At 44.3% G+C, this 72,089-nt stretch overlaps 1 protein-coding gene across 1 annotated transcript; it reads right to left on the minus strand.

Annotated features, from left to right (window-relative positions):
* Positions 1-28,654: 28,654 nt before the first annotated feature.
* grpel1 (GrpE-like 1, mitochondrial) lies at positions 28,655-53,982 on the minus strand. The gene is made up of 4 exons (XM_068040065.1): positions 53,770-53,982; positions 38,868-39,030; positions 37,251-37,332; positions 28,655-29,876 (listed from the first exon to the last, which is right to left on the minus strand). The coding sequence occupies exons 1-4, from the start codon at positions 53,946-53,948 to the stop codon at positions 29,527-29,529; spliced, it is 774 nt and encodes a 257-aa protein (XP_067896166.1). The 5' UTR covers positions 53,949-53,982; the 3' UTR covers positions 28,655-29,526.
* Positions 53,983-72,089: the final 18,107 nt, after the last annotated feature.

Consider the following 72,089-nt stretch of genomic DNA (forward strand, 5'->3'; position numbering starts at 1 on the left):
AGTCACTGAAAGCTAACATGCAGGTGCAGCAAGGAATTAGGAAGGCTAATGGTATGTTAGCCTTTATTGCAAGAGGATTTGAGTAGAGGAGTAGTGAAGTCTTGCTTCAATTGTACAGAACCTTGGTTCGACTGCATTTGGAGTATTGTGTGCAATTTTGGTCCCCTTACCTTAGGAAGGATATTATTGCCAAACGGGGAGTGCAAGGAAGGTTCTTGAGACTTGTTCCTGGGATAGCGGGACTGTTCTATGAAAAGAGATTGGGGAAACTGGGCCTGTATTCTCTAGAGTTCCGAAGAATGAGAGGTGATCTCATTGAAACCTACAAAATACTTAAAGGATAGACAGGGTAGATGCAGCTAAGATGTTTCCCCTGGTTGGGGAGTCTTCATATTGAATGGTGGGGAAGGCTCAATGGGCTGATACTCCTACTCCTATGTTCCTATGGTCCTAATACCTCTTTTGGTGTCAGTTTATTTTTTGGAGAAGTACCCAATTGGTATCTGAATGCCTGACATGTCATCCTGGAGTGGGATGGCATCTACTCTTAGGTCACTAGCATCAACTGCCACTTTCAATGGTTTATGAAAATTTGGAGCTGCCAGCACCGGTTCATTGGTTAAAATGGCTTTTAGTCTCTCAAAAGCTGTTTGGCACCTCTGTGACCAAATTACCTTTGCTCATTTCTGCAGTAAGTCTGTCAGTGGAGCAGCTATAGTGTCATAGAGTCATAGAGTTATACAGCACAGAAGCAGGCCCTTTGGCCCATCGTGTCTGTGCCGGCCATCAAGCACCTAACCATTCTAATCCCATTTTTCAGCATTTGGCCTATAGCCTTGTATGCTAGGGTGTTTCAAGTGCTTATATAAATACTTCTTAAATGTTCCACCTCTTCAGGCAGTGCATTCTAGATTCCAACCACCCTCTGAGTGAATTTTCTTTCCTCAAATCCCCTCTAAACCTCCTGCACCTTACCTTAAATCTATGCCCCCTGGTTATTGACCCCTCCGCTAAGGGAAAAAGTTTCTTCCTATCTACCCTATCTATGCCCCTCATAATTTTGTATACCTCAATCATTTTCCACCTCCCCACCCCTCTCTGCTCTAAGGAAAACAAACCTAGCCTTTTCAGACTCTCTTCATAGCTGAAATGCTCCAGCCCAGGCAACATCCTGGTGAATCTCCTCAGAACCCTCTCCAGTGCAATCACATCCTTCCTATAGTGTAATGACCAGAACTGTACACAGTACTCCAGCTGTGGCCTAACTAGCATTTTATACAGCTCCATCATAACCTCCCTGCTGTTATATTCTATGCCTCGGCTAATAAAGGCAAGTATCCCATATGCTTTCCTAACCACCTTATCTACCTGTGCTGCTGCCTTCAGTAATCTATGGACAAGTACACCAAGGTCCCTCTGACCCTCTGTACTTCCCAGGGTCCTACCATCCATTGTATATTCCCTTGCCTTGTTAGTCCTTCCAAAAATGCATCACCTCACACTTCTCAGGATTAAATTCCATTTGCCATTGCTCCACCCATCTTATCGTCCTGTAATCTAAGGCTTTCCTCCTCACTATTTATGACACCACCAATTTTCATGTCATCTGTGAACTTACTGATCATACCTCCTATATTAACTATGTACCTATATTAATCATTAATGTACACTACAAACATCAAGGGTCCCAGCACCGATCCCTGTGGTACACCACTGGCCACGGGCTTCCACTCGCAAAAATAACCCTCGACTATCACCCTCTGACTCCTGCCACTAAGCTAATTTTGGATCCAATTTGCTAAATTGCCCTGGATCCCATGGGCTCTTACCTTCTTAACTGATCTCCCATGCGGCACCTTATCAAAAGCCTTACTGAAGTCCATGTAGTCTACATCAACTGCTTTGCCCTCATATACACATCTAGTCACCGCCTTGAAAAATTCAATCAAGTTAGTTAGACACGATCTCCCCTTCAGAAAGCCAAGCTGACTATTCCTGATTAATCCCTGCCTCTCCAAGTCGAGATTAATTCTGTTCCTCAGAATTTTTGAAGTTTGGGACAAATTTGTGGTAAAACCCACACAACCTCAAAAATCGCATTATTTCCCATTTGGTTGTGGGGACGGGAAAATCCATCAGCCCCTGTACTTTGCTTCTCTGGGCAGCACTCGCCCCTGTCCGACAACATGCCCTAGGTCAGTTACTTGAGCTTTAGAAAACTGGCTTTTTACAAGGCTTACCACAAGCATTCACTCCCTCCACCACCAACGCACAGTGGCAGCAGTGTGTACCATCTACAAGATGCACTGCAGCAGCGCACCAAGGCTCCTTAAAAAGCACCTTCCAAACACACGACCTCTACCAAGTAGAAGGACAAGGGCAGCAAATACATGGGAATACCACAATAATATAAAAGCAAAATACTGCGGATGCTGGAAATCTGAAATAAAAACAAGAAATGCTGGAACCACTCAGCAGGTCTGGCAGCATCTGTGGAAAGAGAAGCAGAGTTAATGTTTCGGGTCAGTGACCCTTCTTCGGAACTAGCAAAAAAAAAAGTTTACTAACACTAGCATTTAATGCTCTCTTTGGGGAAAGGTCATGCCTTTTCCCAGCAGAAGGGAATAGGTGGCCCCTGTATCCCTAAGTATGACGGTGGGCTTGCTTGCCTCACTCGAGGGGTATGGGGTCACTTTTCCTCTGGACATAAAATCCTGGTAACTCTCAGGGATTTTGTTAAGTTTTCCCGCACTCTCAGCAGTAGGTTTCCTGGGTCTTACTGCCCCAATTAAAGCCACAGCCTGGTCTCCTGTGCTTTCCATCAGGGCTCCTTCTCCTGCTCTGGTCTGTTGTGCCCTGATTAATCTTACAGGTTTTCCCCACAACTTCCAGCAGTCAGCTCGAAGGTGACCTGCCTTGTAACAATGGAAATACACAGGCTTCCGGGAGTCACTGCTGCTCTCAGCACCATCCTTTTTGGCCTGATGAGAGCCCCTAGTGTGTCTAGCTTTCCATTCTTGCGCATGGCTGTTCAGGCTCCTATCACCCTCCCACCTTTGATCCTTTTCCGGTTTTTGGAGGTGACTCGGGAAGGATTTCCCTTGGACTTGTGGACAAGCATAGATTCATCAGCCAGGGTTGCTGCCCGCCTGGCTCTTGGAAAATTTTGTTTCTCCACATGGGTTTTAATGGAAAGGGGATGTGAGTTTTTGAACTCCTCCAGAAAGATCACTTCTCTGAGGTTTTCATATGTGGGCTGTATCTTGAGTGCCTGTATCCATTGGTCAAAAGAGAGTTGCTTAACTCTTTCAAACTCAAGGTAAGTTTCAAATCTAAGAATTACAATCTCTCTCACGTCTTATTGTTTCAATGATTATCCCCTGGAGGTTTGTCTCCACTAGGGTTAATGTTCCAAGATGGTTTTGAATATCTTGCTAATGAGGGCAATACCAGATAATTCATTCAACTGCTCAAGCCATTGTTCTGGATGAGGGTTTGTTCAGACATGTATCTCCACCTTGATACCTTGGAATGTGAGGTATTTCAATGCAAATAGTGGTGGCCATCTTAGCTGCTGTCTTTTAAAAAGTTGAATTTAGGATTCCAGCTTTCCTTTTAAAAGTTGAATGTAGGTTTCCAACCAATGAATTAAAAATCATCATTCAGCATGACACATTTTCACGACAAGAAGTTATCTCAAATGGTAGCAAATTGAAACAAAACCTTCCAAATGGGGTTATAAATGTGGTTAGTAATCTTGAAGTCTCATCTAAGGGAACCTGCCAGAAGGCACGACTGGAGTCGAGTCTGGTAAACATTATGCTTTGAGACAATTTTGCCAAACTTTTATTCAATGTGGACATGGGATGAATTTCCTGCACGACTGCTTTGTTAAGCTACATTAAGTCCATGCTGATATGAAGAGTACCATTTTTGTGTTGGGATTGGAACCGTAGCCGAAAATCACTCCATTGGAGAAATGACTCCCATCCTGGTCATCTCTTCCAGCTGGTCTTGAACTTGGTTCATCACGGATGTGGTATCTTTCTGGGTGTAAAGATACACACTGGTCTGGCATCTTCTTCAAGTGTGATTCTATACTCTGTCTTCAGTCTTCCTAAACCTGAGAAAAGTTTTGGATAGTCTGCTTGAAAGCAACTGTTCACCTGTGGCTGTTTGACTTCATCAATCTTCTTAGGAACATAGGAACAGGAGTAGGCCATTCAGCCCATTGTGCCTGCCCCGCCATTCAGTATGATCATGGCTGATCATGTACTTCAATGGCTTTTTCCCACACTATCCTCATATCCCCTTATGTCATTGGTATTTGGAAAGCTGTCAATCTCTGCTTAAACATACTCAATGACTGAGCATCCACAGCCCTCTGGGTTAGAGAATTCCAAAGATTCAAAACCCTCTGAGCAAAGACATTTTGAAATTGTGTCCCCTAGTTCTAGACTCCCCCAACCAGGGGAAACATCTTAGCTGTATCTACCCTGTCGATCCCTTTAAGTATTTTATAAGTTTCAGTGAGATCACCTCTCATTCTTTGAAACTCTAGAGAATACAGGCCCAGTTTCCCCAATCTCTCTTCATAGGACAGTCCCACCATCCCGGGAACAAGTCTGGTGAACCTTCATTGCACTCCCTCTATAATATCCTTCCTAAGGTAAAGGAATCAAAACTGCACACAGTGCTCCAAGTGCGGTCTAAACAAGGTTCTATACAATTGAAGCAAGACTTCACAACTCCTCTACTTAAATCCTCTTGCGACAAAGGCTAACATACCAAAAGCCTTCTTAATTGCTTGCTGCACTTGCATGTTAGCTTTCAGTGACTTATTGACAAGGACACCCAGGTCCCTATGTACATCTATACTTTCTAATCTCTTACCATTTAAGAAATACTCTGCATATCTGTTCTTCCTACCAAAGTGGATAATCTCACATTTTCCACATTATATTCGATCAGCCACGTTCTTGCCCACTCACTAAATCTGTCCAAATCCCCTTGAAGCTGCTTTGCATCTTCCTCACAACACGCATTCCCACCTAGTTTTGGGTCATCCACGGACTTGGAAATATTACATTTGGTCCCCACATCTAAATCATTGATGTATATTGTGAACAGCTGGGGCCCAAGCACTGATCCCTGCAGTACCCAACTAGTCACAGCCTGCCAATGCGAGAATGACTCGTTTATTCCTACTCTCTGCTTTCTGCCTGTTAACTAATCCTTAATCCGTGCCAGTATATTACCTCCTATCCCATGTGCTTTAATTTTTCTAACCAACCTCCTGTGGGGGACTTTATCAAAAGCCTTCTGAAAATCCAAGTATACTACGTCCACCGACTCCCCTTTTTCAATTCTGTTAGTAACAGCCTCAAAAAACTCCAACAGGTTCGTCAAATATGATTTCCCATTATAAATCCATGTTGACTATGCCCAGTCAGATCATTATTATCCAAGTGTCCATTTATCACATCCTTTAGAATAGATTCTAGCATTTTCCCAATGACTGATGTAAGGCTAACAGGTCTGTAGTTCCCTGTTTTCTCTCTCCCTCCCTTCTTAAATAGTGGGGTGACATTTGCGACCTTCCAATCTGCAGGAACCATTCCAGAATCTATAGAATTTTGGAAGATGATCACCAATGCATCCACTATCTCCATAGCTACTGCTTTCAACTCTGGGATGTAGAATACCAGGTCCTGGGGACTTATCAACCTTCAGCCCCATTAATTTCTCCAATAAAACCTTCTTACTAATACTAATTATCTTCAATTCTTCATTCTCCCTAATCCCTTAGATCTCTAATTCTGGGAAATTTCTTGTATCTTCCTCAGTGAAGACAGACACAAAGTAATCATTTAGCTTCTCTGCCATTTCTCTATTCCCCATTATAAATTCTCCTGACTCTGCCTGTAATGGACCCACATTTATCTTAGCCAAACGTTTCCTTTTTACGTACCCTTGGAAGCTTTTACAGTCCGTTTTTATTCATATTCTATTCTCCCTTTCTATATCAGTTTCTTTGTCCTCCTTTGCTGTATTCTATAATCCTCCTAATAATCCTCAGGTTTACTACTATTTCTGGCAACTTTATAGGCCTTTTCTGTTAATCTTATACAATCCTTAACTTTCTTTGTTATCCATGGTTGACTGCCTTTACCTTTGGGGTTTTTGTGCCTTGAAGTAATGTATAGCTGCTGTAAACTATGTAATTTTTAAAAAAGACTATCCATTGTCTATGGACTGTCAGACCTTTTAATGTATTTTCTCAATCCACCTCAGTCAATTTGTCCCTCATACCTTCATAATTTCCTTTGTTCAAATTTAACAACCTGGCTTCAGATTAAAATTAATTCTATCATATTATAGTCACTCATCACTAAAGATTCTTTGATAACAAGATCATTAATTAGCCCTTTCTCATTACATAATACTAGATCTAAAGTAACCTGTTCTCAAGTCAGTTCCTCAACATACTGCTCTAGAAAACCATCCCGAACACACTCCAGAAACTCGTCATCCACAACATTAGTGCTCATTAGGTTTACCCAGTCTGTATGCAGATTGAAGGTACCCATGATTACTGTATTACCCATGCCACCTGCTTCTCTAATCTCCTGGTTAATGCCATGCCCCACACTACCACGACTGTTTGCTGGCCTATAAACAACTCCTACCAATGTTTGCTGCCTCTTTCTGTTTTTTAGCTCCATCCAAACAGATTCCACATTTTGTTCTTCTGATCTGAGATCCTCCCTTACTAATGTACTGATCCCATCCCTTATTATCAGTGCAACACCACCTCCTTTTCCTTTTTACCTGTCCTTCCTAAATGTCGAATATCCTTGAATATTCAATTCCCAGTCTTGGTCACCCTGTAGCCACGTTTCTATCATGGCAATTAGATCATACCCATTTACCTCTATTCAGGCCTTTAAATCATCTACCTTGTTGCGAATGCTGTGTGCATTCAGGTAGCATTCCCTTAACCTTGTCTTCTTGAGATTATTCTACATTCTAAGCCTAGTTGATGTTCGCCTTTGTTTCGCCTGCCTTCTAATGTCACTTGCTACTTTTCTATCTCCTGTAACCAGCTTTACTTCCTTCCAATTTGAGCTACCCCTCAGGTTCCCATCTCTCTGACAAGCTAGTTTAATCCTCCCCAACAGCACAAGCAAATCTCCCTGTGAGGATATTAGTCCCGGTCCTGTTAAGATGTAGCCCGTCCACCTTGTACGGATTCCACCTGCCCCAGAACCAGTCCCAATGCCTCATAAATCCGATGCCCTTGCTCCTGCACCAATTCTCCAGCCATGTGTTCAATCGACCAATCCTCCTATTCCTCTGCTCACTAGCACGTGGTACTGGGAGTAATCCTGAGATTACTGCTTTGGAGGGCCTGCTTTTAAATTTCCTTCCTAACTGCCTAAAATCTGTTTTCAGGACCTCATCCCTCTTCCTACCTATGTCATGGATACCAATGTGGACCATGACCTCTGGCTGTTCACCCTCCCCCAGAAGAATATCCTGAAGCCGCTCCGTGACATCCTGGACCCTGGCACCAGGGAGGCAACACACCATCCTGGAGTCACATTTACTGCCACAGAAACGCCTGTCTGATCCCCTGACTATCGAATCCCTTATCACTACTGCTCTTCCTCCTCCCTTCCTGTGCAGCTGAGCCACCTGTGGTGCCACAAACTTTGCTCTGGCTGCATTCTCCCGAGGAACCATCGCTCTCACCAGTATCCAAAATGGAAAACTAATCAGCAAGCAAGATAGATTCAGGGGAGTCCTGCACTGCCTGCCTGGTTCTCTTAGACTGCTTGGCATTCACCCATTCCCTCTCTGCCTGCATGCTCCTAACCTGCAGTATGACCACCTCCCTAAACATGCTATCCACATAGTCCTCTGCCTCACAGATGCACAACAGTGTCTCCAGCCACCACTTGAGTTCCAAAACCTGGAGCTCAAGCTTCTGCAACAGGTGACACTTCCTGTAGATGTGTTCGTCTAGGACACGTGGTGCGTCCATGATTTCCCACATACCACAGGACGTATATTCCACTTGGCCGAGCTGACCTGCCATAACGTAACTTTAAGAACTTTTTATTACAATGAGAAGTAAAATAAGTTACCACTTACTCACCAATCAACTTCTTCCCCTGTACCAAAGAAAGAGGCAGCTACTGGAGGCTGAAAAAAAGTAGAAGAAAGACAGCAACAAGAATTTAGGGAGCTCGGTAGCAGATTAAAAAGCAGGACCTCTAAGGTTGTAATCTCTGGATTACTTCCGGTGACACGTGCCAGTGAGTACAGGAATAGGAGGCAAGAGCAGATGAATGCGTCGCTGAGGAGATGGTGCAAGAGGGATGGCTTTAGTTTCCTGGATCATTGGGTCTGTTTCTGGAAAAGGTGGGACCTGTACAAGTTGGATGGGTTACACCTGAACCGGAATGGGACAAGCATCCTTGCTGGAGATTTGCTAGTGCTGTTGGGTGGGTGGGGGGGGGAGGGGGGGGGAGGGGTGCGGCGTTTAAACTAATTTGGCAGGGGGATGGGATACAGAGTGGAGATACAGTAGGGGGTAATATAGAACAGAAAGTGAGTCTGCCTGGAAAGCAGATCAAATATAGACCTGGTAAGGTACAACGGAAAAATGCAACGTTGGATTGCATCTAGTTCAATGCAAGAAGTCTTACTAGTAAGGCAGATGAAATGAGGGCGTTGATTAGCACATGGGATTATGATATTATTGCTATCACAGAGACATGGTTGAGGGAGGGACAAGACTGGCAGCTCAATATTCCAGGGTATAGAATCTTCAGGCGCGACAGGGGAGGGGATAAAAGAGGAGCTGGCATTGCATTGTTGATCAAGAAGTCAATTACTGCAGTAAGGAGGGATGACATCTTAGAAGATTCCTCAAATGAGGCCATTTGGGTAGAACTTAAAAACAAGAAGAGGGCAATCACTTGGCTGGGAATGTACTACAGGCCTCCAAGCAGTCAGCAAGAGATAGAGGAGCAGATATGTAGGCAAATCTCTGAGAGGTGTAAAAATAATAGGGTAATAATAGGGGATTTCAACTTCCCCAATATGAACTGGGATAGTCTTAGTGCAAAAGGCTGAAAAGGGGCGGAATTCTTAAAATGCATACAGGAGTGCATTTTGAGCCAGTATGTAGAAAGTCCTACAAGAGAAGGGGCAGTACTGGACCTAATCCTAGGGAATGAAGCCGGTCAAGTGTTAGAAGTGTCAGTGGGGAAGCATTTCGGGGATAGTGACCATAACTCTGTAAGATTTAAGGTAGTTATGGAAATGGACAAAGATGGACCAGAAATAAATGTACTGAATTGGGGGAAGGCCAATTTCAATATGATAAAACAGGATCTGGCCAAAGTGGACTGGGAGCAGCTACTTGTTGGAAAGTCTACATCACATCAGTGGGAGTCATTCAAAGAGGAAATTCTGAGAGTTCAAAGCCAACATGTACCCATTAAGGTGAAGGGTAGGACTAACAGGCCCAGGGAACCCTGGATGTCAAGGGATATAGAGGATTGGATCAGGAAGAAAAAGGAGGCTTATGGTAGATCCCAAGCGCTGAAAACAGCAGAGGCACTAGAAGAGAATAGAAAGTGTAGGGTGGCTCTTAAAAAAGTAATTAGGAGAGCGAAGAGGGGACATAAAAAAACACTGGCAGACAAGATAAAGGAAAATCCCAAGTCGTTTTATAAGTATATTAAGGGTAAGAGGATAACCAGGGAAAGAGTAGGGCCCATTAGGGACCAACGTGGCAATTTTTGTGTGGTGCTGGAGGACATAGGTGAAGTTTTAAATGATTACTTTTCATCGGTGTTTACAATGGAGAAGCACGATGTAGGTGTAGAGATCAGGGAGGGGGATTGTGATATACTTGAACATATTAGCATTGAAAGGGAGGAAATATTCGCTGTTTTAGTGGATAAATCCCCAGGCCCAGATGAGATGTATCCCAGGCTGTTATGTGAGGCAAGGGAGGAGATAGTAGGGGCTTTGACACAAATTTTCAAATCCTCTCTGGCCACAGGAGAGGTACCAGAGGACTGGAGGACAGCAAATGTGTTCCCATTATTCAAGAAGGTTAGTAGGGATAAACCAGTTAATTACAGGCCGGTGAGTCTAACATCAGTGGATGGGAAAATATTGGAAAAAATTCTGAGGGACAGGATTAATCTCCACTTGGAGAGGCAGGGATTAATCAGGGATAGTCAACATGGCTTTGTCAGGGGGAGATCGTGTCTAACTAACTTGATTGAATTTTTCGAGGAGATGACTAGATGTGTCGATGAGGGTAAATTATATAAAGGGTAAAGGGTAATAATGTAGTATACATGGATTTCAGTAAGTCTTTTGATAAGGTCCAGCATGGGAGATTGGTTAAGAAGATAAGAGCCCATGGGATCCAGGGCAATTTGGCAAATTAGATCCAAAATTGGCTTAGTGGCAGGAGGCAGAAGGCAATGGTTGAGGGCTGTTTTTGCCATTGGAAACCTGTGACCAATGGTGTACCACAGGGATCGATGCTGGGACCCCTGCTGTTTGTAGTGTACATTATGATTTAGACGTGAACATAGGAGGTATGATAAGTAAGTTCGCAGATGACACAAAAGTTGGTGGTGCCATAAATAGTGAGGAGGAAAGCCTTAGATTACAGGGAGATAGAGATGGGCTGGTAAGATGGGCGAAGCAGTGGCAAATGGAATTTAATCCTGAAAAGTGTGAGGTAATGTATTTTGGGAGGACTAACAAGGCAAGGGAATATACAATGGATGGTAGGACACTAGGAAGTACAGAAGGTCAGAAGGTGTACTTGTCCATAGATCACTGAAAGCAGCAACACAGGTATATAAGTTGGTTAGGAAGGCATATGGGATACTTGCCTTTATTAGCCGAGGCATAGAATATAAGAGCAGGGAGGTTATGATGGAGCTGTATAAAACGCTAGTTAGGTCACAGCTGGAGTATTGTGTACAGTTCTGGTCACCACGCTATAGGAAGGATGTGATTACACTGGAGAGGGTGCAGAGGAGATTCACCAGGATGTTGCCTGGGCTGGAGCATTTCACCTATGAAGAGAGACTGAAAAGGCTAGGGTTGTTTTACCTAGAGCAGAGAAGGCTGAGGGGGGACATGATTGAGGTTTACAAAATTATGAGGGGCATTGATAGGTTAGATAGGAAGAAATTTATTCCCTTAGCGGAGGGCTCAAGAACCAGGTGGCATAGATTTAGTGTAAGGGGCAGGAGTTTTAACATAGAAACATAGAAAATAGGAGCAGGAGTAGGCCATTCGGCCCTTCGTGCCTGCTCTGCCATTCATTATGATCATGGCTGATCATCCACCTCAGTAACCTGTTCCCGCTTTCACCCCATACCCTTTGATTCCTTTTGCCGCAAGAGCTATATCTAACCACTTCTTGAAAACATACAATGTTTTGGCCTCAACTGCTTTCTGTGGTAGCAAATTCCACAGGCTCACCACTCTCTGGGTGAAGTAATTTCTCCTCATCTCAGTCCTGAAAGGTTTACCCTGTATCCTGAGACTATGATCCCTGGTTTTGGACTCTCCCACCATCGGGAACATCCTTCCTGCATCTACCCTGTCCAGTCCTGTTAGAATTTTATCGGTTTCTATGAGATCCCCCCTCAGTCTTGTGAACTCCAGCGAATATAATCCTAACCGACTCAATCTCTCCTCATACGTCAGTCGTGCCATCCCAGGAATCAGTCTGGTAAACCTTCACTGCACTCCCTCTATAGCAAGAACATCCTTCCTCAGATAAGGAGACCAAAACTGCACACAATATTCCAGGTGTGGCTTCACCAAGGCCCTGTATAATTGCAGCAAGACATCCCTGCTCCTGTACCCGAATCCTCTCACTGTGAAGGCCAACATACCATTTGCCTTTTTTACTGCCTGTTGCACCTGCATGCTTACTTTCAGCGACTGGTGTACGAGAACACCCAGGTCTCGCTGCATATTCCCCTCTCTGTTTATAGCTGTTCAGATAATAATCTACCTTCCTGTTTTTGCTACCAAAGTGGATAACCTTACATTTATCCACATTATACTGCATCTGCCATGCATTAGCCCACTCACTCAACTTGTCCAAATCACCCTGAAGCCTCTCTGCATCCTCCTCACAACTCACCCTCCCACCCAGTTTTGTGTCATCTGCAAATCTGCAGATATTACATTTAGTTCCCTCATCTAAATCATTAATGTATACTGTGAATAGCTTGGGTCCCAGCACCGATCCCTGTGGTACTCCACTAGTCACTGCCTGCCATTCGGAAAAAGACCCTTTTATCCCTGCTCTTTGTTTCCTCTCTGCCAACCAGGTTTCTATCCATCGCAACACGATACCCACAATCCCATGCACTTTTATTTTACACACTAATCTCTTATGTGGGACTTGGTCGAAAGCCTTCTGAAAGTCCAAATAAACCACATCCACTGGCTCCCTCTCATCATCTCTACTAGTTACATCCTCAAAGAATTCTAGTAGATTTGTCAAGCATGATTTCCCTTTCGTAAATCCATGCTGACTCTGCCCGATTCTACCACTGTTCTCTAAGTGCTCTGCTATAAAATCTTTGATAATGGACTCTAGAATTTTCCCCACTACCGACGTCAGGCTGACTGGTCTATAATTCCCTGCTTTCTCCCTACCTCACTTTTTAAATAGTGGGGTTACATTAGTTACCCTCCAATCTGTAGGAACTGTTCCAGAGTCTATAGAATCTTGGAAGACGACCACCAATGCATCCACTATTTCTAGGGCCACTTCCTTAAGTACTCTGGGAGGCACACCATCAGGCCCTGGGGATTTATTGGCCTTCAATCCCATCAATTTCCCTAATACCATTTCTCTACTAATACTGATTTCTTTTAGTTCCTCTCTCTCACTAAGCCCTGTGTTCCCCAACATTTCTGGTATGTTATTTGTATCCTCCTTTGTGGAGACAGAACCAAAGTATGCATTTAGTTGGTCAGCCATTTCTTTGTTCCCCACAATAAATTCTCCTGTTTCTGACTGTAAGGGACCTACATTTGTCTTTACCAATCTTTTTCTCTTCACATACCTATAGAAACTTTTACAGTCAGTTTTTATGTTCCCCGCAAGCTTGCTCTCATACTCTATTTTCCCCTTCTTAATCAATCCCTTGGTCCTCCTTTGCTGAATTCTAAACTGCTCCCAATCCTCAGATCTGTTGATTTTCCTGGAAAATTTATATGCCTTTTCCTTGGATCTAAAGCTATCTCTAACTTCCCTTGTAAGCCATGGTTTGGCTACCTTTCCCGTTTTACTTTTGCGCCAGACAGGAATAAACAATTGTTGCAGTTCATCCATGCGCTCTTTAAATGTTTGCCATTGCCTATCCACCGTCATCCCTTTAAGTAACGTTTCCAAATCCGTCATGGCCAACTCGCGCCTCATACCTTCGTAGTTTCCTTTACTAAGATTCAGAACCCTTGTCTCAAAATCAACTACGTCACTCTCCATCTTGATGAAGAATTCTATCATATTATGGTCGCTCGTCCCCAAGGGGTCTCGCACCACTAGATTGTCAATTATTCCTCTCTCATTACACAATACCCAGTCTAGGATGGCCTGTTCTCTAGTTGGTTCCTCAACGTATTGGTCCAGAGAACCATCCCGTATACACTCCAAGAATTCCTCCTCAACGGTATTATGACTAATTTGATTTGTCCAATCTATATGCAGATTAATGTCACCCATGATTACAGATGTTTCTTATCACCTGCATCTCTAATTTCCTGTTTAATGCCATTCCCAACATCACCACTACAGTTTGGGGATCTATATACAACCCGCACTAATGTTTTTTGCACCTTAGTGTTTCTCAGCTCTACCCAAACAAAATCCACATTGTCAGAGCTAATATCTTTCCTCACTATTGCGTTAATTTCCTCTTTAACCAGCAATGCAACTCCACTGCCTTTTGCTTTTTGTCTGTCCTTCCTAAATACTGAATATCCCTGGATGTTCATTTCCCATCCCTGGTCACCTTGCAGCCATGTCTCCGTAATCCCGACTATATCATACCCGTTTACATCTATTTGCGTGATTAATTCATCCACTTTATTGTGAATGCTCCGCGCGTTAAGGCACAAAGACTTAAGGCTTGGCTTTTTAACATTACTTGTTCCCTTCCCACTGTTTTTCACTGTGTCCCTGTTTGTTTCTGGCCCTTGATTTCTCTGCCTATCACTTTTCTTATTCCCCTTACTGTCTTTTGTTCTTGTCTTTGATCCCCCCTCCTCTGACTCCTTGCAAAGGTTCCCATCCCCCTGCCAATTTAGTTTAAACCCTCCCCAACCACTCCAGCAAATACTCCCCCTAGGACATCAGTCCCGGTCCTGCTCAGGTGTAACCCGTCCAGTTGTACAAGTCCCAATGCCCCAGGAATCTAAAACCCTCCCCCTCACACCATCTCTTCAGCCACGTATTCATCCAATATATCCTGCTATTTCTACTCTGACTAGCACGTGGCACTGGTAGTAATCCTGAGATCACTACCTTTGAGGTCCTACTTTTTAACTTACTTCCTAGCTCCCTATATTCTGCTTTTAGGACCTCATCCTTTTTTTTAAACTATGTCGTTTGTACCAATGTGTACCACGACCACTGGCTGTTCACTCTCCCCTTCAGAATGTCCTGTAACCGCTCTGAGACATCCTTGACCCTAGCACCAGGGCGGCAACATACCATCCTGGAGTCTCTTTTGCGGCTACAGAAACACCTATCTATTCCCCTTACAATTGAATCCCCGATAACTATTGCACTCCCACACTTTTTACTCCTCCCCTGTGCAGCAGAGCCAACCGTGGTGCAACAAACTGGGCTGTTGCTGCTTTCCCCTGAGAGACAATTCCCCCCAACAGTATCCAAAAGCAGTCTACCTGTTTTGCAGGGGAATAGCCACAGGAGATTCCTAAACTGCCTGCCTAGTCCTCTTGCACTGCCTGATGGTCACCCATTCCCCTCCTGCCTATGGGGTCTGAGCCTGCGGTGTGACCACCTCTCTATACGTGCTATCCACGATATTCTCCACTTCATGGATGCTCCACAGTGTCCCCAGCTAGGGGGGATTTGAGGAAAGATTTTTTCACCCAGAGGGTGGTTGGAATCTGGAACGCACTGCCCGAAAAGGTGGTGGAGGCAGGAACCCTCACAACATTTAAAAAGTATTTAGATGAGCACTTGAAAAGCCATTGTATAGAAGGCTATGGGCCAAGTGCAGGAATATGGGATTAGAATAGTTGGGTGCTAGATGGCCAGCACAGACACGATGGGCCGAAGGGCCTGTTTCTGTGCTGTATGACTCTATGACTCTATAAAGAAAGGAGCCCCTCCCTCACGCATCACTTTACACTCTGTGCACTCAAATTAATTTTCTTCTTAATTTATAGTTCCCCTCGTTACCGAACTCCCTCAGTTACTAAACTGTCTTCTTAACACTCTGTGCCCTCCAGTAGCACTCAATGCAGACAAGCAGCACTGAGAGTCCCCTGAATTTATACTCTTAAAACAATGTTGTGTCAGCTCTGCTACCACTCAGAACCCAGTTTAAACTAGCTACCTGATTAACTAGCTACAGATACTCTCAGAGTGTTAGTATACCCCTGTTTAAAACTGCAAGAAACCTAACTTACCTCTTAACTGAAACAGGAATTTCAATTAATTGCCAGATGTAAACAAAACAAAAACTAGTCTTGAAAGATTAACCCTAAAAATTTACCAAACTCCCTTCTTCACACTCAGTGCAGACTGTACTGTGGAAAAGGAAATGCTGGGAATGTGTTCGCTTTCCAGCTCTGATCATCATTTTACAATGCTCTCTGGCTACAGGTCCAGTACCAGCGGGCTGCAGGACAGCTAACACGACCATTGTTTTAAAAAGGGAGAATGGGATAAACCGAGTAATTAAAGGCCAGTCAACCTAACCTCAGTAGTGGGAAAATTAATAGCAAAATTCTGAGGGGCAAGATAAATCTTCATTTAGAAATAAACAGATTAATCAAGGACAGTCAGCATGAATTAGTTAAGGGGAGGTCGTGTCTGACTAACAATTGAATTTTTTGAGGAGCTAACAAGGAATGTCGATCAGTGTAATGCATTTGATGTAGTCCATTTGGATTATGGGGAGGGGATTGGGTGAGAGAGTGAGGGGAAATGAGAGTGACTGCCCTTGACATCAAGGCAGCATTTGACCAAGTGTGGCATTAAGGAGCTGTAGCAAAATTGAAGTCAATGGGAATCGGGCAAAAACTCTCCACTGGTTGCAGTCATACCTGGCACAAAGGTAGATGGTTGTGGTTGTTGGAGGCCAAACATCTCAGTCCCAGGACTTCACTGCAGGAGCTCCTCAGGGTAGTGTCCTAGGCCCAACCATCTTTAGCTGCTTCATCAATGACCTTCCCTCCATCATAAGGTCAGAAGTGGGGATGTTTGCTGATGATTGCACAATGTTCAGTACCATTTGCAACACCTCAGACTGAAGCAGTCCATGTCCATATGCAGGAAGACCTGGACAACATTCAGGCTTGGGTTGCTAAGTGGCAAGTAACATTTATGCCAAACAAGTGGCAGGCAATGACCATCTCCAACAAGAATCTCCCCTTGACATTTAATGGCATTACCATCGCTGAATCCTCCATCACCAACACCCTGGGGGTTACCATTGACCAAAAACTGAACTGGACCAGCCACATAAATACTGTGGCTACAAGAGCAGGTCAGAGACTGGGAATTCTGTGCTAACTCACCACCTGACTCCTCAAAGCCTGTCCACCATCTACAAGGCTGATGTCAGGAGTGTGATGGAATACTCTCCACTTGCCTGGATGAGTACAACTCCAACAACACTCAAGAAGCTGGACACCAAGCAGGACAAAGCAGCCTGCTTGATTGGCACTCCATTCACCAACTTAAAATTCACTCCCTCCACCACCAGTGCACAGTGGCAACGGTGTGTACCATATACAAGATGTACTGCAGCAACTCACTAAGGCTCCTTCGACAGCATCTTCCAAACCCGCAACCTCTATCACCTAGAAGGACAAGGGCATCAGTTGCATGGGAACACCACCACCTGCAAGTTCCCCTCCAAGTCACACACCATCCTGACTTGGAACTATGGGCTGAATTTTACACCCTCTGAAGATTGGGAAGGTGGTGGGGGGTTGCACAAAATGGAATGGGAGGTTCGGGGGGGCCCTTCCCAACACGCTCCTGCCTCCGCCGCCACTTTCCAGTGCAGCGGTGGCGAGAAACAGCCCGCCCGCCCCAGGCCAATCAAGCCCCTTAAGTGGCCACTTAATGGCCACTTAAGAGCCTTCGCCCGCCTCCACAGGGATTTTACCTGTGGCAAGCGGGCATTCTAGACCCGAGAAAAGCTGCCTGACAAAAGCAGGTGGCTCTCTGATGGCCTGGAAGGTGCAGCCACATCATCAGGCACCCTGTGCCCGATGGAGGGCCATCACCGCTGCCCCAACCACCCCCAACATGCCCCCCGTCCCCCCAATCAACCACCCTTGCCTCGCCGGGGCCCGACCGATTACCCCCGGCGAGGCAACCAAACTTACCTTTGTTCGAGGCTCCCCAACATCTTCTTCTGTAGACTGGGTTGCAGTCCCAGCAGTGGCCACCGCTCCCAGTGGCGCTGCTGGGACAGAGAGCTGCCGGCCTGCTGATTGGCCAGCAGCTCTATTAGGCGGGACTTCCTGGCTCAAACGGGTGCAAGTCCCGCCTCAGACCAATTAAAGCCCAGGGGCCCGCAAATACAGGTTGGATCCCCAGGCCAGGTGGAAGCGGGATCGCCACCAACTTTTCAGTAGGTGTCCAGCTCACGTCTGCCCAGGGTTAAATCCCGGCCTATATTGCTGTTTCTTCACTGTCGTTGGATCAAAATCCTGGAACTCCCTTCCTTACCGATAGATTGCAGCAGTTCAAGAAGGCAGCTCAACAGGGCAATTAGGGATGGGCAACAAATGCTGGCCTTGCCAGCAACAACCACATCCCATGAAAGAATAAACATTTTTTTTAGCAAGGCGTTTGATAAGGTTCCACATGGCAGACTGGTCATGAAAGTAAAAGCCCATGAGATCCCAGGCAGAGTGGCAAGTTGGATCCAAAATTAGCTCAGAGGCAGGAAGCAAAGAGTATTGGTTGATGGGTATTTTAGTAACAGGAAGGCTGTTTCCAGTGAGAGTCTGCAGGGCTTAGTACTAGATCCCTTGCTTTTTTTGGTATATAACAATGATTTGGACTTGAATGTAGGGGGTATGATTAGGAAGTTTACAAACGATACAAAAATTGGCCGTGTGGTTGATAAAGAAGAAGAAGGCGGTAGACTACAGGAAGTTATCAATGGACTAGTCAGGTAAGCAGAACAGTGAGAAATGGAGTCCAGTCTGGAGAAATGTGAGGCTAACAAGGCAAGGGAATACAAAATAAATGGTAGGATACTGAGAAGAGGAACAGAGGGACCTTGGAGTGCATGTCCACAGATCCCTGAAGGTGGCTGGACAGGTAGATAAGGTGGTCAAGAAAGCACACAGGATACTTGCCTTTATTAGCTGAGGCATAGAATATAAGAGCAGGGATGTTATGCTGGAACTGTATAAAACACTAGTTAGGCCACAGCTGGAGCACTGCGTGCAGTTCTGGTCACTGCACTATAGGAAGGATGTGATTGCACTATAGAGGGTACAGAGGAGATTTACGAGGATGTTGCCTGGACTGGAGAATTTTTGTTATGAGGGAAGATTGAATAGGCTGAGGTTGTTTTCTTTGGAACAAAGGAAATTGAAGGGAGACCTAATTGAAGTATATAAAATTATGAGAGACCTAGATAGAGTGAATAGGAAGGCCCTATTCCCTTTAGTTGAGGAGTCCATAACTAGGGGGCATAGATTTAAGGTAAGAGGCAGGAGGTTTAGAGGGGATTCGAGGGGAAATTTTTCCACCCGGGATCTGGAACGCACTGCCTGAAAGGGTGGTCAAAGCAGAAACCTTCATAACATTTAAAAAGTACTTGAATATGCACTTGAAGAGCCGAAATCTACAAGGCTACGGACCAGGAACTAGAAATCGGGATTAGGCTGAACTGCTACTTGTCAGCCGGTGCAGACACAATGAGCTGTATGGCCTCCTTCTGTGCTGTAAATTTATATGATTCTATGAAATTAAAAGCAAAAATTGGCAGACAAAACTGTAATTGAACAATAGGCTGCCTTTAAACAGGAGATAATTTGTATACATTGAGATATATACCCATGAGGGAGAAAGGTAGGGCAACCAAAGCCAGATTTCCCTGGATGACAAAAGAGGTAAGGAGTAAGATGAAGTAGAAATGGGGGGTGTATGACAAATGTCAGGTTGATAATAAAAGTGAGTTGAACATAGGAAGTGAAAAGGGAAATAAGAGGGCCAAAGAGAGAGCAAAAGAAGAAATTGGCAGCTAACATAAAAGGGAATCCAAAAGTCTTCTATGGACATATAAATAGTAAAACAGTAATAAGAGGATGGGAGGTGTCAATTGGAGACGAAAAAGGAGATATATGCATCAGGGTAATGGGCATGGCTGTAGGACAAAAAAAAAACCTTTTTAAAATGAATTCACGGCAAAAAACCTGACCATATTAGCCATATTCCCTGTCATGCCCTGCAACAAAAAGAACTGGAGTGGAAACAAAATCCCTTGTGCAAATTGCAGTCTTTCTAAAAATCCACTGGATTTGCTGATAAACACTGACATCAAAAGGTTAGTGAGGATGTGCGAGGCATGCCAGAGCCACCAGCCACAACAACACAAAGAACCTCTGCATCCTCACAACATTCCTCAGCCGAGAGACGAAAACAGGGATAATAAAGGCAAGCAAGAGGCACTAGTGTTTTCAATTTATGAACACCAGGCCTTGGAAGATGGTACAAATTAGTTAAGATGAAGCACAGTACAAAATACAAATGTTTTTCTGGAACATACATACGACCATACGAACTAGAAGCAGAAGTAGGCCATTCGGCCCCTTGAGCCTGCTCTGCCATTCAATAAGATCATGGCTGATCAGTTGTGTCTCCAATTCCAAACTTCCATCTACCCCGATAACCTTTGATTCCCTTGCCTAACAAGAATCTATCTACCTCTGCCTTAAAAATATTCAATGATCCCGCCTCCACCACCTTCTGAGGCAGAAAGTTTCAAAGTCGCAAAACACTCAGAGAAAAAATTTCTCCTCGTCTCTGTCCTAAAACAGTGACACCTAATTTTAAAACAGCGCCCCCTAGTTCTGGACTCACCCATAAGAGGAAACATCCTTTCCACATCCACCTTGTCAAGACCATTCAGGATCTTATAAACTTCAATCAAGTCTCCCCTCACTCTTCTAAACTCCAGTGAAAACAAGCCCAGTTTGTCCAACCTTTCTTCATAAGATAACCTGCTCATTCCAGGTCTCAATTTAGTAAACCTCCTCTGAACCGCCTCCAACACATTTACATCCTTCCTTAAATAAGGAGACCAAAACTGCACACAGTGTTCCAGATTAACTGCAAGAGGCTTCATATAATGGAAATTAGTGGAGAAAGTGAAAGAAAGATGGACAGTTTTCTGTGCAGATTCAAATCAAGGTTTAAACAAAGGCCATAGAATATACTTGAGTATTGTGCTTTTAAAATAAATTTCATAGGATAGCATGGCCTGTCAATATAGTAAACCAGCCCCATCCCCTGAAAAGGGTACAAAAGATTGATCAGATTGGAGATCTTGGCTGCAGTTGCAAGAGACTAGCATTGCAGTCGAGGGAAGGAGAAAACCTGACCAAGTGTCAGAAGCCTGACTGAGCATCGGAAGCCCGACTGAGCATCAGTAGGAGGAATCTGGCCAAGCGTCAGAAGAACTTATCTGCAATCAACAGCAACTGGCCACATTGGTGATTGCCTGACTAGGTTTACTGGTAACATATTTGAGCTAAATGTTGGTGAAGCATTTGCTTAGAGTCATAGAGTCATTTACGGCACAGAAGGAGACCATTCAGCCCATCAAGTCCATGCCAGTTCTCCATGGAGCTATTCAGTCAGTCCCACTCCCCCGCTTGATCCTCGTTGCCCTGCAAGTCTAATTCTTTCAAAGTGGCCATCCAATTTCCTTTTGAAGTAATTGTCTCCGCTTCCACCACCCTCGTAGGCAGCAAGTTCCCAGGTCATTGCCACCCGCTGAGTAAAAAAGTTCTTCCTCATATTCCCCTTGCACTTCTTGGCCAAAACCTTCAACCTGTGTCCCCTCGTCCTTGTACCATTAGTTAATGAGAACAATTTTTCCCCGTCTAATTTATCTAAACCTATCATAATCTTGTATATTTCTATTAAATCTCTCCTCAAAGTCCTTTGTTCGAAGGAGAACAACCCCAGTTTTTTCCAACCTGACCTTGTAACCAAAATCCCCCATCCCTGGAATCATTCTGGTGAATCTCCTCTGCACCCCTTTCAAGGACCCTTACATCCTTCCTAAAGTGTGGTGACCAGAACTGGACTTGCTGGGAGTACAGTATCAAAACAGCCCTTTTTTTATAATTACTTCCTTTTCTCTTCTTCTTTCTCAACCTTTTAAATCTGTAGTCATTTGCTGTATTCATTTTAAATAAACCATAACCCCATTAAGTATAACAACCTTTTGAGTGAATCATCAATTTGTTCTCTTGTAATTCATGAGTCAAAATGAAATATAAGTTTGAGCGAGTGTTTTCAATCCCTACTTTGCATCTATCATTACCAAGGAAGAAGATTCTGTCATAGTCATAGTGAAAGAGGAGCCAATTGAGATACTAAATGGACTGTAAATTGATAAAGCGTAGGTCTCAGAAAGGCTGGCTGTGCTTAAAGTTGATAAACAACCAGAGCCAGATGGGATGCATCTGAGGATATGGAGGGAAGTAAGTGTGGAAATTGGAGTTAAAGGCCATGATCTACCAATCCTCCTTAGATACAGGGGTGGTGCCAGAGGACTGGAGAATTGCAAATGTTACACTCTGTCCAAAAAAGGATTTAAGGAATAACACAAGTACAGGCCAGTCAGTTTAACCTCAGTGGTGGGAAGCTTTTAGAAATGATAATCCAGGACAAAATTAGCAGTCACTTGGACAAGTAGGGATTAATTAAGGAAAGCCAGTGGAATTGTTAAAGGCTAATTACGTTCAACTAATGTGATTGAGTTTTTTGATGAGGTAACAGAGATAATTGATGACGGTAATGCGATTGATGTGGTGTATATGGACTTCCAAAAGACATTTGCTAACGTGCCATATAATAGGCTTGCCAGCAAAGTTGAAGCCTATGGAATAAAAAGGAAAGTGGATACGCAATTGGCTGAGTGACAGGAGGAGAGTAGTAGTGAACAGTTGTTTTTGGATTGGAGGAAGGTATACAGTAGTATTGCCCAGGGGTCAGTACTAGGACCACTGCTTTTCTTGATGCATATTAATGACTTAGACTTGTGTACAGAGAAAAATTTCAAAATTTGCAGATGCAAAACTGTGAAGTATTGTGAACTGTGAGGAGGATAGTGATAGACTTCAAAAATACATCGAGAGGCTGGTAGAATGGGCAGACATGTAGCAGAAGACATTTAATGTAGATAAGTGTGAAGTGATACATAATGTCATTTATGGCACAGAAGGAAGCCATTCGGCCCATCGAATCCATGCCAGCTCTCCACAGAGCTATTCAGTCAGTCCCACTCCCCCACTTGATCCCTGTAGCCCTACAAGTCTATTTCTTTCAAGTGGCCATCCAATTTCCTTTTGAAGTTATTGATGGTCTCTGCTTCCACCACCCTCATAGGCAGCGAGTTCCAGGTCATTACAACCTGCTGCATAAAAAGGTTCTTCCTCACATTTCCCCTGCACCTCTTGCACCCTCACAAGGACACTCACATCCTTCAAAACTTGTGGTGACCAGAACTGCTTGCAATACTCTAGTTGTGTCTTAACTAGAGCTTTGTAAAGGTTCAGCATAACTACCCTACTATTGTATGCAATGCCTCTGTTTATGAAGCCCAAGATCCCATACACTTTATTAAGCACTCTCTCAATATGTCCTGCCACAGTCAAAGAACAATGCACATGCATCCACAGGTCCCTCTGTTAATGGCACAGTTCTGAAGAGTGTGCAGTAAGTATATATTGCCTCTCCTTCTGCCAAAATGCATCACCTCACACTCGTCAGTATTAAATTCCATCTGCGGGTTCCCTCTCAGCTTTTTCCTGGTTTGACCGTAACAGGGTTTAATTTTTAAAACACTGTTTTTAGCTTCCCCTCAGTGAATCCTTGTTCACTGCTCTCCTATTGTAATGGCAAAAAAATCAACCAGACAGGTTTTCTTAGATTTAACAAGAAAGGTGTAAGTTTATTAACCTTAAAACTCTAATTTGGTTAAAACTACTAAAAATACACGATGCAACCACGCTGGCATGCATACACGATGAACACACACACGCAGATAGAGACAGAAAAGGAAAAAGAATCAAGGGGAAAGGTTTGAAGCAATAGCTGGAGTTCATTTACTGTCTTTTGAGTTCAATGTAAAGTCTTTGGTTGCAGTTCACTCTTGCCGTCTCATTGGGGCCCAGTACACACTTTCAAACTTGTTTCGATGGTTTTCTGTCTTCTTGAAATCCAGTTGTAGTTTCTTCTTTTCGTGAGAGATAGAGAGACAGATGTTCTCTCTTCAAGCTCAGTTGCAGTCCAACTTCAAACTGTTCTGTGAACACAATTCAAACCAAACCTGGGCCAGCAGGCCAGTCAGGTGACTAGTTCCATTTTCAGGACAACCTGCCCGGCAAGGTTTTGTGGATTCTTTCAATCTTAGTAGACATCCTCAGCAGGGGGCTGGAATGCTGACTTTCACACACTCATTGTCTTTTGATCAAAATCCATTTGGTTAATTGAATCAGGAAGTAGTTCCATTGTCTTCTCCAGGCAACTGACTCTTAGAACGCAAATGTTTCCAGCCACTGTCCTTTTAGAATGCAGGTGCAGCCATGTTTTCAGTTCAGTAAGAGCTTAAAATTAATGTTCCATATGACAAAATTAATATGCCTCATTCTTGGCAGGTGTGGTTTTCCTCTCACACCCCTGACCATTCTGCTACCCTATCTATGTCCTGTTGCAGGCAGTTCATATCATCCCCCCTGTTTGCCACACCTATAAGTTTGGTGCCATCAGCAAATTTTGAGATTCTACTGTGTATTCCAAGATCCAAGTCATTTATATATAGCAAAAAAAGCAGTGGTCCCAGACCTGACCCTTGGGGACCACTGTCTACCATCCTCCAGTTTGAAAAGCATCCATTTACTATGACTCGCTGTTTTCTGTCCTTAAGCCAATATTTTATCAAGTTGGAAATTGACCCTCCTATTCCATGAGCCTCAATTTTGCTAACCAGTCTTTTATGTAGTACCTGATCAAATGCTTTCTTAAATTCCAAATAAACAACATCTACTGCATTGCCTTCATCAACCTTCTCTGTTACTTAATCAAAAAATTCAATTATATTAGTCAAGCATGATCTGCCTTTTACAAATCTGTGCTGGCTATCCTCTCCAAGTGTGTTGATTTTTCCCGATTATTGTTTCTAAAACCTCACCCACCACTGATGTTAAACTAACTGGCCTGTAGTTGCTAAGACTGTCCTTACACGCTTTCTTGAATAAGGGTGTCACATTTGTCACTCTCCAATCCTCTGGCACCTCCCCCATATCCAGGAACGATTGGAAGATTATGGCAAGCCCTTCCGCTATCTCCATCCCCACGTCCTTTAGCAACCTGGGATGCAAGCCATCTGGACTAGATGATATCTTGGTCGGAAGAATGAGGAAAGGCAATATAAAATAAAGGGGATGCAAGTGCACAAATCGTTGAAGGTGGCAGGGCAGGTTGAGAAAGCAGCTAAAAAGACATTTGGAACCCTGGGCTTCACAAATAGAGGCATAGAGTACAAAAGCAAGGAAGCTATGATGAACCTTTCCAAAACTCTAGCTTGGCCTTAACCAGAGTATCGTGTCTAATTCAGGGTACTGCACTTTAGGAAGGATGTGAAGGTTTAGAGACGATGCAGGAAAGATTTACAAGAATGGTTCCAGGGATGAGGGACTTCAAGTACGTGAATAGATTGGAGAAGATGGGGCTGTTCTTTTTAGAGAAGTTAAGTTTGAGAGGAGATTTGATACAGGTGTTCAAAATCATGAGGGGTCTAGACAGAGTAGAGAATGTTCACATTGGTGGAAGGTCAAGATGGGGAAAAGCATTTTATGCAGTCAAGTAGTTACGATCTAGAATGCACTGCTGGAAAAGGTGGAGGAGTCAGATCCAACTGTGGCTTTCAATAGATTGGTGGATAAGCACATGAAAGAAAAAAAAAATGCAGGGCTACAGGAAAAGGGTTGGGATGTGGGACTAGCTAAATTGCTCTTGGAGAGAGACAGCATGTGCTCGAAGGGCCAAATGGTCTCCTTCTGCGCTGTAACCATTCTATGATTCAAACCACCTTATATATTTGTTCTATCTTCAGATTTGCAAACAGGGAGGATATGAACGTGCACTCCAAGTATCTCCCTACACTTCTCAGTATCCTACCATTTATTGTGTATTCTCTTGCCTTGTTAGCCATCCCCAAATGCACTACCTCACATTTCTCCATATTGAATTTCAATTACTACTTTTCTGCCCACTTGACCAGTCCATTGATATCTTCCTACAGTCTACAATATCATTCCTCATTACAACTACACAACTAATTTTTGCATCATCTCCATACTTCTTAATGATGCCCCTTACATTTGAGTCTAAATTATTGAGATATAACCATGAAAAGCAAGGGACCCAGTACTGAGCCCTGTGGAACCCCACTGGAAACAGTCATCCAGTCAGAAAAATACCCGTTGATCATTACCCTTTGCTTCCTACCACTGAGCCAATTTTGGATCTGACTTGCCATTTGCCCTTTGGTCCCATAGGTTTAACTTTACTGACCAGTCTGCCCTTGTCAAAAGCCTCGCTAAAATCCATGTAGACTACATCGCTCTCATCAATCATTTGTTATCCCCTCAAGTTAGTCAGACACAATCTTCCCTTAACAAATCCCTGCTGACTGCCCTTGATTAACCTGTGTCTTTCTAATTGACTATTTAAAATGTCCCTTAGAGTTTTTTTCTAATAATTTGCCAACCACCGAGGTTAGCCTGACTGGCCTGTAATCCCTGCTTCCCTTTTTAAATAATTTTACAATGTTAGCATACTCCAGTTCTCTGGCACCACACCTATAGCCAGAGAGGATTGGAAAATGATGATCAGAGCTGCTGTTATTTCCTCCCTTGCTTCTCTTAGAAGCCTGGACTACATTTCACACAGGGCTGGCAAATTATCCACTTTCAAAGATTCTAATCCCCTTATGTTTATACCATTCAATATTTCATACTCCTCCTTAACTAAATTGTCTGCATCATCCCCCTCTTTTGTAAAGACAGACACAAAGTATTCATTAAGAATCATTCCCATGACTTTCACCTCCACACTCGTTACCTTTTTGGTCTCTAATTGGCCCGACTCTCATATTCTTACTCTATACATTTTTAAAACATCTTTGGTTTTTCCTTGATTTTACTTGCCAATATTTTTCATGCCCTTTCTTTGCTTCCCTAATTTCTTTTTGGTTTCACCCCTGCATTTTCTATACTTCTCCAGGTTTTGAGCAGTATTGAGCTCTCGGTATCTGCCATAAGCTTCCCGTTTTGCTTTATCCTCGATTGCATGATCTTTGATATCCAGAGGAGTCTAAATTTGGGAGTCCTCACTCTTTTTCTTAGTGGGAATAATTTGTTTTACACCCTCTATCTCCTCCTTGAATGCCTCCCAATGCTCCATCACTGATTTACTTTCAAATAGTTGTTTCCAGTTCACATTTGCCAAGTCACATCTCAGCTTACTAAAATTGGCCTTTCCTCAACTTAAAACATTTACACTTTGTCTATCTTTGTTCTTTTCCATAATTATGCTAAATCTAACAGAATTATGATCACTACCACCAAAATGCTCTCCCAATAATGCCCAGGTTCGTTACCTAAAATTGCCGCTTCTTTTGTTGGGCTTGCTACGTACGGGCTAAAAAAAGTTCTCCTAAAGCATTTTTTAAAATCTGTGCCCTCTATACCTTTTACACTGATTTTATCCCAGTTAATATAAGGGTAATCAAAACCCCCTACTATTACTGCCCTACTGTTTCTGCACTTCTCAATAATTTGCCTACATATTTGGTCCTTTAAGTCTCTGTGACTGTGACCGTATCTCCAACACAGAAGTCCTCGAGGCGACCAACATCCCCAGCTTATACACACTACTGAGTCAGCAGCGCTTGAGATGACTTGGCCATGTGAGCCGCATGGAAGATGGCAGGATCCCCAAAGACACACCGTACAGCGAGCTCGCCACTGGTATCAGACCCACCGGCCGTCCATGTCTCCGCTTTAAAGACGTCTGCAAACGCAACATGAAATCCTGTGACATTGATCACAAGTCGTGGGAGTCAGTTGCCAGCGTTCGCCAGAGCTGGCGGGCAGCCATAAAGACAGGGCTAAAGTGTGGCGAGTCGAAGAGACTTAGTAGTTGGCAGGAAAAAAAGACAGAGGCGCAAGGGGAGAGCCAACTGTGTAACAGCCCCGACAAACAAATGTCTCTGCACCACCTGTGGAAGAGCCTGTCACTCTAGAATTGGCCTTTATAGCCACTCCAGGCGCTGCTTCACAAACCACTGACCACCTCCAGGCACTTACCCATTGTCTCTCGAGATAAGGAGGCCAAAGAAGAAGACGACGACTGTTTGGAGGTCGATTGTATACGCCCAGCAGTGTGATTGCCCCGGTTCTGTTCCTCAGTTCAACCCATATGGCCCCATTTGATGATCCTTCAAGAACAGCATCTCTCCTCACAGCTGTCATTGTTTCTTTTAAGCAACATTGCAACCCCTCCTCCTTTTTTATCCCTTGTAGAAAGAAACTAAGTTAATCTTTCAGATGGAGACTTTCAAAATGCTAAATTCTCTTTACTGATGCTAAGCGATCTGCTTTGTTTCCAACATTTTCTGTTTTTGTTGGATTCCAGCATCTGCAATATTTTTCTTTGCACTGCAACCTACAAGTGGTGTATTAGAAACCAGTCCAATTAAGCAACCTTTGCCTCTATCCACAGGCCAGTTAGACTAACTTGCCTTGAAGTCTAAAGAGAAAGCAATTGCACAATAAAGGGCAAAGAAATTCAATTAATTCCAAGTCAGTTAAGATTGATCAGACTTGGAGGTTTTAAATTAGAAATCTGCTAGGAAACTATTTTCCTTTTACAGTTTAATTTTGTTTAGTTAAAAAAACACAAGCTATGGAAAACATTAAACAGCCTTCCATCCTTCACCCCCCCCCCCCCCCCCACTCCCAGGATGATGAGAATATGATGTTCCTTTATTTTAAATCAATAAATACAATTTACAATGATAGTTTTATCCACATAATTGAGAATAGATTCAAACAATTAGTTTAAATTGGTCAAATTTATTTTGTGGTATCTTTAACAATTGAAGTAGTTAGCTTCTTAGTGTTCCCACAAGTCAGGGAAAAAAACTTCACTTATATAATCATTCCTTGTAATCCACAGAATGTAGAGAATTGTTCCATATATCATTTTCCTGTTGTGTATTACAAGTGACAATACAACAGAAAAGGTTGGCATCTATAACAATTCTCACACAAAGGAATATTAAACTTAATATTTCATAACCTGATCAGTTTTCCAACAGTAAAGTTTAAACTAAAATTAAATTCAATTTTGTACAGTGTACAATTCACAATTTTAAAGACTAAGTGTAAAATACTAAGCAGTCCACAAAGTGGACAGTTATTACTTATGCGCAATAAGACCATACAAGTGGATCCTTGAAATTAACAGACTTTTTTCCTTTCTGTTTGGAGATGAAGATCACTTTAGCTGTTAAAATAGCAAGTCTGGTTGGGATTAGCAGGGGAAAGACTAATGATGCACTGGGCCAAAAGACAACTAGACAATTATTAAATCAGACTAGAGGTGGAACCAAATGCAAAGTGCACAGTCCTTTTGAGCTCCAAGAACAAGTCTATTGTAAACTCTATGGGAGGCTGTTAAAAGATTTGAATATTCATTGGTGGCCAATACCCGAGACAGAAAAAAGCTCATTTTAATGAAGTCAGTACACTTTCACTTCCAAGTGAAATATTTCAAACCTGCAGGCCCTTATTTTTTGTAAAAAAAATTAGGATTATCTTCAAATCTTCATAAACAGCAAAACAAAGTATCAATATCCATTAGCCAAAGAACATGAACTGTATGGCCTTTTTCAACTATACTGCATTCGTCAGTCCCAAACACCATCATTCTGCTCCTTTGACAACACCAACTAATGCTGGCCGAAGGGTGCGTCCATGAAGCTTGTACCCTATCTTGGTCACCAGCGCCACTGAGCCTGGCTCCTTTCCTTCCACAGGAGTGTGGAAAAGTGCTTCATGCTCATAGGGATCAAACTTTGCTCCAACGGGATTCAATTTGACAAGACCATGCTTGGAAAACACTTTTTGAAGTTGTCCTTCAGTCATGATGAGACCTTCATAGAGACTCTTCAAGTGGGGGTTCTGTCCCGAGATCTCCTCTTTAGGCACACTCTCCGTTGCTTTCTCAAGAACATCCGCCACGTCCAACAGGTCCTTGCAGAAACCCTGAATACCTTAAAGGGAAAAATAACAACTCAAAATCTGATAGGATTCTAGTATAAATAAAATGTACAAAAGAAAAAAAGAGAGGAAGTGTTGCAATCAATAGGAAGAGAACTGTGAAAGTCACTCAAGGTGCTGGTATCTATTAAACCAGAGTTCCACTAGGTTTTTTTTCCTGTGGCTTTTTGCCATTTTAGCTGAGAAGTGTATCAATACTTCTCTTAAAAATCTTGAATGACATTTCATATTTGCTCAGTAAACTCAATCAGCATAGTCCCAATTACTTTTATGAAATTAACCAACTTGTAAAAAGACTAATGCCAATCTACCATCATGACTCCAACACCCTGGCAAATTAGAATGTAAAATTACATTTTTTACTATAATTATTGTTAGTAATAACCATTCTCACCTGAGCAAGCACCACAGAAGCTGGTACAGGAAATGGGAAAAATATTCAGAAACGTAAAGTAGGAAATATTCTTTTGAAGTTGAGGCAAAAGTACATCTTTCTAGCTTGAGTGCTTAATATTAAGCAGTGCAAAATAAATGAAACAGTGCTGCACCCCAGCACTGACCTCCTTCACCTAGATGAGAACAAATCAGGCAAAACATGCATAAAAGGGATAAAGATGTTGAGACTTCTACTTTAATTTTAATAACTATTGCCAAGTGCCAAACTGCTTGCTTGCAGAAAAGAAATGCTTTAAGAAGTAATTTTAAAGTTAAAGAACTACTGACCATCAATAAAGGGAACAGGACCAAGAACAGACTAGCCAAGTATGCAAAATTCAAAAATAGTGGCATTATTGGCAAGACAAAAATCACAGCAAACACTAATATTCAGTAATTTGAAGTTTTGTATAATCAAGTCCAACTGTATGTCTTTTCCCACTTCCCAATTCTGTTTCTTTCCTAAAGGCCCAACTATTGCTTGGGTGCAGTTCCTTGGTCACTGCTAAGTCTCTGGTACTTCATGCAAGTGGCCATTTTTCATGAACGATGTGAAGAAATATCCGCTGGTTATTTGCCCATGAAGGGCATTAGAGTCAGATTACCCAATGTCCACAGTTTCCAGCAGGGATCATTGGATAGTGATCAGGAACAGGATACGGGTATGTTAGTGTAGTGGTAATGTTACTGGACTAGTAATCCAGAAGCATGTCCTTACCTGGTCTGGCCTATAATGGACTCCAGTCCCACACCAACATAGTTGATTCTCATCTGCCCTCTGAATTGGCCTCGCAAACATCGCTGTTGTAGAATTTTCAAAGGCAGCGACCACCGCCACCCCCCCCCCCCCCCACCTTCTCAGGGCAACAATGGATGGCAAAGTAATGCTGCTGTTGCCCAAGAATTACTTAAAAGAACAGGAGGCATGGTGAATTTTTCCATTCCAAAGCTCAAGGGAGCTGAGGCCAAATGCAGCAATTCAGTTGAGAGAAGAGCAATGTATAAATCAAAACTATGTGCTTGGCCTTGTGTTACTCCAATTGGTGCCATTATCTATTATATTGACGGACCGAGGTCTTTCACGAAATGGCAAATAAAACATCCTTACAGCATTGCCTTAGGTGCCAATGTGGATTAAATCAAATTGCTAGTATTTAGAAACTGGTTATAAGAGAAAATACAGAATGAATGGGTAACAGCCCAGAATTGTACGCGCTCTGGAAATGCCACAACAAAAGGTCATCGACCTGAAACTGTTTCGCTCCACAACTGCTGACAGACCTGAGAATTTCCAGCATTTTCTGTTTTGAAATAAACACTTTCCCCAAAACATAGCATTATATTTTTCATATATGAATATTTTTCTGTGGATAATTAAAACTAGATAATATTTTATTTGGGAGGTAGATTGGAAGGGTCTTTAAGTAAATAAATTTGACCCAGATTAATCTATGGCAAGAACCTAGACATGACCTTCCGACTCAGAGCAGCTTACTGTCAACCTTAATATTGTAGAGTCTGAGACACAATGCATGGAACTCCAGTGAAGACCAGAATGATCACTACTAAAACTAGGACGGCACAGTGGTTAACACCGCAGCCTCACAGCTCCAGTGACCTGGGTCCAGTTCTGGGTACTGCCTGTGCGGAGTTTGCAAGTTCTCCCTCTGACTGCTTGGGTTTCCTCTGGGTGCTCCTCCCACATGCCAAAGATGGGTTGATAGGTAAATTGGCCATTGTAAAAAATTGCCCCTAGTGTAGGTAGGTGGTAGGAGAATTGAGGGAAGGTGGGGATGTGACAGGGAAAATGGGATTAATGTAGGATTAGTATAAATGGATGGTTAATGGTCAGCGCGGACTCAGTGGGCCAAAGGGCCTGTTTCGGTGCTGTATCTCTATGACTCTATAAAAGGCAAATAGAGTGCAATATTTTCCACGAGTTACTTTTTCCAGGGCAATGCCAGGCAATGTTGTGGTCAATGTCCATAAAGCTATTGGACATGACCTACACCTGAAATTCCACAAAGAAATTCTCGATTTCAAATGTGTCACCTAGGTAGTTAAAAGTCCAGGCCTTTTATCCCCCCAGGAAGGAAGAAAACTAAACTGCACCATCAATTATAGCATCTTTCACTTCTCTACAGATGGAGAAATAGTCTAAAATCACTAGTACACAGGACATAAGAAATATGCTGACTATCACCTAATCAGCATCTCACAACAAGCAAACCATGAATGGAGATTCAGGGATGCTGAAGTATTTCTGCCGAGAGCCACAGAGGAAGGCGGCGGCATACTATGCTTACCACCTACAAAACATCAGATCATACTCCTTTTACCCAGTCAGAAGTTGTTCCTGCTCCAAATGATGACCCAGCTAATGCTGGTATTCCTAGCCAGCTTTTGAACAAGTCCTATACAGACTCACAATTACTCTTATCCATTGTGTGCATGTCAAGGTAGGCGGTGGCGTAGTGGTATTATCACTAGACTAGTAACCCAGAGACCCAGGGCAATCCCACCACAGCAGAAGGTGGAACTTGAATTTAATTAATAAATCTGGAATTAAAAAGCTAGTCGAATGATGGCCATGAAACCATTGTCGATTGTTGTAAAAACCCATCTGGTTCACAAATGTCCTTTATGGAAGGAAATCTGCTGTCCTTACCTGGTCTGGCCTACGTGTGACTCCAGACCCACAGCAATGTGGTTAACTCTTACATGCCCTCTGAAATGGTCTAGCAAGCCACTCAGTTGTATCTAACCGCTACAAAGTCTATAAAAAGGAATGAAACCGGATGGACCACCCGGCATCGACCTAGGCACCGGAAACGACAACGGTAAACCCAGCCCTGTCTACCCTGCAAAGTCCTCCTTACTAACAGCTGGGGGCTTGTGCCAAAGTTGGGAGAGCTGTCCCACAGACTAGTCAAGCACAGCCTGACATAGTCATACTCACGGAATCATACCTTACAGGCAATGTCCCAGACACTGCCATCACCATCCCTGGGTATGTCCTGTCCCACCGGCAGGACAGACCCACCAGAGGTGGTGGCACAGTGGTATACAGTAGGGAGGGAGTTGCCCTGGGAGTCCTCAACATCGACTCCAGACCCCATGAAGTCTCATGGCATCAGGTCAAACATGGGCAAGGTAACCTCCTACTGATTACCACCTTCCGCCCTCCCTCAGCTGATGACTCAGTACTCCTCCATGTTGAACACCACTTGGAGGAAGCACTGAGGGTGGCAAGGACACAGAATATACTCTGGGTGGGGGAATTCAATGTCCATCACCAAGAGTGGCTCAGTAGCACCACTACTGACTGAGCTGGCTGAGTCCTAAAGGACATAGCTGCCAGACTGGGTCTGCGGCAGGTGGTGGGGGAACCAACAAGAGGGAAAAACATACTTCACCTCATCCTCACCAATCTGACTGCCGCAGATGCTTCTGTCCATGACAGTATTGGTAGGAGTAACCACCACACAGTCCTTGTGGAGACGAAGTCCCGCCTTCACATTGAGGATACCGTCCATCGTGTTGTGTGGCACTACCACCGTGCTAAATGGGATAGATTTCGAACAGATCTAGCAATGCAAAACTGGGCATCCATGAGGTGCTGTGGGCCATCAGCAGCAGCAGAATTGTACTCATCCACAATCTGTAACCTCATGGTCCAGCATATCCCCCACTCTACCATCACCATCAAGCCAGGAGACCAACCCTGGTTCAATGAAGAGTGCAGGAGGGCATGCCAGGAGCAGCATCAGGCATACCTCAAAATGAGGTGTCAACCTGGTGAAGCGACAACCCAGGACTACTTGCATGCCAAACTGCGTAAGCAGCATGCGATAGACAGAGCCAAGCGTTCCAAAACCAACGGATCAGGTCTAAGCTCTGCAGTTCTGCCACATCCAGCCGTGAATGGTGGTGGATAATTAAACAACTAACTGGAGGAGGTGGCTCCACAAATATCCCCATCCTCAATGATGGGGGAGCCCAGCACATCAGTGCGAAAGATAAGGCTGAAGCATTTGCAACTATCTTCAGCCAGAAGTGCCAAGTTGATGATCCATCTCGGCCTCCTCCTGAAGTCCCCAGCATCATAGATGCCAGACTTCAGCCAATTCGGTTCACTCTGTGTGATATCAAGAAACGACTGAAGGCACTGGATACTGCAAAAGCTATGGGCCCTGACAATATTCCGGCAATAGTACTGAAGACCTGTGCTCCAGAACTTTCCGCGCCCCTAGCCAAGCTGTTCCAGTACAGCTACAACACTGGCATCAACCCTGCAATGTGGAAAATTGCCCAGGTATGTCCTGTACACAAAAAGCAGGACAAGTCCAACTCAGCCAATTACCGCCCCATCAGCCTACTCTCAATCATCAGTAAAGTGATGGAAGGTGTCATTAACAGTGCCATCAAGCGGCACTTGCTTAGCAATAACCTGCTCAGGGACACTCAGTTTGGGTTCCACCAGGGCCACTCAGCTCCTGACCTCATTACAGCCTTGGTTCAAACATGGACAAAAGAGCTGAACTCAAGAAGTGAGGTGAGAGTGACTGCCCTTGACATCAAGGCAGCATTTGACCGTGTATGGCATCAAGGAGCCCTAGCAAAACTGAGGTCAATGGGAATCAGGGGGGAACCCTCCGCTGGCTGGAGTCATACCTAGCGCAAAGGAAGATGGTTGTGGTTGTTGCAAGTCAATCATCTGAGCTTCAGGACATCACTGCAGGAGTTCCTCAGGGTAGTGTCCTAGGCCCAACCATCTTCAGCTGCTTCATCAATGACCTTCCTTCAATCATATGGTCAGAAGTGGGGATGTTCGCTGATGATTGCACAATGTTCAGCATCATTCGTGACTCCTCAGATACTGAAGCAGTCCGTGTAGAAATGCAGCAAGACCTGGACAATATCCAGGCTTGGGCTGATAAGTGGCAAGTAACATTCGCGCCACACTAGTGCCAGGCAATGACCATCTCCAAATAGAGAGAATCTAACCATCTCCCCTTGACATTCAACGGCATTACCATCGCTGAATCCCCCCACTATCAACATCCTAGGGGCTACCATTGACCAGAAACTGAACTGGAGTAGCCATATAAATACCGTGGCTACAAGAGCAGATCAGAGGCTAGGAATTCCGAGGCGAGTAACTCACCTCCTGACTCCCCAAAGCCTATCCACCATCTACAAGGCACAAGTCAGGAGTGTGATGGAATACTCTCCACTTGCCTGGATGGGTGCAGCTCCAACAACACTCAATAAGCTCGACATCATCCAGGACAAAGCAACCCGCTTGATTGGCACCCCATCTACAAACATTCACTCGCTCCACCACCGACGCACAGTAGCAGCAGCGTGTACCATCTACAAGATGCACTGCAGCAATGCACCAAGGCTCCTTAGACAGCACCTTCCAAACCCGTGACCTCTACGAACTAGAAGGACAAGGGCAGCAAATATATGGGAACACCACCACCTGCAAGTTCCCCTCCAAGTCACACACCATCCTGACTTGGAACTATATCGCCGTTCCTTCACTGTCGCTGGGTCAAAATCCTGGAACTCCCTTACTAACAGCACTGTGGGTATACCTACCCCAAATGGACTGCAGCGGTTCAAGAAGGCAGCTCACCACCACCTTCTCGAGGGCAATTAGGGATGGGCAATAACTGCCCACATCCCATGAATAAATAAAAAAATGTCTGTAATTGTGTAGGGCAACATAAATGAAATGTGAAAATTAAGACACCAAAGTGTAAGTAATGCAATTACTTGTTGGTCTTTTAACAAGAACAAATTGCATGAAACAAAAAGAAATCACAGGCACATAAACCAGAAGTGGGAAAAATGAGGTAGTGTTGGAGGGAAGGATAAAACTGTTAGTGTTAACAGAACAAAGATGGGAAAGAACGGGGAAGCTAATACAAGAACAGACTAAACAATACAGAAAAGTAGTTAGTAGACAAGCCTGAACAAAGCAAACTGGAATACTCCAACAGAAAAAAAAGGCAAGTGGTTATTATTAGAACAAACCAGCGGAGAGGAAAAAAGTAGCATTAAAACAAACCAGAGATATTTAACAAAGCAACAGTTATATCAGAGCAGACCATGCAAAAAAGGAAAATATTAGAAGAGACCAAAAAAAGCAAAACAGGAATTAGAGCAGACCAAAGGGGGAAAAAACGCAAGCTAAGTGATTACTTGACTTGGAACAAACCAGATAAACAGGCGAGGTTAAATTTCACAGGATTGCATATCCGGAACAGTCAAATGTAACATTTTCACAGGCCTAAATGCTACAAAGGCACGATTACACTGCAGACAAAATACAGTCTTATATTTATGTTCTACCCATAGCACAGTAGCTGTGTGGAAACAGAAAGCACAGTGGGTTTCACTTAAAATCTTTATCCAAACCAGATGGAAATGGCTAAAATTTACCCTCAGATGGAATTAAACATCCTCTAAATAGAAGTGTATTTATCCAAACCAGTCAGAAAGTTCTTCCATCTTTCAAACTTGGTAATAGAGGCCATGAAATCAAATATGTTACAGCTCCCTGTACAACTCATCATTAATAAAGCAGCTTGTTAACTACTTAATTTCAACTATTGTTTGAGAACACACCATTCTGATGTATCACACAGTGAAACACCAAGCAAGGACATTCAACCCCAATATAAAATACCTAAGAAGCTCCAACAAGGGACAGGTGGTTAATCCCACCTGTTGGTGAATGAACAGCACCAACAGAGCTCGCTTCCTGTTCCTACCACCAACAGCACACACGACAGGACTGCACCATTCCAAACATTCGACACCACCAATCTGCAAGTGAAGAAATTGTGCAAACACCAGTAATAAAGTGTGTGGATTGTGTGTAAATCCAACATTACTGGTATCCAATGTCAGAATCTTACCATATAGCTTAGCTTCTTCAACTAGTTTTTGGCTTCTTTGACGTAGATTTTCAGTATCTGCTAGCGCTCGCTTATACTTGTCCTAAAAAAATATAAAACGTCCACACAATATTTTTCACTTCAACTAGTCATATCTGTTTAATTTTTATTTAAAAGTTGAGCTATTTTATATATCAATGTGATTAATTCCCATTATATTTAGTCTATAAATTTACCTTCACAATACTTCCAGCTGGTTAAGGCAATGACTACCTGAGCCAGAAAGACCAGGAAGATTACACATTCAATCACTGTGTTGAATAAGTGAATTGCAGCCATAAGGCCCTACTTGGTATCAGTACACCTGGGTTTGGGAAGGGAAAAGTGCTCAGGGTTTCCTGTTCCTGAACAATATCAGGCATTGCCTGCTGGAAATACACATGCACACATCAGGTAATAAACAAAAACAGAAAGTGCTCGAAACACACAACAGATCTGGCAGCATCTGTGGAGAAAGAAACAGAGTTAACGTTTCAGGTTTGTGACCTTTCATCAGGGACCTGAAACATTAACTCTGCTTCTCTATCCACAGACGCTGCCAAACTTGCTGAGTATTTCCAGCACTTTATATTTATTTCAGACTTCTAGCATCTGCACTATTTTGCTTTTATTTCAGGTAATAAGTTTGGAGTCAACTGTGATGTTGTCCAGGGGTCAAATAGATTGATGGAATTCAGTTTCTAGTCTAGAGAATGGCCAGTTGAGCAAGTTATTAGTACAACTGGTCAGGGTAGAACCACACTCCAGCAAAGCTGCCTTTTACAAAAACTGTGTGCAGCACTTCGCGTCTGTCACACTTCAAATACTACAATATATCAGATGCAAATGTTTTTGTTACACTTGAAAAAAGCACAATGGGCCATTTGGAGATAACACAGAAACTCAACAGGATAAAATACCAAAATGCTCAAACCTTAATTGACACAACAACAAACAAGGCCACTGTTAACTTGGCAATTATACTTTGTAGCCTTAAAGAAACACAGCCCTATAATTTATCCGAAGAATACCTTCGAGCCAAATTTTCTGAGAAGGCAGAAACAGGTATGGGTATAGTGATACTACAGCTCACTCGTCAATACGCCTCTGGTGGGACCAAATTCTGGGATTCAAAGTACTTCCCATACTGTTGATAGGCATCCATGCCATCTACACACAGCTAAGGTGCCTGCCTTAGGGAAATACCCCAACACAAGTGTGCTAGAATTTGATTTAAAAATACTAATTTGTACTTTTCAAATTAATTGCAGCAGGGAGTCCAACATATTTTAAGTGTCCCAAACACCCCTAGCAAAACTGGAACCAAGTTTGCACTCTAGCATTGTTAAAACGGTGTAGGAATTATGACATAATTCAAAACAGGCCCACGAGCATGTGAGGAAGACGAGGAGAGAAAGCAAGACCCAGCATTGCCAGGTCCCACCCTGAATTCCACTCCGTGTCTTTAGGTCAAGACGATCAGGGAATTCAGGCTATTTTGTTTTGCATGGTAGAAATATTACTGTCATAAGTCACAGGATGTGCTTTTTTTACCTTCTCAACCAAGATCAAAGTAAAATTTAGTTATTTTATACTTACTGTAAGATCCTTCAGCTGCTCCTCCAGCTTGGTCTTTTCTTCCACAAGTGTTTTCTCTGTTGAACTCGGTCCTCCTTCATCCTTGTCTTCATTCTGAGTCTGGCTTTGGTCATCTTCAACGCTTTGTCCTGTATTTTTCTGCCGAGTAGCTGTACAGAAAAACCTAAGGAGTGTATTAAATTCACGTTACTTTTTTTTTGAAAAGAAACACCAACAGTAGGACAAGCATGACTAATGACATTTATGAATCAAGTATGAGGTCTAATCAGAATTGTTTGTTTTACTCTACAACACAAACACAGCTGTGGAAAGGATTAACACTACAATGCAGTAAATTACTTGATCCTTGTAGAATTGAAGGTGTTATTCTGTCAAATGACAGTAATTAAATTGATTAAGTTGGTTGGAAATTCAATAATTCAGTTCATACCTTATTTAAGTTTTGAATTTTAGATGTTATATTTTAGTATTAGTAATTTTATTTCGTTCTGCCATTCCTGTTTTCTCATAAACCCTCATTCAACTGAAGGCATACACAGGGACAGCTGTATAGAACTTCACCCAAGTGGCACTTTTTCATACTCCAGCTTAAACAGCAAGTGCTGCTGAGGTAGTCAGGTGCAATCACATTCTTAACCAACATTTGGATCTATGTACTTCCAGCAAGGATCAGTCAATAGTAATTGGGAGCAGAAGCCTTTGTTGATCTTTCTTCTCCCTATTACAAGATACTGAGGTGAATTGTAGTGTCCCCACCACCACTCTAAGATTAACTTAAGCAAGCCAGGGATCTAAACAGAATTCAGCATCATACTACACAGATTATAGACTGATTTTGACCACGGTGAAGAAAGAAGGGATAGAACTGCTTGAGATTTATTTTACAGTATAGAATGCTAGCCTTCAGAGAATCATAACATGATAAGATGAATGTAAAATCCTGAGGATGGGCATCTTGGGTCTGAAACTAGTGCCTTAAACTTAAATAAAGGCAATTACAAGGATATGAAGATAGATTTGGCTAAAGTGGACTGGAAAAACAGATTAAAAGGTAAGATGGTAGATAAGCAGTGGCAGACATTTGAGGGATTTCATAATTCTCAACAAAGATATATTCCATTGAGAACGAAATACTCTACGAGAAGGATATACCATCCTTGGCTAAATAAGGATGTTTAGCTTGGTATCAAACAGAAAGAAAAGGCAGACAATGTTGTGAAGATTAGCGGTAGGCCAAAAGATTGGGAAAATGTTAGAAACCAGCAAAGGATGATGAAAAAAACAAGCAGAAGAAAATAGACTGAGAGTAAACAAGAACTAGAAACAGACAGCAAGAGTGTATACAAGTATGTAAAAAGGAATAGCAGCTGAAGTAAATGTCAGTCCCTTAATTAGATAATTAAAAGAATAAAAATGGCTGGGCAGGTGATGTGTTGCAGTTGTAGCACGTGGGAGCTGGTGGACACCAGTGTGATCCATGGCAACTACATCTGCAGTAAGTGTCTACATCTCAAGGAGCTTCGGCTCAGAGTCAGTTATCTGGAGGCCGAGCTACAATCACTGTGATGCATTAGGGATGGGGAAAGTTACCTGGGCACTTTGTTCCAAAAGGCAGTCATACCCCTTAGGATAATATCTTCTGATTTGATCAGTGCTCTGGGACAGGAGGGTGTGACTGCTAGTGAGGCAGGTAAGGGAATCCAGAAGGAAGAATTAGAGGAGCCTCAGCCCTTGTAATTGTCCAAAAGGTTTGAGGTTCTTTCAGCATGTATGGATGAGCAAACTGACCATGGCACCATGGTACAGGAAGACATTCAAGTGGGGGGGAGTAAATAGGAATGTAGTGGTACTAGGAGATAGTACAGTCAGGGGAATAGACACAGTTCTCTGCTGCCAAGAGCGAGAGTCCAGAAGGCCGTGTTGCCTGCCCGGTGCCAGCGTTCGGGACTGGAGAGGAATTTGCAGTGGGTGGGGGAGGATCCAGTTGTCGTGGTCCACGTGGGTACCAATGACATAGGACAAGGAAAGAGGTTCTGCATAGGGAGTATGAGCAGCCTGGGGCCAAATTAAAAAGCAGAACCTCAAAAGGTACTAATCTCTGGATTATTACCTGAGCCACAAAAAAATTGGAGTCGGGTAAAGACTAGAGAATTAAATGAATGGCTCAAAGATTGGTGTCGGAGAAATGGGTTTTGATTCATGGGGCACTGGCACCAGTACTGGGGAAAGTGGGTTTGTTGGTACAGTCTGTACCAGAATGGTGCTGCGTCCAGTGTTCTGGCGAGTCATATACCTGGGGCAGTAGAGAGGGCTTTAAACTAAATAGTGAGGGCAAGGGATCAAGTGAGGGAAGATGTGATAACTTAAAGAGCGAGAAAGCAAAACAGCAAAGTAGCAATAAGGGAATTGATAATGAGTGTGGCAGGAAGGGACAGAGTGTACAAACCTAACAGTGTGTGAGCAGATAAGGCTAGAGGTTGTGAAAATAAGTCAGAATTAAAGGCACTCTATCTGAATTAACAGCACAAATAAAAAGTAAACAGGGATGATCTAACTGCCATTATGGAGACGTGACTACAGGGTGACCAAGACTGGGAACTGAATGTTCAAGGGTATTCCACATTTAGGAAGGATAGGCAAAAGGGAAAGGGGGGTCGCGCTGTTAATAAAGGATGAGATCAGTACATTAGTGTGAGAGGAACTTAGATTGAAGGATCAAGATGTAGAATCGGTTTAGGTACAGCTAAGAAACAGCAAGGGGCAGCAAACATTGGTAGGAGTTATTTATAGGCCAAACAGTAGTGGTAATGTAGGATACAGTATAGATCAGGAAATTAGCAGTGCATGTAACAAGGGTAATACAGTAATTATGGGAGAATTCAATCTACATATAGACTGGGTAAACCTAATTAGCATTAATGCTGTGGAGGATGAATTCCTGGAATGTATACAAGATGCTTTTCTACAACAGTATGTTGAGGAACCAACTATTTTAGATCTGGTATTGTACAATGAGAAGAGCTAATTAATAATCTTGTTGTAAAGGAGCCTCTAGGGAAAAGTTACCATTAATATGATAGAATTTTACATTAAGTTTGAAAGTGATATAGGCCAATCCAAAACTAGAGCCTTAAATCTAAACAAAGGAAACTACGAAGGTATGAGGGCAAGTTGGCTGCGGTAGATTGAGAAAATAGACTAAAAGGTATGATGGTAGACAGGCAATGGCTAGCATTTGAAGTAGTATGTGGTTTACAACAAATTTACATTCCTTGAGGCACAAAACCCAACAGGAAAAATGATCCAACCGTGGCTAACAAGAAAAGCTAAAGATTGTATTAGATCAAAGGAAGAGCCTTACAAAGTTGCCAAAAAAGTGGTAAGCCTTAGGACTGGGAGAATTTTAGATTTCAGCAAAGGAGGACTAAGAAACTAATAAAGAAAGAGAAAATAGAATACGTAAGTAACCTACTGAGAAACAAAAACGAACTGTAAAAGCTTCTACAGGAGTATGTAAAAAGGAGAAGATTAGCAAACACAAATGTGGGCCCACTACAGGCAGAGACAGGAGAATTTATAATGGGGAATAAGAAAATGGCAGAGAAACTAAACAAATACTTTGTATCTGTCTTCATGAAGGAAAATACAAAAAACCTCCCAGCAAAACTGAAGAACCAAGGGATGAGCGAGAATGAGGAACAGAAAGAAATTAGCAAAAAGTAGTACTGGAGAGATTAATGGGACTGAAAGTTGATAAATCTACATTCCAGAGTGTTGAAAGAGGTGGCTGTAGAGATAGTGGACACATGTTCCAAAATTCTAGAGATTCTGGAACACTTCCTGAAGATTGGAAGGCTGCAAATGTAACCCCCACTATTTAAGAAAAGAGGAAGAGAGAAAACAGAGAACTATAGACCTGTAAGCCTGACATCAGTGGTAGGGAAAATGCTAGCATCTATTATATATAGGATGTGATAACTGGACACTTAGAAAACAATGGTAAGATTGGGCAGTCAACATGGATTTATGAAAGGGAAATCATGTTTGACAAACCTGTTGGAGTTTTTTTGAAGATATAACTAGCAGAATAGGTAAGTGCAAACCAGTGGATGTGGTGTACTTGGATTTTCAGAAGGCTTTCAATAAGGTCCCACACATGAGATTAGTAAGCAAAATTAGAACCAATGGAATTGGGGGTAATATACTGGCAATGGATTGAGAATTGGTTAACGGACAGAAAACAGAGTAGGAATTAAATGGGTCATTCTCAGATTGGCAGGCTGTCACTAGTGGGGTACTGCAAAGATCACTGCTTGGGCCCCAGCTATTCACAATCTATATCAATGATTTGGATGTGGGGATTAAAAGTAGTATTTCCATGTTTGCTGATGACACAATACTAGGTGGGAATGTGAGTTGTGAGGAGGAATGCAAAGAAGCTTCAGGGGGATTTAGACAAGCTATGTGAGTGGGCAAGAACATGACAGATGGAATATAATGTCGAAAAATGTGAAGTTATCTACTTTGGTAGGAAAAACAGGAACACAGAATATTTCTTAAATTGGTGAGAGATTGAGAAGTGTTGACGTCCAAAGGGACCTGGGTGTCCTTGTTCACAAGTCACAGAAAGTTAACATGCAGGTGCAGCAAGCAATTAGAAGGCAAATGGTATGTTGGCCTTTATTGCAATAGAATTTGGAGTACAGGAGTAAAGAAATCTTGCTGCAATTGTACAGAATCTCAGTGAGACTTTATCTGGAATATTTTGTACAGTTTTGGTCTCCTTACCAAAGGAAGGATACATTTGCCACAGAGAGAGTGCAACAAAGGTTCACCAGACTGATTCCTGGGATGGTGGGACTGTCCTACAAGGAGAGATTGAAGAGACTGGGCCTATACTCTCTAGAATTTAGAAGGATGAGAGGTGATCTCATTGAAGCATACAAAATTCTTACAGGGCTCAACAAGGTTGATACAAAAAGGATGTTTCCCTGGCTGAGGGATCTAGAACCAGGGAACAGTCTCAGAATAAGAGGTAGGCCATTTAGGACTGAGATGAGGAGGAATTTCTTCACTCAGAGGGTGGTGAATCTTTGAAATTCTCTACCTGGGGAGGGCTCAGTCATTGAGTACGTTCAAGACTGAGATCAATAGATTTCTAGATATTAAAGATATCAAGGGATATGGGGATAGTGCGGGAAATTGACATTGAGGTAGATGATCAGCCATGATCTAGTTAAATGGCAGAGCAAACTCGAGGGGCCGAATGGCCTACACCTGCTCCTATTTCTTATGTTCTTGGAGGAGGAGACTGGGGAATTAATAATGGGAACAAGGAAATGGCAGTGACTTCGAACATTTATATCTGTCTTCATGGTGGAAGATACTAAAAGTATCCCTATTAAGGGGAAGCAGTGGCATAGTGGTATTGTCACTGGACTAGTGACATGGGTGCAAATCCCACCACAGCAGAAGGTGGAATCTGAATTCAATTAATAAATCTGGAATTAAAAAGCTAGTCGAATGATGGCCATGAAACCATTGTCGATTGTTGTAAAAACCCATCTGATTCACCAACGTCCTTTAGGGAAAGAAATCTGCTATCCTTACCTGGTCTGGCCTACATGTGACTCCAGACCCACAACAATGTGGTTGACTCTTAACTGCCCTCTGAAATGGCCCAGCAAGCCACTCAGTTGTATCTAACTGCTGCGAAGTCAATAAAAAAGAATGAAACCGGACGGACCACCCGGCCCAGCATCAACCTAGGCACCAGAAAAGACAATGGCAAACCCAGCCCTGTCGACCCTGCAAAGTCCTCCTTACTAACATCTGGGGGCTTGTGCCAAAGTTGGGAGAGCTGCCCCACAGACTAGTCAAGCAATAGCTTGACATAGTCATACTCACAGAATCACACCTGACAGACAATGTCCCAGACACTGCCATCACCATCCCAGAGTATGTCCTGTCCCACCGGCAGGACAGACCCACCGGAGGTGGCGGCACAGTGGTATACAGTAGGGAGGGAGTTGCCCTGGGAGTCCTAAACATCGACTCCAGACCCCATGAAGTCTCATGGCATCAGATCAAACAAGGAAACCTCCTGATTATCACCTACCGCCCTTCCTCAGCTGATGACTCAGTATTCCTCCATCTTGAACAGCACTTGGAGGAAGCACTGAGGGTGGCAAGGGCACAGAATGTACTCTGGGTGGGGGACTTCATTGTCCATCACCAAGAGTGGCTCGGTAGCACCACTACTGACCGAGCTGGCCGTGTCCTAAAGGACATAGCTGCTAGACTGGGTATGCGGCAGGTGGTGAGGGAACCAACAAAAGGGAAAAACATACTTGACCTCATCCTCACCAATCTGACTGCCACAGATGCATCTGTCCATGATAGTATTGGTAGGAGTGACCACCGCACAGTCCTTGTGGAGACGAAGTCCCACCTTCACACTGAGGATACCCAACATTGTGTTGTGTGGCACTACCACCATGCTAAATGGGATAGATTTCGAACAGATCTAGCAATGCAAAACTGGGCATCCATGAGGTGCTGTGGGCCAGCAGCAGCAGCAGAATTGTACTCAACCACAATCTGTAACCTCATGGCCCAGCATATCCCCCACTCTACCATTACCATCAAGCCAGGTGACCAACCCTGGTTCAACAAAGAGTGCAGGAGGGCATGCCAGGAGCAGCACCAGGCATACCTCAAAATGAGGTGTCAACCTGATGAAGCTACAACACAGGACTATCTGCGTGCCAAACTGCGTAAGCAGCATGCGATAGACAGAGCCAAGCAATCCCATAACCAACGGATCAGATCTAAGCTCTGCAGTCCTGCCACGTCCAGCCGTGAATGCTGGTGGACAATTAAACAATTAACTGGAGGAGGTGGCTCCACAAATATCCCCATCCTCAGTGATGGGGGAGCCCTAAACATCAGTGCGAAAGATAAGGCTGAAGCATTTGCAACAATCTTCACCCAGAAGTACCGAGTTGATGATCCATCTCGGCCTCCTCCTGAAGTCCCCAGTATCACAGATGCCAGACTTCAGCCAGTTCGATTCACTCCGCGTGATATCAAGAAACAACTGAAGGCACTGGATACTGCAAAGGCTATGGGCCCTGACAATATGCCGGCAATACTACTGAAGACCTGTGCTCCAGAACGTTCCGCGCCCCTAGCCAAGCTGTTCCAGTACAGCTACAACACTAGCATCTACCCTGCAATGTGGAAAATTGCCCAGGAAGGTCCTGTACACAAAAAGCTGGACAAGTCCAACCCGACCAATTACCGCCCTATCAGCCTACTCTCAATCATCAGTAAAGAAATGGAAGGTGTCATCAACAGTGCCATCAAACGGCACGTGCTGAGCAATAACCTGCTCAGTGATGCTCAGTTTGGGTTCCGCCAGGGCCACTCAGCTCCTTACCTCATTCCAGCCTTGGTTCAAACATGGACAAAAAAGAGCTAACCTCAAGAGGTGAGGTGAGAGTGACTGCCCTTGACATTAAGGCAGCATTTGACCGAGTACTGTCCTAGGCCCAACCATCTTCAGCTGCTTCATCAATAACCTTCCTTCAATAAGGTCAAAAGTGGGGATGTTCGCAGATGATTGCACAATGTTCAGCACCATTCGCGACTCTTCAAATACTGAAGCAGCCATGTAGAAATGCAACAAGACTTGGCCAATATCCAGGCTTGGGCTGATAAGTGGCAAGTAACATTTGCACCACACAAGTGCCAGGCAATGATGATTTTCAACGAGAGAGAATCTAACCATCTCCCCTTGACATTCAATGGCATTACCATAGCTGAATCCCCAACTATCAACATCCTAGAGGCTACCATTGACCAGAAACGGAACTGGAGTAGCCATATAAATACCGTGGCTACAAGAGCAGGTCAGAGGCTAGGAATCCTGCGGCAAGCAACACACCTCCTGACTCCCCAAAGCCTGTCCACCATCTACAAAACACAAGTCAGGAGTGTGATGGAATACTCTCCAATTGCCTGGATGGGTGCAGCTCCAACAACACTCAAGAAGCTCGATACCATCCAGGACAAAGCAGCCTGATTGATTGGCACCCCATCCACCAACATTCACTCCCTTTACCACCAACGCACAGTGGCAGCAGTGTGTACCATCGACAAGATGCACTGCAGCGACGCATAAGGCTGGTTAGACAGCACCTTCCAAACTCACGACCTCTACCAACTAGGACAAGGACAGCAAATGCATGCAAACACCACCACCTGCAAGTTCCCCTCCAAGTCACACACCATCATGACTTGGAACAATATCGTAGTTCCTTCACTGTCACTGGGTCAAAATCCTGGAACTCCCTTCCTAACAGCACTTTGGGTGTACCTACCCCACATGGACTGCAGCAGTTCAAGAAGGCAGCTCAGCACCACCTTCTCAAGGGCAATTAGGGATGGGCAATAAATGCTGGCCTAGCCAGCAACTCCCACATCCTATGAATGAATAAAAAAAAATAGAATATCAGGGGAAAAAGTGAGGGCAGAGATGCAACACCTTGCCCCGTGACCACGGTCTTTTTGATTCTTATAGTCACGGAGAACAAATTACCAGCACAGAAGAGACAGTCCATGAGTCTTTGTAGCGGATTTTGCATGTTAGCGACGAGCGCAGCATCATCAGTGTAGAGGAGTTCTCTGATCAGGAAGCAATGTGTTTCCGTCTTTGCTTTCAGTCTTGATAGATTGTAGAGTTTGCCATCGGACTTCGTGTGCAAGTAGACTCCTTCCATAACTGCAGGGAAGGCGAAGGTCAGGAGCATGGAGAAGATAATGCCAAATAGAGAGATAATGCCAAATAGAGTGAGGGCTAGGAAACAACCCTGTTTCACTCCAGTCTTCACCCCGAAAGTGTCAAAAGTGGATCCATCAAACTGTACAGTGCAGTGCATGTTGTCATGGAAGGAGCAGATGAGACAGAGGAGCGTCGGTGAACAGCCAATTATTCCCAAATTCTTGAACAGCCGTGCTCTGACGATGTTGTAAGCCTTAGGTGAGATCTACGAAAGTAAGGTAAAGGGGTATACTCTGTTCCCTACACTTCTCCTGTAGCTGGCGTTTGGAGATGATCATACCCACAGTAGATCTGCTGGCACAGAAACTGCACTGTGTTTCCAGGTACATTCGGTCTGCAAGTAAATGGGGTCTTGTAATTACAAAGAACAGTACAGCACAGGAACAGGCCATTCGGCCCTCCAAGCCTAAACTAAAACCTTCTGCACTTCCGGGGTCCGTATCCCTCTATTCCCATCCTATTCATGTATTTGTCAAGATGCCTCTTAAACGTCTCTATGGTACCTGCTTCCACCACCTCCCCCGGCAACAAGTTCCAGGCACTCCCCACCCTCTGTGTAAAAAAAACTTGCCTCGCACATCCCCTTTAAACTTTGCCCCTCTCACCTTAAACCTATGTCTCCTAGTAACTGACTCTTCCACCCTGGGAAAACGCTTCTGACTATCCACTCTGTCCATGCCGCTTATAACTTTGTAAACCTCTATCATGTTGCCCCTCCACCTCCGTCGTTCCAATGAAAACAATCCAAGTTTATCCAACCTCTCCTCACAGCTAATGCCCTCCAGACCAGGCAACATCCTGGTAAACCTCTTCTGTACCCTCTCCAAAGCCTCCACGTCCTTCTGGTAGTGTGGCGACCAGAATTGCACGCATTATTCTAAGTGTGGCCTAACTAAAGTTCTGTACAGCTGCAACATGACTTGCCAATTTTTATACTCTATGCCCCGACCAATGAAGGCAAGCATGCCGTATGCCTTCTTGACTACCTTATCCACCTGCGTTGCCACTTGTGGACCTGTATGCCCAGATCTCTCTGCCTGTCAGTACTCCTAAGGGTTCTGCCATTTACTGTATACTTCCCACCTGCATTAGACCTTCCAAAATGCATTACCTCACATTTGTCCGAATTAAACTCCATCTGCCATTTCTCCGCCCAAGTCTCCAACCGATCTACATCCTGCGGTATGCTCTGACAATCCTCATCACTGTCTGCAACTCCACCAACCTTTGTGTCATCCGCAAACTTACTAATCAGACCAGATACATTTTCCTCCAAATCATTTATATATACTACAAACAGCAAAGGTCCCAGTACTGATCCCTGCGGAACACCACTAGTCACATCCCTCCATTCAGAAAAGCACCCTTCCACTGCTACCCTCTGTCTTCTATGACAGAGCCAGTTCTGTATCCATCTTGCCAGCTCCCCTCTGATCCTATGTGACTTCACCTTTTATATCAGTCTGCCATGAGGGACCTTGTCAAAGGCTTTACTGAAGTCCATATAGATAACATCCACTGCCCTTCCTTCATCAATCATCTTCATCACTTCCTCAAAAAACTCAATCAAATTAGTGAGACACGACCTCCCCTTCACAAAACCATGCTGCCCTCGCTAATAAGTCCATTTGTTTCCAAATGGGAGTAAATCCTGTCCCGAAGAATCCTCTCTAATAATTTCCCTATCACTGACATAAGGCTCACCAGCCTATAATTTCCTGGATTATCCTTGCTACCCTTCTTAAACAAAGGAACAACATTGGCTATTCTCCAGTCCTCTGGGACCTCACCTATAGCCAATGAGGATGGAAAGATTTCTGTCAAGGCCCCAGCAATTTCTTCCCTTGCCTCCCTCAGTATTCTGGGGTAGATCCCTTCAGGCCCTGGGGACTTATCTATCTTAATGCTTTGCAAGACACCCACACCTCCTCCTTTTTGATAATGAGATGACTGAGACTATCTACACTCCCTTCCCTAGACTCATCATCCAACAAGTCCTTCTCCTTGGTGAATACTGATGCAAAGTACTCATTTAGTACCTCGCCCATTTGCTCTGGCTCCACACATAGATTCCCTTCTCTGTCCTTGAGTGAGCCAACCCCTTCCCTGGTTACCCTCTTGCTCTTTATATACATATAAAAAGCCTTGGGATTTTCCTTAATCCTGTTTGCCAATAACTTCTCATAACCCCTTTTAGCCCTCCTGACTCCTTGCTTAAGTTCCTTCCTACTATCTTTATATTCCTCAAGGGATTTGTCTGTTCCTAGCCTTCCAGCCCCTACGAATGCTTCCTTTTACTTTTTGACAAGGCTCACAATATCCCGCGTTATCCAATTATGACCCTAGCAAAGGCCTTCTCCATGACACTAAGGAGTGAAATGCCCCTGTAGTTGTTGTAGTCTCCTCTGTCACCTTTGTTTTTGTATAGTGCGATGATTTTGGCATCACAGATTTCCTGTGGAACAAAGCCTACTTTCCAGCAGAGAAGGTGGTCATAAACATGTGGCAATAGATGGGAATTTTCTAATCTCATATAAAGCTCCGAGTAGACCACATCTGGACTACTGCATTCAGTCTGAGCACTGCACCTCAGGAAAGATATATTGGTCTTGGAGAGGTTGCAGTGCAGTTTCATCAGAATAATACCCTGGCCAAATGGGTTAAATTATGAAGACACGTTGCATAAACTAAGCTTGTAATCCCTAGAAAGTATACAAGATTAAGAGGTGATATAATTGAGATATTTAAGATGATGGATTTGATAGTGTAGAGAGAAACAATTGCCTGTGGTGGGGGAGTCCAGAATTAGTGGTATAACCTTGAGGTTAGGCCATTTGGGGTAATATCAGGAAACACTTCTTCACACGAAGCGTAGTGAAAATTTGGAACTCTCTCCACCACACCCAAAAAAAAAACTGTTCAGCGTACATCAACTGAAAACTTCAAAACCGAGATTAGTAAGATATTTGCCCAGCGAGGGTATTAAGGGATATGGAGCCAAGTTGGATGAACGGAGTAAAGATACATAGAAACTTCGAAAATAGGAGCAGGAATAGGCCATTCGGCCCTTTGGGCCTGCTCCGCCATTCATTATCATGGCTGATCATCCAACTCAGTAACCTGTTTCCACTTTCCCCCCATATCCTTTGATCCCTTTTGCCCCAAGAGCGACATCTAACTCCTTCTTTAAAACATACAATGTTTTGGCCTCATACTGCTTTCTGTGGTAGTGAATTCCACAGGCTCACCACTCTCTGGGTGAAGAAATTTCTCCTCATCTCAGTCCTAAATGACTTACCCCTTATCCTTAGACTATGACCCCTGGTTCTGGACTCCCTCATCATCGGGAATATCCTTCCTGCATCTACCCTGTCAAGTCCTGTTGGAATTTTATAGGTTTCTATGAGATCCCCCCTCACTCTTCTGAACTCCAGCGAATATAATCCTAACCAACGCAATCTCTCCTCATACGTCAGTCCCGCCATCCCAGGAATCAGTCTGGTAAACCTTTGCTGCACTCCCTCTATAGCAAGAACATCCTTCCTCAGATAACGAGACCAAAACTGCATACAATATTCCAGGTGTGGCCTCACCAAGGCCTTGTATAATTGCAAGACATCCCTGCTCCTGTACTCAAATCCTCTCACTGTGAAGGCCAACATACCATTTGCCCTTTATACCACCTGTTGCACCTGTATGCTTACCTTCAGCGACTGGTGTAAAAGAACACCCAGGTCTCATTTTCCCCAACACCATTTCTCTACTAATATTGATTTGCTTCAGTTCCTCCCTCTCACTAAACACTGTGTTCCCCAACATTTCTGGTATGATATTTGTATCCTTTGTGAAGACAGAACCAAAGTATGCATTTAGTTGGTCAGTCATTTGTTTGTTCCCCACAATAAATTCCCCTGTTTCTGACTGCAAGGGACCTACATTTGTCTTCACCAATCTTTTTCTCTTCATATACCCATAGAAACTTTGAGTCAGTTTTTATGTTCCCTGCAAGCTTGCTCACGTACTCTATTTTCCCCTTCTTAATCAATGCCTTGGTCCTCCTTTGCTGAATTCAAAACTGCTCCCAATCCTCAGATCTGTTGTTTTTTCTGGCAAATTTGTATGCCTCTTCCTTGGATCAAATGTTATCTCTAATTTCCCTTGTAAGCCATTGTTTGGCTACCTTTCCCATTTTATTTTTGCGCCAGACAGGAATAAACAATTGTTGCAATTCATCCATATGTTCTTTGAATGCTTGCCATTGCCTATCCACTGTTATCCCTTTAAGTAACATTTCCCAATCCATCATAGCCAACTCGCTCGCGCCTCATACCTTCGTAGTTTCCTTTATTAAGATTCAGGACCCTTGTCTCAGAATCAACTACGTCACTCTCCACCTTGATGAAGAATTCTATTATATTATGGTCGCTCATCCCCAAGGGGTCTCGCACAACTAGACTGTCAATTATTCCTCTGTCCTTACACAATACCCAGTCTAGGATGGCTTGTTCTCTCGTTGGTTCCTCAACGTATTGGTCCAGAAAACCATCCCGTATACACTCCATGAATTCCTCCTCTACGGTATTGTGACTAATTTGATTTGCCCAATCTATATGCAGATTAAAGTCACCCATAATTTCAGATGTTCCTTTATCGCATGAGTCTTTAATTTCCTGTTTAATGCCATTCCCAACATCACCACTACAGATCGGCCATGACCTGAGTGGCAGAACAGGCTCAAGGGTTGAATGGCCTACTCCTGTTCCTATGTTCATTCATAATCCAGGAATAGCCTGAGCAGTACTCAGCAAACAATACAAATGACATTTAAAACTTAAATGTAATTTTAAAAAACATGGATGTACTGCCTGGGAGCAAACAATGCATTACTTGTCAAAGGAAGATCACACATGCAACATAGTAACATTTTCTGCATCAGAATAACTATAATACTCACTATCCCATTTTAACGGTTTGGGGAGGAGCAGAGGACACAAAGATGGGGGTAGGAAGCAGTGTGTTGTGGGCTCCAAATAAATTCAATAACCTACATTTCTATAGGACTCATCACATAAAAAGATATATTAATGCTTTAGGATGGAATGAATGGACACAGGATGTGGAGGGAGGGGAAGGAAAGGGATATAACTATTGGGGGAGGGGGAAATTCAAGGTGCTTGGGCAAGCTTGATGTACCAACTGGTCTTTTGCTACCCATTAAACTTGTATATTCGTAAACATTTAGCATTAAAAGGTTTTATCATTAAAGGCATTTTAAAGCACTACAGTAAAACTGATAGTCTGATCAAAAACAAAGGGATTCCTGACAACGCTGGGCCCCCACTGACGTGAAAAAGAGAGAAGGAACCTCTGAGCTGATACAATATTTGCCAATTGTACTGCGCAAACTATTAAAGCTACTCCGAAAGCTGAACCCAAAATCCTCACAAATGTCTTTGCTGTAGACTCCAAAAAGATTCAATAACTTACATTTTTATAGGTCTCAGCACATATAAAGACATTAGCGTTTCAAAACAGAATGGGCAATGAACGAGTACAGGAGAAGAGAGGGGAGGAAGAGGAGAGACACTCGTATAAGGGGAGGAGAAATGGGGGTAGATAAAGACCGGGCGGGGCTTTAAAGGTGTTTGAAGCGGTTTCTGGTGACGGTGATGAAAGAAGCACAGAACAAATAAGTGACTGGCACCTACACTCAGGGACAGGCTGAAGACGATCTACAGGGAATGCGTGTTATGGACAGAATTAAAGGTCAGCGGGAGATCGTCACAGACCGATTCCCCAGGTCCAAGCATTACAATGGCCAGGAAATGCAGTAGCCGCAGGTTAGGAGATTCCCCGGGGTGGTCGTGAGGGATGTAAAGCCGTCGTCGGGTGGCGGAGCTCCATTAGCGGGTGAGTTTAACAGTCTCCGGGCCCCAAAGCCGTCGAGGCGGCGCCCGATTAACCGGAGGAGCTCGCAGAGCACCGGGACTCGGCTGAATCGGGTCATGTGGCAGACACCGGGCCCAACTCATCACCTTCAGGCCTCACCAAACCTACCTGATGGGAGCGGAGCCGTTACCGCTCCGGCACGGGCCCGCCGCCGCTCCGGCTCTCCCTGCGCCCGTCAACAGCAGAATCCGGCCCGAGCCCGCCGCGGACCTCGCTCTCCCTGCGCCTGTCAGCACTTGCCGGCTGCCGGCCCGCAGCACACGGCTGCCCCAGCACGCCATGGCCATCTTTCCGCACTGACGCAACAGTGACGTTACATTCCCTCTGACCAATCAGGACCCTACTCTTCGCCCATGTGACGTCACACAATCGTGCGTGTGCGCGGGATCCGCTTTTCGAGTTCGAAGGTCGAAGGAGGGGAAAGTAATCGAGAGCGAGGCGCAGGATCGTTCGATCAATTAATCGACGCGCAGAGCGATAGCTTCGCATTGAACTGTTTCAGTGTCGGGATGTGGGTGTCGTGGACAAGGCCGCAATTTATTGACTATTCCTGGTTGCTCTTGAGAAGGTGTTGGTGAGCTTGCTGCAGTCCATGTAGTGTAGGTATATACAGTGCTGTTAGGAAGGGAGTTCCAGGATTTTGACGCAGCAACAGTGAAAGAACGGCAAGTTAGGATGATGCGTGACTTTTTTTCCCCAAAAGTATATGTCATTCATAAAATTTATAAAAGCTAATTCAACAATTGGCTCATCTTCATTTTCATGGCATTTCCTCCACCAAGGACCTCTTTTTCAAAAAAATGCTTTGTTCATAAAATTTATAAAAGTACATTACTTAACAGTTCAAATTTGACATTTATGTAAAGTGCAATACAGAGCAGTTTCAGTACTATACATGAAGTGCCTCACGACACTTGCCCCTATAAGTTATATTTACAATGTACATTTACATTCCGTGTCAAATATTCTGCAGTGCATACATCCTAAGACATTTCACATGGTTTCCAGCCTCTGAGTATACTATGGTCTTTCCCCATTGAGCCTTTGCGGCGACTGCCCCAGGCTTTAATGTGTCCCTCAGCCTGCAGTCCTGGACCTTGGAATGTGCCAGTCTGCAAAACTCGGTTGTTGACAGCCCTTTGCGCCTTTCACCGAGCTGATGATCCTCCAGTAGCAGTTGATGTTTATCTCGGTGTGCGTCCCTGGAACAGCCTGTAGAGTGCTGAATCCTGTGCCACAGAGCTGCTTGGGACGAACCTTGACAAAAATCACTGCATCTCTTTCCTGACCTGCTTTGCGAAGGAACATTCCAGAAGAAGGTGGGCGATGGTGTCTTTACCACTGCAGCGCCTCAAGGGCAGAATGCGGAGGCAATGAGACTCTAGGCGTGCAGGAAGGATCTGACGGGGAGGGCCCTTCTCACCACCAGCTAAGCTATGTCTTGGTGCTTGTTTAAAAGTTCTGGTGATGAAGCGTTCTGTGAAATGAGTTTGACAGTCTGCTCAGGGAACCATCCCACAGGATCCATCATCTCCTTTTCCCGTAGGGCCCTGAGGACATTACGTGCGGAACACTGCCTGATGGACTTGTGATCAAACGTGTTTTCTGTACAGTCTTTTCCACGAGGGACAGGTGATATGTGCGATCCGACTGAATGGAACGTTCCACGGCAACCCATCTTTTGCAGCACTGAGGGAAGATAGAACCTCAACACGTAGTGACACTTGGTGCTTGCATACCGAAGGGCTACACAGCTTGATGCAGCCGCACACAAAGATGGCCATCAGGATGAGGGTGACATTGGGTATGTTTTGTTCCCCCTTCAAAAGTTTGTACATGATGCCCCTGTGGACACGGTCTATTTTCGATCTCCAGATAAAGTGGAAGATGGCTCAGGTGACCGCCATGGTGCAAGAGCAGGGTATGGGCCAGACCTGTGCCATATACAGCAACACAGAGAGTGCCTTCTGCCTGATGAGCAGGTTCTTAGCTGCAATGAAGAGGGATTGTTGCTCCTACATCCCCTGTTTCTGTTTCACTATGGCTGTTCACTCCTTTCGGTTTTTGGTGCCGCCCTGGCCCCTCCGAACCATATCCCCAGGATCTTCAGGATTGGTCAGCTCAGTTCCCAAAGAGCATAACCTCACTCTTGCTGTGATTTACTTTGGTTCCCAAGGCCAGCACATCGTGGTCACAGATGCTCATTCGTCTGCAAACCGACAGCTGATCCGAGCAGAAGACAGTGATGCTGTCCATGTACAGGGAGGCTTTGACCTGAGTGCCTCCACTGCCTGGGATTGTTACCCCACTTACTCCTGTATTCTTTCTGATGGACTCGTCAAAAGGTTTGATACAGAAAACAAACAAGACGGGAGAGAGGACAGCCCTGCTGACTTTAGACTTGATAGGAAAACTTACCGTTCCCACCCATTGATTGAAACTGCATTACTGGTGTTTGTGTAGAGCAGTTGGATCCAATTGCAGATTCCCTCCTCAAACTCTATTTTGGAGAGCAGGGCCATCATGTAGGTGTGCGATGTTCTGTCAAAGGCCTTCTCTGGGTCCAAGCTGATGAGGCAGGTGTCCATCCCCCTGCGCTGTACATAGGCGATCGTATCCCTGAGTAATGCGAGGCTATCAGAGATCTTCCTGCTAGGTACAGTACAGGTCTGATCAGGGTAGATCACCAACTCCAAAGCAGACTTGACTCGATTGGCGATGAGCAGAATTTTGTAGTACACGTTAAGCAGTGAAATGGGCCGCCAATTTCTGATTTCCTCCCTTTCCCTCTTCCACTTGTAGATAAGGGTGGTGATGCCTTTCCTCATGGATTCTGACATGCTGTTGGCCAGAAGCATACTCTCATACACTTCCAGCAGGTCTGGGCCAATCCAGTCCCACAGGGTCGAATACAGGTCGGCTGGTAAGCTGTCTCTTCTGGGTGTTTTGCTCATCATGAAGGACCTGATGGCCTTTGTCAGCTCATCCAGAGTTAGCGATTTGTCCAGACTCTCCCGCATACTGTCGTCTAAGACCTCTGTGATAGAGGAAGGACTGAGAGGCTGTGCTGTTAGTGGGCTTCACGTCGTACAGCCTGGAATAAAAGGATTAGCTGATCCTTAGTACGTTATGCTGCAATGACATTACCAAGCCATCGTCCTCCTTCAGGTTGCTAAATACAGCGCTCGCTCGGTGTACCTTTTGGAAGAAGAAACGCAAGCACATCTCATTCAGCTCCACGGAGTGAATTCTGGACCAGAAGATGGTCTTGGATGTCTCCCCAGCAGAGAGCGAGGCCAGCTGCTGCTTTTGGAGATTCTCCTTGATCTTGACCCCCATCGACTGCAGCAGGAGTAGATTCTGCATGCTTTTCTGGAGTCAGGACATTTCGCTCTGGCTCTCTCTCTCGCTTTCTGGACATCTTTGAGGATGAAGAACCCTTTGATATTCCCTTGATCGTTTCTCGTCGGGGACTCAAAGAAGGGTTTCACAGTTCTCCAACCTTTGTAATACATTATGGGTTCCTCCATGTTTTCTGGGGTTAACAGTTTCATGTTCAGCTTCCATGTTCTCCTGCCAACCTTCTGGTCTTCCTGTAAGTGACAGTCAGCCAGTAGGAGGCAGTGGTCAGAGAAGAACATTGGCTTGGCGTTGGTGGATCATGAACGTGAACGCTCGGGACACAAACAAGACGTCTACCCTGAAATGGACAGACCCGTCTGACCTCGACCAGGTTTGTCTATGCGGTGCTCCATCTGCAGGGTTGCTGAAGACATCATTCAGCTTGGTGTCTTTTACTGTTTCCATCAGGAGTCTGGATGTGGTGTCCAGTTTGCTGTCGGCCTTGCCAGATCATCCAGCCGCATAGGTGATGCAGTTGACGTTACTGCTTAGAATGACTAGCCTGGATGTCACCAGCAGTACTGAGAGCTGCTGGAAGATGGTCAGCTGCTCGCTGTTTAGAGTTGGGGCATACACATTGAACCGGAGCAGAGCCTTTATGTACATTATATCTGCTACAAGGAATCGAGTGCCCACCAACTCCTTAAATTTAGAGATGGTGAAGTTGGCTCTCTGCAGCAAGTTGGTGTGTGACTTGGTGGGAAATGCGAAGGTGATGGTCTTCCCATGTGCCTGACGCCCTTGTTTTTCTAGGTCAGGGTTGTCCAACATACAGCCCGTGGGCCAGGATCCGGCCCACCAAAGGTTTCCATCCGGCCAGCGGGTGTAAACTGTACCTGGGGCCGTTCCTCATCCTCACCAGGGGTCCGTGACTGGAGATGAAAAATTTCCCATTGTCAGACCAGCTTTTAAAAAGATCGCAAGTCAGTTTCACATCTGCAGAGAGCGGGAACGCTCAGCGGATGGTTGGTCAGTTTTTTTTTAAAAGATCACAGGTCAGTTTCACAGCTGACAGATGCTGACATCGGGAACAGCGACTTCGGACAGATTCGGGGGTTTCCGGCCACATCCGACTTTTTTTTAAAAGTCCGCTGGAAAACACCAAATCAGTCTGAAGTTCAGAAACAGAAGTGGTGGGCTTCAAGGATCTGCGTTGGGGCCTCAACTGTATTCATTAACGACTTAGATGATGGGATAGAAAGCCACATACCCAAATTTTCCAATGATACAAAGATAGTATTGTAAGCAATGTATATGGAAGCATAAAATTACAGAGATATTGATAGATTAAGGAATGGGCAAAACTGTGACAAATGAATTTCTGTTTAGGCAAATGTGAGTGAGGTTATCCACTTTGGACCTAAAAAGGATAGCACAGGGTACTTTCTAAATAGTAAAAAGCTAGAAACAATGAAGGTCCAAAGAACTTGGGGTTCAGGTAACAGATCATTACAATGTCATGAACAGGTCCAGAAAATAATCAAAAAGGCTAATGGAATGCTGGCCATTATATCTAGAGGACTAGAATACAAGGGGGGAGACATTCTGCTTCAGCTATACAAAGCCTTGGTTAAATCACACCTAGACCGCTGCAAGTAGTTCTGGGCACCATACCATCGGAAGGATGTCTTGGCCTTGGAGGGAGTGCAGCATAGGTTTACTAGATTGATGCCTGGACTCCAAGGGTTAAGCTCTGAGGAAAGATTAAACAAATGGCTTGTATTACCTGGAATTTAGAAGGTTGAAGGGTGATTTGATCAAAGTGTTCAAGATCTTAAGGGGATGAGGGTAGATTGGGAGAAATTATTTGGTGTGGTTATTTCTGCCAGTTGGGGTGTCCAGGACTGGGGGAATAGTCTTAAAAATTAGAGCCAGACCTTTCAGGAGTGAAATTAGAAAACACATATTTGCACAAAGAGTGGTAGAAGTTTGGATCTCTCTTCCGCCAACAGTAATTGATGCTAGATCATTTGTTAATATTAAAACTGGGTACGATCGATTTTTGTTAGCCAAAGGTATTGAGGGATGTAGGGCAAAGGAGTTAGGTTGCTTATTAGCCATGATCTTGCTGAATGGCAAACCAGGCTCGAGGGGCTAAATGGCCTATTCCTATCACAATAGTAAACGCCTATCAGCTGTTAAAAAATGCAAGCTTTAAGATGCAGCAGTTATCTTTAATGGCTGACCCATAAAAAATACTACTTTCACAAAAAACAAAGCGATTGAGGAGACATTACTTCTCTCAAAGGGTCGTGAGTCTGTTGAATTCACTACCTCAGAGTGTGGTGGATAACGGGACATTAAGTAAATTTAAGGAGGAGATAGACAGATTTTTAATTAGTAAAGGGTTGAAGGGTTATGGAGAAGGGGCAGGAACGTGGAGTTGAGGCCGAGATGAGATCAGCCATGATCATATTGAATGGTGGAGCAGGCTCGAGGGGCTGAATTGCCTACTCCTGCTCCTTGTTCTTATGTGATTAATCTGGTATATGAGAGAGCAGGCATAAAATGCTGCATCTCCCTGCAACATGTAATTAATTTAAAAAATTGTTAACCTGCCTGTCGAAAAATAATTTGGACTTCTTCAAAGAAACTTCCTTAGCAAGGATCTGTCCAGACCAGCTAAACCTGTTCAGTTCACCCAGACCATGTTGTCAGATAACAGTGGCAAAAGAGAACTCCATAAGCATGGGGAAAAAAATCAGTGTGAAAAATTCTGAATAAAGACTACGAGAATCTCAAAATGCTGTGTTTGAGTTCAGAAAGCCGCTTATTTCGTACAACAACTTGAAAAGCAACAGTAAATGTTGATGTCCAAGACCGTCATCCACTCTCGGGTCTCTGCTTGAATGGAGTGAATAGAAGCCTTTCTGTCAGGGAATAATCTTAGCGAGCAATGATGCACAAGATGCTCTATGGTTTAGATAGACTCTCGACAGTCACTCATCGGGTTATCCTTCATTTTCCATTTATGCAGCACATTGAAGTACCCTTATGAATTTCTGTTGCTGTTCATAGTGACCAATATTTTATATGGCATGGTGAGGCCAGCGGATTGATCCATAAGCTAATGATCAAGTCCTGATTCTTGATCCCACTCGTTTTCCAGATAGAAAACCACTTATAGCATCAGACAGAGTTAAATAATCCATTGTGACTGACTAAACTTGGTCCCATACACATCAATGGCAATAGTACTGAAGACCTGTGCTGCAGAACTTGCCGTGCCCCTAGCCAAGCTGTTCCAGTGCAGCGACAACACTGGCATCTACCCGGCAATGTGGAAAATTGCCCAGGTATGTCCTGCAACCAGTGGAGATTTTTCCCCCTGATTCCCATTGACTCCAGTTTTGCTAGGGCTCCTTGATGCCATACTCTGTTAAATGCTGCCTTGATGTCAAGGGCAGTCACTCTCACCTCACCTCTTGAGTTCAGCTCTTTTGTCCATGTTTGAACCAAGGCTGTAATGAGGTCAGGAGCTGAGTAGCCCAGGCGGAACCCAAACTGAGCGTCACTGAGCAGGTTATTGCTAAGCAAGTGCCCCTTAATAGCACTGTCGATGACACCTTCCATCACTTTACTGATGATCGAGAGTAGACTGATGGGGCAGTAATTGGCCGTGTTGGATTTGTCCTTTTTGTGTACAGGAGGTTGTTGGAGGTCAATCATCTCAGCTCCAGGACATCACTGCAGGAGTTCCTCAGGGTAGTGTCCTAGGCCCAACCATCTTCAGCTGCTTCATCAATGACCCTTCAGTCATAAGGTCAGAAGTGGGGATGCTCACTGATGATTGCACAATGTTCAGCACCATTTGCGACTCCTCAGATACTGAAGCAGTCTGTGAGAAATGCAGCAAGACCTGGACAATATCCAGGCTTGGGCTGATAAGTGGCAAGTAACATCTGCGCCACACAAGTGCCAGGCAATGACCATCTCCAACAAGGGAGAAACTAACCAACCCCCCTTGACATTCAATGGCATTACAATTGCTGAATCGCCCACTATCAACATCCTGGGGGTTACCATTAACCAGAAACCGAACTGGTGTAGCCATATAAATACCGTGGCTACAAGAGCAGATCAGAGGCTAGGAATCCTGCAGCAAGTAACTCACCACCTGACTCCCCAAAGCCTGTCCACCATCTACAAGGCACAAATCAGGAGTGTGATGGAATACTCGCCACTTACCTAGATGGGTGCAGCTCCAACAACACTCAAGAATCTTGACACCATCCAGGACAAAGCAATCTGCTTAATTGGCACCCCACCCACAAACTTTCACTCCCTCTACCACCCACGCACAGTGGCAGCAGTGTGTACCATCTACAAGATGCACTGCAGCAATGCACCAAGGCTCCTTAGACAGCACCTTCTAAACCCACGACCTCTACCACCTAGAAGGACAAGGGCAGCAGGTGCATGGGAACACCACCATATGCAACACCTGCAATTTCCCCTCCAAGTCACAGACCATCCTGACTTGGAACTATATCGCCGTTCTTTCACTGTTGTAGGTCAAAATCCTGGAACTCCCTTCCGAAGAGCACTGTGGATATACCTACCCCACAAGGAATGCAGCAGTTCAAGATCTCACAACCATCTTCTCATGGGGAATAAGGGATGGGCAATAAATGCTGGCCTGGCCAGCGACGCCCGCATCCCCATAAATGGATCAAAGAAATGGCATTGCTGTTACCGAGTCTCCTACCAATAACAACCTGGGGTCAGCATTGACTATAAACTCAACTGGAACAGCATATGAATGCTGTGTGTCATGCAGGCCCCCACCTGCCAAGAATGAGACACATATTTCGCCACATGAACATTAAGACATAATTGTTGCTGGGAAGAAAAGAGGGCCTATCGCAAGGAATTGCCAGGCCCCTCGCCGGAAAGACATTTTTTACATACTAGCAAATAGTGTTGGAACAAAGGAACCAGTCCCTTCTTCCCCAATACACAGAAGACATGATCAGACCAGTTTAGTCACATGACTAAATGGCTGTTGGGGTTTTTGAATTTGAACTTGCCACAGAGTTTTAAAATACAGAAAGTTCTTTGCTCCTGGACTGAGAACTTATCTCTCCTGTCTGTCCCTTCCCTTTCTCATGGAACTGAAGACCCATTGAAGACACATAGAACATAGAACAGTACAGGCCCTTCGGCCCACGATGTTGTGCCGAACCTTTAACCTACTCTAGGATCAAACTACCTACATACCCTTCATACTACTATCATCCATGTACCTATCCAAGAGACGCTTAAATGTCCCTAATGTATCTGCTTCTACGACCACCGCTGGCAGATCATTCCACGCACCCACCACTCTCTGTGTAAAGAACCTACCTCTGACATCTCCCCGAAACCTTCCTCCAATCACCTTAAAATTATGCCCCCTGGTGATAGCCCTTTCCGCCCTGGGAAAAAGTCTCTGCGATCCACTCTATCTATGCCTCTCATCATCTTGTACCCCTCTATCAAGTCACCTCTCATCCTTCTTCGCTCCAATGAGAAAAGCCCTAGCTCCCTCAACCTTTCTTCGTAAGACATGCCCTCCAGTCCAGGCAGCATCCTGGTAAATCTCCTCTGCACCCTCTCTAAAGCTTCCACATCCTTCCTATAATGAGGCGACCAGAACTGAACACAATATTCCAAGTGTGGTCTAACCAGGGCTTGATAGAGCTGCAGCATAACCTCACGGCTCTTAAACGCAATCCCCCTGTTAATGAAAGCCAACACACCATACGCTTTCTTAACAACCCTATCAACTTGGGTGGCAACTTTGAGCGATCTATGGACATGGACCCCAAGATCCCTCTGTTCCTCCACACGACCAAGAATTCTGTCTTTAAGCCTGTATTCTGCATTCAAATTCGACCTTCCAAAATGAATCACTTCACACTTTTCCAGGTTGAACTCCATCTGCCACTTCTCAGCCCAGCTCTGCATCCTGTCAATGTCCCGTTGCAACCTACAACAGCCTTCCACACTATCCACAACTCCAGCAACCTTCGTGTCATCGGCAAACTTGCTAACCCAGCCTTCCACTTCCTCATCCAAGTCATTTATAAAAATCACAAAGAGCAGATGTCCCAGAATAGATCCCTGCGGAACACCACTGGTCACCGAGCTCCATGCTGAATACTTTCCATCTACTACCACCCTCTGACTTCTATGGGCCAGCCAATTCTGTATCCAGACAGCCAACTTTCCTTGTATCCCATGCCTCCTTACTTTCTGAATGAGCCTACCATGGGGAACCTTATCAAACGCCTTGCTAAAATCCATATACACCACATCCACTGCTCTTCCTTCATCAACGTGTTTTGTCACATCTTCAAAGAATTCAATAAGGCTTGTGAGGCATGACCTGCCCCTCACAAAGCCATGCTGACTGTCTCTAATCAAACTATGCTTTTCCAAATAATCATAAATCCTGTCTCTCAGAATCCTCTCCAATAATTTGCCCACTACCGACGTAAGACTGACTGGTCTATAATTCCCAGGGTTATCCCTATTCCCTTTCTTGAACAAGGGAATAACATTTGCCACCCTCCAATCATCTGGTACTACTCCAGTGGACAGTGAGGACGCAAAGATCATCGCCAAAGGCGCGGCAATCTCTTCCCTCGCTTCCCGTAATATCCTTGGGTATATCCCGTCTGGCCCCAGGGACTTATCTGTCCTCACGTCTTTCAAAATTTCCAGCACATCCTCCCTCTTAACATCAACCTGTTTCACGCTGTCCTCACAAACGACCAGGTCCCTCTCACTAGTGAAAGCTGAAGCAAAGTTTTCATTTGGGACCTCCCCTACCTCCTCCGACTCCAGGCATAAGTTCCGTCCACTATCCGTAATCGGCCCTACCCTCACACTGGCCATCCTCTTGTTCCTCACATAAGTGTAGAACGCCTTGGGATTTTGCTTAATCCTACCCGCCAAGACTTTTTCATGTCCCCTCCTAGCTCTCTTAAGTCCATTCTTCAGTTCCTTCCTAGCTACCTTGTAACCCTCTAGAGCCCTGTCTGATCCTTGCTTCCTCAACCTTAAGTAAGCTTCCTTCTTCCTCTTGACTAGCTGTTCCACATCTCTTGTCATCCAAGGTTCCTTCACCCTACCATCCCTTCCTTGCCTCATCGGGACAAACCTATCCAGCAGTCGCAGCAAGTGCTCCCTAAACAACCTCCACATTTCTGTCGTGCATTTCTCTGAGAACATCTGTTCCCAATTTATGCTCCCCAGTTCCTGCCTAATAGCATTGTAATTTCCCCTCCCCCAATTAAATATTTTCCCATCCCCTCTGCTCCTGTCCCTCTCCATGACTATAGTAAAGGTCAGGGAGTTGTGATCACTATCACCGAAATGCTCTCCCACCGAGAGATCTGGCCTGGTTCGTTGCCAAGCACCAAATCCAACATAGCCTCCCCTCTAGTCGTCCTATCTACATATTGAGTCAGGAAGCCTTCCTGGACACACCTGACAAGAGCTGCTCCATCCAAACTATTTGCACTAAGGAGGTTCCAATCAATATTAGGGAAGTTGAAGTCACCCATGACAACAGCCCTGTTACTTCTGCACCTTTCCAAAATCTGCCTCCCAATCTGTTCCTCCGTGTCTCTGTTGCTATTGGGGGGTCTATAGAAAACTCCCAATAAAGTGACTGCTCCTTTCCTGTTTCTGACTTCCACCCATAATGACTCAGTAGACAAACCCTCCTCGACGACCTCCCTTTCTGCAGCTGTGATACTATCCCTGATTAGCAATGCCACTCCCCCACCTCTTTTACCTCCCTCCCTATTCCTTTTGAAACATCTAAACCCCGCAACATCCAACATCCATTCCTGCCCCTGTGATATCCAAGTCTCCGTAATGGCCACAACATCGTAGCTCCAAGTACTTATCCAAGTACATGAACCCCGAGAGAGAAAAGTCTCCTACAGTGAACAAGGTTTAAGAAGAATACTAGATCCCAACGAAAAGCAAGACTACCTACAGGGAGAACTTGCAAACTCCACACAGGCAGTACCCAGAATTGAACCCGGGTCCCTGGAGCTGTGAGGCTGCAGTGCTAACTATCATGTCATGCTAGGCACCCACTTGCCAAGAATGAGGCACATTAATTTTGCCATGAACATTGATTTTAAACTGTTACTGGAGTGAAGAAAGCTTGTCAAACAGATTAGCTGTGACTGGAAAAGATATTTGGATATTAACAGACAGATTTTGGAAGGACAAAGCAGCCTTTGCCTGACATTCAACGCACAATGGATTTTTGATCACAAGACGTTGAAGGTGGGGGAGCTTGCATTCCAGGTTGACTGCTAAGATGGCCGAATACACAAACGGACATGGTCAAACCAGCTAGTCACATGACTAACCTGCTGGATAACCTGAGTTTTTTGAATTTGTAAAAACAGTTTGGGCAGAAAGCAGAATGCTCCTGGACTGAAAAGATCTCTCTCCTGTCTGCTCCCGTCTCTTGTTCTCACAAGCCTCTGAATCCACATGAACCCCAACAGAGAAAAGTCTCCTACAGCGAACAAGGTTTAAGAATACTGGGTCCCGATGAAAAGCAAAATCTACCTACAATCAAGGACTCTACAGTGAGCTTGAAGAACCGTAACAACAACTCTTCAGATATTGCCTCAAATCTTTCCACTTTATTTTTCTTCTCTTTTCTGTCTCTATTTGCATGTGTGGATCGTGTATGCATGCTAGCATGGGGTGTGGCATGTATCCGTAGGCGTTAACAGAATTAGAGTTTAAGTTTAATAAATTTCAACTTTTCTTCTTTAACCTAAGAAAGCCTGTTTGTGCAGGTTTCTTTGCCTTATAAATTGGAAAGCGGTGAACAAGGATTCACCAAGGGGGAGCTAAAAACATGGTGTGTTTAAAATTAAATCCTGTTACGGTAAGACCAGGTGAAGGCTGAAAGGGAACCCTGGACCTCTTTCTCACCTGGTCGTAACAATCATTATTCTATCCTTGTTGCTGAGTTTAAATACTGGAACTCCCTACTTTACAGCACTGTGGGAGTAACTTGATCATATGACTGCAGCAGCACCATCACATTCTCAAGGAAACTTTTTAAAAATTCTTTTACTGGATGTGGGCGACACTGGTTTGGCCAGCATTTATTGCCCATCTCTAATTTCCCTTGAGAAGGTGAGCTGCCTTCTTGAACCGCTGCAGTCCATCTGGTGTTAGTACACCCACAGTGCTGTTAGGAAGGGAGCTCCAGGATTTTGACCTAGCGACAGTGAAGGAACAGCAATATTGTTTCAAATCAGGATGATTAGTGGCTTGGAGGGGAACTTGCAGGTGGTGGTGTTCCCGTGCATCCAATGCCCTTGTCCAAGGTGGTAGAGTCGTTGATTTGGAAGATGCTGTCTGAGGATCCTTGGTGAGTTGCTGCAGTGCATCTTCTAGTTGGTACACACCGCTACCATTGTACGTCAGTGGTGGAGGGAGTGAATGTTGAAGGTAGTGCGTGGGGTGCCAGTCAAGCGGGCTGCTTTCTCCTGAATGGTTTTGAGCTTCTTGAGTGTTGTTGGAGCTGCACTCATCCATGCAAGTGGAGAGTATTCCATCACACTCCCGACTTGAGCCTTGTAGATGGTGGACAGACTTTGGGGAGTCAGAAGGTGAGTTACTTGCCACAGAATTCCCAGCCCTGCTCTTGTAACCACAGCACGTATATGGCTGATCCAGTTCGGTTTCTGGTCAATGGTAACCCCCAGGGTGTTTCCAGTGGCATTCCGCACGGCTCAGTACTGGTTCCCCTGCTTTTTGTGGTATATATTAATGATTTGGATGTAAATGTAGGGAGCATGCTCAAGGTGTTTGCAGACAACACAAAGATTGGCTGTGTGGTAGATAGCGAGGAGGATGACGGTAGGCTGCAGGAATATATTAATGGACTTTTTAGGTGGACAGACAAGTGGCAATTAGAATTCTTAGAATCATAGAAAGGTTAAGGCACAGAAAGAGGCCACTTGGCCCATCGTGTCTGTGCCAGCTGAAAAACGATCCACCTATTCTAATCCCACCTTCCAGCATTTGGTCCGTAGCCCTGCAGATTACAGCACTTGAGGTGCATATCCAGACTCCTTTTGAATGAGTTGAGGGTCTCTGCCTCAACTACCCTTTCAGGAAGTGAGCTCCAGACCCCCAACACCCTCTGGCTGAAAAAGTTTTTCCTCATCTTCCCTCTAATTTTTCTACCAATCACTTTGAATCTATGCCCCCTCGTCACTGACCTCTCTGCTAAGGTGAATAGACCCTTCACCTCCACTCTATCCAGGCCCCTCACAATTTTGTACATCTCAATCAAATCTCCCCTCAGCCTTCTCTGTTCCAAGGAGAACAACCCCAGCCTATCCAATCTTTCCTCATAGCTGTATTTTTCCACTCCTGGCAACATCATCATAAATATCCTCTGCACCTTCTCTCGTGCATTTACATCCTTTCTGAAATGAGGTGACCTAAATGCACACAGTACTCAAGTTGTGGCCTAACCAATGAGTTATATAGTTCCAGCATTACCTCCCTGCTCTTATATTCTATACCTCAGCTAATAAAGGAAAGGATTCCATATAATAAAAGCAAAATACTGCGGATGCTGGAAATCTGAAACAAAAACAAGAAATGCTGGAATCACTCAGCAGGTCTGGCAGCATCTGTGGAAAGAGAAGCAGAGTTAACGTTTCGGGTCAGTGACCCTTCTTCGGAACTGACAAATATTAGAAAAGTCACAGATTATAAGTGAGGTGGGGGTGGGGCAAGAGATAACAAAGGAGAAGGTGCAGATTGGACCAGGCCACATAGCTGACCAAAAGGTCACGGAGCAAAGGCAAACAATATGTTGATGGTGTGTTGAAAGACAAAGCATTAGTACAGATTAGGTGTGAATACACTGAATATTGAACAGCAGCAAGTGCAAACCTGAAGAAAAACAACCTGAAAAAAACAGTGGGTAAGCAAACTGAACAAACTAAGATGAAATGAAATAAATGCAAAAAAAGATTGTAAAAAATGTAAAAAGGATGTAGTTGTAAAGGATTCCATATGCCTTCTTACTCACCTTATTGACCTGGCCTGCTACCTTCAGGGATCTGTGGACATTCACTCCACGGTCCCTCACTTCCTCTACACTTCTCAGTATTTTCCCATTTATCGTGTATTCCTTTGCCTTGTTTGACCTCCCCAAATGCATCATTTCATACTTCTCCAGGTTGAATTCCATTTGTCACTTTTCTGCCCATTTGACCAGACCATCAATATCTGCCTGCAGCCTACAGCTATCCTCCTTGCTATCTACCACATGGCCAATCTTTGTGTCGTCTGAAAATTTCTTGATCACATCCCCTACATTTGCGTCCAAATGGTTAATATATACAACAAAAAGCAGGGGACCCAGTACTGAGCCCTGCGGAACACCACTAGAAACAACCCTACAGTCGCTAAAACACCCGCCAACAATTACCCTTTGTTTCCTGTCACTGAGCCAATTTTGTATCCAACTTGCTACATTTCCCTGGATCCCATAGGATTTTTTTTTAACCAGTCTGCCATGTGGAACCTTGTCAAAAGCTTTGCTAAAATCCATGTAGACCACATCAACTGCACTACCCTCATCTATCTTCCATGTTACTTCTTCAAAAAATTCGATCAAGTTGATCAAACAAGTGGGGCGGCACAGTGGCGCAGTGGTTAGCACCGCAGCCTCACAGCTCCAGCGACCCGAGTTTGATTCTGGGTACTGCCTGTGCAGAGTTTGCAAGTTCTCCCTGTGACCGCGTGGGTTTCTGCTGGGTGCTCCGATTTCCTCCCACAGCCAAAGACTTGCAGGTTGATAGGTAAATTGGCCATTGTAAATTGCCCCTAGTATAGGTAGGTGGTGGGGGAATTGAGGGAAGGTGGGGATGTGGTAGGAATATGGGATTAATGTAGGATTAGTATAAATGGGTGGTTGATGGTTGGCACAGACTCGGTGAGCCGAAGGGCCTGTTTCAGTGCTGTATCTCTAAATTAAATAAATAAGATCTTCCCTTAACAAATCCATGCTGACTATCCTTGATTAACCTGTGCCTTTCTAAGTGACAGTTTATCCTGTCTCTCAGAATAGATTCCAATAATTTGCCCACAACTGAGGTTAAACTGACTGGCCTGTAATTATGTGGTCTATCTTCGCTCCCTTTTTAAACAGAGGTACAAGTTAGAAGTTCTCCACTCCTCCGGCACCACACCTGTATCCAGTGAGGACTGGAAAATGATGGTCAGACCATCCCCTATTTCCTCTCTTGCTTCTTTTAACAGCCTAGGGTACATTTCATCTTGCCCTGGTGATTTATCAACTTTCAAGTATGCTAATCCCATTAATACTTCCTCTCTGTCTATGTTTATCACATCCAATACTTCACACTGCTCCTCTTTTGTGAAGACAGACGCAAAGTATTCATTAAGAACCATACATCTTCTGCCCCTACACATAGGTTACCTTTTTGGTCTTTTGTGGGCCCTACTCTCTCCTTAGTTATCCTCTTACTCTTAATGTATTGATAAAACATCTTGGGCTCATCTTGATTTTGCGTGCCAATATTCTTTCATGCCCTCTCTTTGCTTTCCTAATTTCCTTTTTGATTTCACCCCTCCACTTCTATACTCCTCTCGGCTTTTTGAAGTATTAAGATTTTTGTGATCATCATAAGCTTTCTTTTTCTGCTTTCACTGCCCTATTGTTCTTGTAATTCTCAGAGATTTGCCTACATTTGCTCTTCTATCTCCCTCTAACTGTTTGGGTGTCTATAGTACACTCCCAACAGTGTGATTGCCCCTTTTTTGTTCCTTAGCTCAATCCACGTGACCTCATTTGATGAACCTTCCAACATATCATCCCTCCTCACAGCTCTAATTGTCTCTTTGACCAAAATTGCCACTCCCCCTCCTTTCTTATCCCCCTCCCTATCACATCTGAAAACTCTGTAACCAGTAAGTTGAGCTGCCATTCCTGAACCTCCTTAAGCCATGTTTCTTAGATTAGAGGGGAGATGAGGAATTTATTTTTCACCCGGGGGTGGTTAGGGTCTGGAACTCACTGCCTGAAAGGGTCGTAGAGGCAGAAACCCTCAGCCTATTTAAAAAGTGTTAGGATATGCACCTCTAGTGCCTTAACCTGCAGGGCTATGGACCAAATGCTGGAAGGTGGGATTAGACTGGGTGGCTCGTTTCTTCAGCTGGCGCAGACACGATAGGCCAAGTGGCCTCTTGCTGTGCCATAAACTTTCTTGTATTCTATGATTCAATAGTGGTAATGCCATTTAATGTCAAGGGCAGATGGTTGGATTCTCTCTTGTTAGAGATGGTCTTTGCCTGGCATCGTGGGGCGTGAATGTAACTTGCCACTTATCAGCCCAAGCCTGAATGTTGTCCAAGACTGCTACAGTATCTGAGGAGTCGTGAATGGTGCTGGACATTGTGCAATCACCAGCAAACATTCCCACTTCTGACCTTATGATGGAGGGAAGGTCATTGATGAAGCAGCTGAAGATGGTTGTGCCTAGGACACAACCCTGAGCAACTCCTGCAGTGATGACCTGGGTCTGAGATGATTGACCTCCAACAACCACAACCATATTCCTAGGTATGACTACAGCCAGTGGAGAGCTTTCCCCCTGATTCCCATTGATTCCAGTTTTGATGCCACACTTGGTCAAATGCTGCCTTGATGTCAAGGGCAGTCACTCTCACCTCTTGAGCTCAGCTCATTTGTCCATGTTTGGACCAAGTCTGTAATGAGGTCAGGAACTGAATGGCTCTGGCAGAACCTAAACTGAGCAACATGAGCAGTTCATTACTGAGCAAGTGGCACTTGATAGCACTGTTGACGACCCCTTTCATCACTTTGCTGATGATCGAGAGTAGACTGATGGGGCAGTAACTGGCTGGGTTGTATTTGTACTGATTTTTGTGTACAGGACACATACCTGAGCAATTTTCCACATTGTCAGGTAGATGCCAGCATTGTAGCTGTAGCTTTGCTAGGAGTGCGGCAAGTTCTGGAGCACAAGTCTTCAGTACTATTTCCGGAATGTTGTCAGGGCCTATAACCCTTGCAGTATCCAGTGCCTTCAGCTGTGTCTTGATATCAAGTGGAGTGAAACGAATTGGCTGAAGACTGGCATCTATGATGCTAGGGACCTCAGGAGTAGACCGAGCCAGATCATCCACTTGGCACTTCTGGCTGAAGATGGATGCAAATGCTTCAACCTTGTCTTTTGCACTGATGTGCTGGGATCCCCCATTATTGATGATGGGGAAATTTGTGGCACCTCCTCCTCCAGTTAGTTGTTTAATTGTCCACCACCATTCACGACTGGATGTGATAGGACTGCAGAGCTTAAATCTGATCCATTGGTTGTGGGTTTGCTTAGCTCTGTCTATCACAGGCTGCTTACACTGTTTGGCATGTATGTAGTCCTGTGTTGTAGCTTCACCAGATTGACACCTCATTTATGTATGCCTGGTGCTGCTCCTGGCATGCCCTCCTGCACTCTTCATTGAACCAGGGTTGATCCCAGTTTGTTGGTAATGGTAGAGTGGGGGATATGCCGGGCCATGAGGTTACAGATTGTGTTTGAATACAATTCTGTTGTTGCTGATGGCCCACATGGATACCCAGTTTTGAGTTGCTAGATCTGTTCAAAATCTATCCCATTTAGCACGGTGGTAGTGCCACACAACACAATGGAGGGTATCCTTAATATGAAGACGGGATTTTGTCTCCACAAGGACTGTGTGGTGATCATTCCTACCAATACTGTCATGGATAGATGCTTCTGCAACAGATAGATTGATGAGGATGAGGTCAAAATGGTTTTTCCCTCTTGTTGGCTCCCTCACCACCTGCCGCAGACACAGTCAAGCAACCATGACCTTTAAGACTCGGCCAGCTCGGTCAGTAGTGGTGTTACTGAGCCACTCTTAGCGCTGGACATTGAAGTCCCCCATCCAAAGTACATTCTGTA

The sequence above is a fragment of the Heterodontus francisci genome, chromosome 1 (assembly GCF_036365525.1).
Source record: "Heterodontus francisci isolate sHetFra1 chromosome 1, sHetFra1.hap1, whole genome shotgun sequence".
Taxonomy (NCBI): Eukaryota; Metazoa; Chordata; class Chondrichthyes; order Heterodontiformes; family Heterodontidae; genus Heterodontus; species Heterodontus francisci.

Excerpts from the sequence above, each read along its gene's own strand:
- grpel1 (XM_068040065.1), bottom strand. The coding sequence starts at position 53,948 with ATGGCCATGGCGTGCTGGGGCAGCCGTGTGCTGCGGGCCGGCAGCCGG. Across the intron at positions 37,333-38,867 it reads AGCAGCTGAAGGATCTTACA|GACAAGTATAAGCGAGCGCT; the intron begins GTAAGTATAAAA and ends ATATTTTTTTAG. Across the intron at positions 29,877-37,250 it reads TGAAGAAGCTAAGCTATATG|GTATTCAGGGTTTCTGCAAG; the intron begins GTAAGATTCTGA and ends TTTCCCTTTAAG.